The sequence below is a fragment of the Artemia sp. Qi Xiang Cuo genome, chromosome 14 (assembly GCF_049724085.1).
Source record: "Artemia sp. Qi Xiang Cuo chromosome 14, ASM4972408v1, whole genome shotgun sequence".
Lineage (NCBI taxonomy): Eukaryota > Metazoa > Arthropoda > Branchiopoda > Anostraca > Artemiidae > Artemia > Artemia sp. Qi Xiang Cuo.
In genome coordinates, this window is record NC_142807.1 from 17,859,889 (window position 1) to 17,931,977 (window position 72,089).

Consider the following 72,089-nt stretch of genomic DNA (forward strand, 5'->3'; position numbering starts at 1 on the left):
CTTTTATTGGTTGCGACACGACGTCCTGTGTGTTTGGGATAGGAAAGCAGGCTGTCTTGCTATTCCTGATAAGCCATCAAGAATTTAGGAATAACTGTGAATTATTCCTTAATTCGCGCTCTACGAAGGAAGAACTCCTGCAAGACGGTGAAAATATTTTGCTGGTTCTACAATGCTAAAAAAGGGGAGGATCTCAGCAAAGCTAGATACAGGGTTTTTCTTAAAAAACTGAAAAGCTCAAAGATATCAGCTTTTGTGAACCCAGAGAGACTTCCACCAACTCCATCGGCTCTGAAATTTCGTTCTAATAGTCTTCTATCAGGTAATGGAATGGCATAATACGGCGTCAGAACTCGACCCGAAAGACTGGAGTTGGCAATTACGTAACGGACGCCTTATCTTTTTCCACTATCACGTCCTATTAACAGTAATTCTTTTCACTTCACTTGTTGGATTTTTTCTAGCCGCGCTATTTTCCAATAGGTTTCTCCATCGTTATCTTCTTGATGGGCCGGCAATCGAGACAGTGTGAACTGTTATCCCTGCTATTATTCTAGTTACTATTGCCCTCTCTTCTATCCGCCTTCTTTACTTGATTGATGACATTCAAAACCCCGCCCTAACAATTAAAGTAACAGGGCACCAATGATATTGATTCTACGAATTTCCTGATTTTGATGATATCCAATTTGACTCTTACATAATTCCTTCAAATAAGCTCTCTGCTGGTATGTATCGTTTGCTTGATGTAAATAATCGTATGCCTGTCCCCTATTATCAAGCTATCCGTCTGATGATTACCTCAGATAACGTTCTACACTCGTGGGCCGTACCATCTTTAGGGATTAAAATGGACACAGTCCCGGGCCGGCTTAATCAGTCCAGACTTTTAGTGAATATACCCGGAGTGTTTTACGGCCAGTGCTCTGAAATTTGAGGCTCTAGACATAGCTTTATAGCTATTGTAATTGAAGCTATTAGAGAAGTTGACTTTCTAAAATGACTTGAATTACAGATTTCACAGGGTGGCTGAAGTTTAAGCGGTAGCCTCTTAAGCTTTCTTATGGTGATTACCCCCTGTGAGGGTAAAGATTTCGTTTAGCAATAAATACAACGTTCTCAACTTTAAGAAGCCGATGGAAGTCACTTATCCCCCAAATATTTCCACTTCCTTGAATTAGGATCTTTTTCGCCTCTCAGATCATCCTATGAACTCTTATGGCTGTAGTCTTTTTCCTCAATCAGCCGCACCTAATCTCCTCTACTAGGGAGTTCTTTCACCAAACTATTTACCCGAGTTGAGAATGATAACAGAACTGTTTTCAGTATTTGACCCAACTTCCTCTTTCTTAACCAATTGGTTGAGAATATTGACCCCACTTTTGTTTATAGCGCTATCTTTTTTACTAATCCCCTCCCGACCTTTATTTTTAATTAAGGGGGTCCTTAACGGAATGAACCGAGAAACGTTTCCTCCTTATGGGGCCACCTAGAATTGGAGCCAACATTTTAGTAGTTGCCCATTTTTTATTTATTCTGTTTAATAGTTTTGTTGGCCTTTTCCCTGTATTTTTACTGCCACCAGACACTTGGCGGTCACCTTGAGACTAGCAGTCCCCCTATGAGTCACTTTTATCATTTATGCTTGAATTAGAGAAACTCTAAATGCTTTAGACCATCTCGTCCCATTGGGAACACCAGCACCTCTTATGCCATTTGTAGTATTAATTGAAATTATTAGAAACCTCATTCGGCCTATCACACTCTCTGCACGACTCGCAGCTAACATGATTGCCGTCCACCTCCTTAACTCTCTTAAGGCGCCAAGATACCCTAGAAATATTTATATCACCACAGCTGTAATCTTTTCACAAATTATTCTGTTAGTACTAGAATTATCTATGGCTATTATCAGTCCTATATCTTTATGACTCTAATGACTCTCTAAGCAAGAGAATGATGAATCAATTGAATCACCCCTATCATTTAGTCAGCGTTAGACCCTGACCCTTGGCCACAGGAATGGGAGCCTTTGTGATGACTTCACGACTTGTAAAGTGGTTTCACTCTTTTGACAGAATGATGTTCCTCACCGGCCTGATTACAGTTATTTATGTAGTATATTTAATACAATGCATTTTCAATGCATAGATAGACGTATGTGTTTGAAGTATCATAGGCAGCGCGCTAAGTAAAGAACGATGTGGGGACAATGTTTTTTTTTTTTTCATTACCTAGGCACTTCGTATCGAAGGAGTTGTCGTCGAAACTTCGAAAAGGGCTCATTATATTGGAAATTGGAGTTGCTAGTGCCCTTTTTAATAGTCGAAAGTGATTGGAGGGCAACTAGACCCCCCCACGCCCACCATTCCCCCAAACACACCCAATCAAAATTTTAAGAGAGTCATTTTGTTCAGCGTAGTTGATTTCAATATAGAAAATATGTTTCTGAGGAGGACATTCCCCCACAACCCTCGGGGCAAGGGTTTTAAGTTATGCCCAGAGGGCATATAAGAACGAAGTTGGCAGAATGAATCATTTATTTTTTTTTCCTTTAGAGCAGGGCACTTCGTATCGAAGAAGTTGTCGTAGGAACTTCGAAAAGGGTTCATTCAATTGGAAATTTGAGTGGCTTGTGCTCTTTTTAATAGTCGAAAGTGAAAGGAGGGCAACTAGCCCCCCCCCCCCCCCGCACGTTCATCATTCACCCAAACAGATCCAATCAAAATTTTTATATAGCCATTTTGTTCAGCGTAGTTGATTTCCAGATAGAAAATATGTTTTTGAAGACGACACTCCCCCACAACCCTCGGGGCAAGGGTTTTAAGTTATCCCCGGGGGCATATAAGGTTTTTATAGAAGCTATTGTCGTCGAAACTTCAAAAAAGACTCATTCAATTGGAAAATCAAACAGCTAGTTCCCACAGCTTGTCAAATCAAACAGCTTGTCGTAGGAACTCCGAAAAGGGCTCATTCGATGGAAAATAGAAAGGGCTGAAGCCATTTTTAATAGTCTAACGTAATTGGAGTGCAACTAATCAATCCCTTCCACGCCCACCATTTCCCAAAACACATTCAATCAAAATTTTTAGATAGCCATTTTGTTCAGCGTAGTTGATTTCCTGATAGAAATTATTTTTTGAGGAGGAGACTCCCCCACAGCTTTCAGGGCAAGGGTTGTAAGTTATGCCCTTGGGGCATATAATTTTTTTATAGAAGGCGTTATCCTAGAAACTTCAAAAAAGTCTCATTCGATTGGAAATTCAAAGGGCTAGTACCCTTTTTAATAGAAGGTGTTGTCGTAGAAACTTAAAGAAATGCTCATTCAATTGAAAATTGAAAGAACTAGTTCCCTTTTAATAGTCGAAAGTGATTGGAAGGCAACTAGCCCCCGGCCCACGCCCATTATTGCCCTAAACACATTCAATCAAAATTTTGAGATAGCCATTTTGTTCAGCCTACTTGATTTCCAGATAGAAAATATGTTTTTGAGGAGGACACTCCATAACAACCCTCGGGGCAGGGGTTTTGATTTATGCCCTGAGGGCATATAAGAACGATGTTGGCACAATGTATTATTTATTATTTTTTCCTTGAGAACGGGGCACTTCGCATCAAAGAAGTTGTCGTAGAAACTTCAAAAAGGGTGTTTTTAATAGTCGAAAGTGATTGGAAGGCAACTAACAACCCTTCCACGCTCACCATTTCCCGAAACACATCCGATTAAAACTTTGAGATAGCCATTTTGCTCAGCGTCGTTGATTTCCAGATAGAAATTATATTTTTGAGGAGGACACTCCCCCACAGCCGTCAGGGCAAGGGTTGTAAGTTATTTCCTGGGGGCAGATAAGGTTTTTATAGAAGGCGTTGTCGTAGAAACTTTGAAAAGGCTCATTCGATTGGAAATACAAAGGGTTAGTGCCCTTTTTATTAGTAAAAAGTGATTGGAGGGCAACTAGCCCCCCCCCCCCCCACGCCCCTCATTCCCCCAAACACGTCCATTCAAAATTTTCAGATAGCCATTTTGTTCAGCGTCGTTGATTTCCAGATAGAAAATATGTTTTTGAGGAGGACACTCCTCCACAAACCTCGGGGTAAGGGTTTAAGTTATGCCCTGAGGGCATATAAGAACGATGTTGGCACAATGTATTATTTTTTTTTTCCTTTAGAGCAGGGCACTTCGTATCGAAGAAGTTGTCGCAGAAACTTCGAAAAGGGCTCATTCAATTGGAAATTGGAGTGGCTTGTGTCCTTTTTAATAGTCGAAAGTGATTGGAAGGCAACTAACACCCCTTCCACGCCCACCGTTTCCCGCAACACATCCAATTAAAATTTGTGGGATAGCCATTTTGTTCAGCATAGTTGATTCCAAGATGAAAATTATGTCTTTGAGGAGGACACTCCTCCACAGCCTTCAGGACAAGGGTTGTAAGTTACGTCCTGGAGGCATATAAGGTTTTTATAGAAGGCGCTGCCGTAGAAACTTCAAGAAAGGCTCATTCGATTGGAAACTCAAAGGGCTAATATCTTTTTTAATAGTCAAAAGTGATTAGAGGGCAACTAGCCCCCCCCCCCCATGTCCATCATTTCCTCAAACACATCAAATCAAATTTTGGAATAGCCATTATGTTCAGCGTAGTTGATTTCCAGATAAAAAATATGTTTTGAGGACACTCCCCCAAAACCCTCGGGGCATGGGTTTTAAGTTATGCCCTGAGGGCATATAAGAACGATGTTGGCACATTGTATTATTTTTTTTCCGTTAGAGCAGGGTACTTCGTATCGAAGAAGTTGTCGTAGAAACTTCGAAAAGGGCTCTTTCAATTGGAAATTGGAGTGGCTTGTGCCCTTTTTAATAGCCGAAAGTGATTGGAAGGCAACTAACATCCCTTCTACGCCCACCATTTCCCGAAACTTATCCAATCAAAGTTTTGAGATAGCCATTTTGTTCAGCGTAGTTGATTTACCGATAAAAATTACTTTTTGAGGAGGAGACTCCCCCACAGCCTAACGGGAAAGGGTTGTAAGTTATTCCTTGGGGGCATATAAGATTTTATAGAAGGGGTTGTCGTAGAAACTTCAAAAAAGTCTCATTCGATTGGAGATTCAAAAGGGTGGTGCCCTTTTTAATAGCCGAAAATGATTGAAGGGCAACTAACCCCCTCCCCCACGCCCATCATTCTCCCAAACACATCGAATCAAAATTTTGAGATAGCCATTTTGCTCAGCGTAGTTGATTTTCAGATAGAAAACATGTTTTTGAGGAGGAAACTTCCCCACAACACTGGGGGCAAGGATTTTAAGTTGTGCCCTGAGGGTACATAAGAACGATGTTGGCACAATGTATTATTTATTGTTTTTTCCTTTAGAACAAGGCACTTCGTATCGAAGAAGTTGTCGTAAAAACTTCGAAAAGGGCTCATTCAATAGGAAATTGGAGTGGCTTGTGGCTTCTCCCATCGGCTGAATTAAAGAGTAAACTAAGTTCAGCTACTGGGATCATACCCTAATGATAGAGAAATCTCTCTTTAGGTGATTAAGTGATTATGCTTATTTTTTCCTATATCCCTATGGTATCCTCCCACTCATGGCTGAGTTTGTGAATTAGAATGGAAATAAACTCTTTGAGCTTTATTTCTTTATGATTGAAGAAAGAAAGGAAAATAGACTAAAATATTTTTTAATTCAATCAGTAGCCTCAGTGATCTTTTTAGCAAGCACTCTGAACCAGTCATTTTCATTTTTAACTGGGTCTGGGTCTTACCCAGTCCAACCTCCGTATAATCATAGCTTTTTCCTCTGTTAAACATCTATCCTGGCTTATAATTAATAAAAGCAGTTTTTTTTTGTCAATTTATTATGTCACTTACTTGACTATTCTTTATTTTGTAGTAGCCCTATTACAGCAGGGGGGTCTATTTTCCCTGCCTCAGATGAGTGACAACACCAGACTAACTTAAAAGGTTTCGATTTCATTTGGTCTCCTCTCTTTGGCCGGACTCCGCCCTTTCCTACGGTTTTTTATTAAATGAATATCTCAAGAAATAATGATCTTACCCCCTCTTATTGTATTGGCTCTTGTTATATCTTCATGCTTCTCAATCTATTTCTATTTCAAAATTGCTATGAGCTCTCTTTCACTTCCCTCAGAGATCAGAGTATAAAAACGTAGAATTCTGGCGATTTTATCGATAGGGTTTAATCTTCCCCTGTTCTACTTCCTGTAGAACAGGGGAATTCTACTTCCCCTGTTCTTCTTGTAAAGATTTAAGTTAACTAATCTACCAGCATTCAAAGCCGGAAATAAGAGATTCTTAAGCTTTAATGCCCATGTACTTTATATAGATGAGGGTATTATCTACATAATTACAGCATTATCGTAACCCTTTTTATCAGGCACCTCATCTCAACATGTTAATGTAATGAAATGTAATATCCTCTTTAGGAATTAAAATTCTACGTGCACAGAACACTTATATACAAAAATACTTTACCCATTAATGAGGATTAGAATAAATCAGAACCAATTTGGCCTAGGGATTAACCATCTTAACATTTGCGATCTTGAGCTTTTTTTTAAACTACTAAGCCCGGGACTAACCTTATTAAAGGGAAATATCTTTGACTAAATTTACAATTTAGAACCTATTATCGGCCACTTTACTTATATAACGTTGGTTTTAATCTACAAATTACAAAGATATTGGGACTTTATATTTTCGGAGCCTGAGGAGGGATAGTCGCATTATCTCTACGGACAATATCATACCAGACAAGGGCTTTCAGAGAAAGTCACTGAAAGCACTAATAAGAGGAAACGGGATATCTAAAGGGCAGACACTTGTATTTCTTAGTTTACCAATTCTTTTTTGGACCTCAGACGGAGATATGGAGGGGAAAACAGGTAGGAGAACATCAGTTGGTAATTTATAAGACAATGCTGGGAGGCTCTGGACGATGGAAGCAAGGGACTTGTTAAGATTATTAGCGATAACTTCTGGGGATCCCGGTAGGTTGAAGTCAAGATGGTCTAGACTCCTACTTCACAACTTTTTTTTTACCTCGGAATACCAATTTTTCGGTTTATTGGTAAACAATTCTTTGAACTCATTCATGTAGTAGGATCGGGCGGATTTCCGAATTTGCTCTTGTATCTCACTCTTGTAAGTTATCCATGCTCGTTGGACTGGGCTAAAAAATTAACCCAGATCATATCTTTTATTCCTATTTATTATTAGCTAACTTCAGTTTTTCAAGAGCTAATTCAAAATTAATATGAAACATTGTTAGCTAATCGTTCAAAATTCTCGTTTGTATTTCCTTGCCTGCTTTGGACTCTTTGTAGTAAATTACACGGGGTCTTTCTTTCCTACTTTACTTAAGCTACCAAAAAAAAAATAGTAAACCGAAAAAATATAAAGGTTTTTACTTTTATACCTTTAACAAATCAAATACTATTAACATTTTGATTAACAAATACCGGTATATGTATATTAAACTGACAGTGCACATTCATTTGTATTTTTTCAGTAAAGTGTAAAGTATGTGCTGGCCATGGGAAGAAAGAGGGGTTTTGAGCACTACTCACGTTAAATTTTACTCGTTTCGAGTTTGACTCGGTTATTTATTGTAATTACTGTTCGTTTTGGATTTCATTTATTTATCGATGCTGATTTGTGGTAGTTTCACGCTTTGTAGATCATTTGATTTTATTTTTGCTCATTTTTCGTTTACTGGGGTTGTTTACATTTCTTTGAGAAACTTATTTTGTGTAAAAAGTTTTTTTTAATTAATTTCTGTTCGTTTTATAGTGACATAGTCTTTTCAGAGAAAAACAAAATAATACCCGTACTTTAAATCTTTTCGTTTTTTTTTTAAGAATTTATAGTTTGGCCTGCTATTTATATGCTGGAGAAAAATTTTCAGCAATTTTTAACAACGAACTCCCTCTTACAAATCTGAACACAAATAGTAGTGTTTAATTTAGTTTCATACCTCCTTTAGTTGACCTGAAGTAGAAAACTTGATACCATTCGCAAAAAATTCTGTTTACTTTCTTTAATAGCTTGGAAATACTTACACTTTTTTGTTTCGGTTACATTTTAAGAGCAGAAGTAGCCCCGAAAATTTGAACATAATACCCCCAGTCGTACTTGGCATACTGCTGAGATGCCTTATTGGGAATTAGCATTAACACGGTGCATTTTGATTTAATCTTATGGCAACATTTATTTTTTAAACACAAAGTCAAATGGGAGGGTGGGCGTGGGAGGGGGATTAGTTGCCCTCCAATCACTTTTGACCATTGAAAAGGGCATCCGCCCTTTCTATTTTCAATCGAATGAACCCTATTCAAAGTTCCTACAACTCCTTCGATACAAAGTGCCCTGGTCTAAACAACAACAGCAACAAAAATAATACATTATACGCACATCGATCTTTATTATAAAAATGTCAAGCCTTCCAATAACTTTCGACTATTAAAAAGGGCACTAGGCCTTTCAATTTCCAATCGAATGAGCAGAGGCGCCATTTCAGCCAAACCTTAGGGTGGGCAAGCAATCGACCTGGGCCCCAAAGCAGGCTTGTATAAAAAAAAAAATTGCCTCTAGCTTTATCCGAAAAAAAAACTGCCTTCCATGGGAGTTACAGTAAAAATTAAGAAAATTGTCTCAACTGCTTTCCCTTTTCTTCTTTCGCTCTTATGCTATAGGTTCGGAAAAGGCCAGATATCCGAAAAAAGCGAAAACGGTATGCGCGATGTTAAAAAAACAGCCGTTTGGGAATCTTCCACTTTTCCGAATCTCTAACTTGACGAAAGCCGAATCTCTGTAGAAACTCACGCTTTGACTATAGTATATTTTGTAGCCAAATTCTTCAGCTGGCTGCTTACAGTAAATACTTTAGTCCAAGTCGGAGTCACGCTCCGGCTACGACGATGCAAAACTTTGCTCGATCACGTATATTTACAAAATCAAAAAATACAACAAAATTTTGAAACAGATCAGTGAACACTCAAGACAACAAGGGGAACCGTCGTGGTTTCATCTTCACAAAGTCGTCAACAAGCTGGTCGAAATCCAAGTTTTTAGCTAAATCCTTCTCTGCAAAGATCAAAAGCAGCTCTCAGCTCCTTTCCCGTGATGAAAATTTTCAAACTGAAGGAATGTACCCCGGGTGTTTGACAACTTGGCTTTAGTTTTGATTTCAGACCATCAACAATCGAAAGGTTTCATTTTGTTAACTTTTCATTGAGATTTTTGTGTGAAGTTCAGAAGCCAGAAGTAAGTTTATATAAAAAAGGTGACAGCTTGTCCTTTATCTTGACCGTGCCAAGTAAAAATCAGGGCAATAATACCATTTATAGGTGAAAGAATTTTGAAGGCATTTTCAGAAAGTTTGCTTCAGGGAAGAGCAAGCAACCCCGGTAAATAAATACAGAGCTTAAAAAATAAGTAGATATAAGTCTTAGCACTCATTTGGTGATGAATGACATTTTTTTATGAAAGTAATTTGTTTTACGTAATAATTTTGGAAAATGTGTCCACTTTATGTCCCAGATATCTAAAACATGTCCATTTTTTGCCCAATTATGTTATTATGTCCAGGCACATAGAAATATGTTCTTTAAACATAAAATATGTCCAGTTGGCAACCCTGTGCACGACCCAGTTGCACTATTAATCTCACTATTATCTAAGTTAATCTACATATAAATGTAGCAGTTTCAAAATTTTGACTAATTGCTAATTGTAATTTTTTTCCTGTATATTTTGTAAAAGAAAAAAAAAGGCCTTTTTGAGAGGAAGCTTTGGCCCCCCAGAAAAATTAGGGTGGGCAATGGCCCATCCCTGCCCCTCCCCCCAAATGGCGCCCCTGCGAATGAGCCCTTTTTGGGTTTCTACGACACCACTTCCTAAAAACACCTTATATTCCCTCAGGCCATAAATTACAACCCTTACCCTAAGGGCCTTGAGGGTAGTTGTCATCCTCTAAGACCTAATTTCCAGAAGTTTCAACTACGTTAAACAAAGTGGCTATCTCAAAATTTTGATAGGATGTGTATGGGAAAATGGTGGGCGTGAGAGGGGCGTTAGTCTTTCTCCAATCACTTTCAACTATTATAAAAGGCACTAGCCCTTTCAATTTCCTATCAAATGAGCCCTTTTGAAGTTTCTACAACAACGCTTTCAATAAAATCCTTATATGCCCCCAGGGGATAACTTACAACCCTCGCCCTGATGGCTGGGGGGGGGGGTTGTCATCCCAAAAGACCTAGTATCCAGAACTTTCTACATACGTTGAACAAAATGTCTATCTGAAAATTTTGATTGAATGAGTTTGGGGGAATGGTGGGCATGAGAGGGCGGTTAGTTACCCTCCAATCCCTTTCAACTATTAAAAAGGACACTAGCCCTCTCAATTTCCAATTGAATGACCAGCTTTTGAAGTTTTTACGACAACTCTATCACTAAAAACCTTATATGCCCCCTGGGCATAACTTACACCCTTTTCCTGGGACTCTGGGGGGTTTGTCATCCTTAAATACATAATTTCCGGAGCTTTCAACTATGTTGAACAAAATGGCTGTCTCTATACTGTGATTGAATGTGTTTGGGGAAATGGTGGGCGTGAGAGGGGGGTCAATTACTCTCCACTCACTTTCGACTATTAAAAAGGGTCATTTCAATTTCTAATCAAATGACCCCTTTTGAAATTTCTACAACAACTTTCTATTTAAACAGTATACGCTCCTAGGGCATAACTTACAACCCCTGCACTGAGGGCTCTGATGGGGTTATCATCCTAAAAAACCTAATTTCCTGAACTTTCGACTATGTTGAACAAAATGGATATCTCAAAATTTTGTTTGGATATTTTTGGGAAAATGGTGGGCGTGAGAGGGGGTTAATTGCCCTCCAGTCACTTTGGACTATTAAAAAGGGCACTAGCCCTTTGAATTTCCAATCGAATGAGCACTTTTTCAAGTTTCTACGACAAAGATCTCAATAAAAACCTTATATGCCCATAGGGCATAAATTATAGCCCTTGCCCTGAAGACTGCGGGGAGAATGTCCTGCTCAAAGGTATAGTTTCCTTGCCCTGAGGGTTGTGGGGGGGGGGATGGGTTGTCATCCTTAAAGACCTAATTTCAAAAACTTTCAACTACGTTGAATAAAATAGATATCTAATAATTTTGATTGGATGTGGTTGGGGAAAAGGTGGGCGTGAGAGGGGGGTTAGGTGTCCTCAAATCACTTCCGACTTTTAAAAAGGGCACTATCCCTTTGAATTTCCAATCGAATGTGCCCATTTTCAAGTTTCTACGACAAAGATTTCAATAAAAACCTTATATGCCCCCAGGGCATAACTTATAACCCTTGCCCTGACGACTGTGGGGGAGTGTCCTGCTCAAAGATAATTTCCTGAACTTCAAACTGCGTGGAACAAAATAGCTATCTAAAAATTTTGATTGGATATTTGGGGAAATGGTGGGCGTGGAAGGGGTGTTAGTTGCCTTCCAATCACTTTCGACTATAAAAAAGGGCACTAGCCCATTTCAAGTTCCAATCGAATGAGCCCCTTTCGAAGTTTCTACGACGATACGTTCTATAAAAACCTTATAAGTCCCCAGGGCATAACTTACAATCCTTGCCCTGAGGGCTGTGGGGGAGTGTCCTCCTCATAAACATAATTTCTATCTGGAAATCCACAACACTGAAGAAAATAGCTATTTAAAAATTTTGATTGGATGTGTTTGGGGAAAAGGTGGGCGAGAGAGGGGGGCTAGTTGCCCTCAAATCACTTTCGACTATTAAAGAGGGCACTAGACCTTTGAATTTCAAATCGAATGAGCCCTTTTTCAAGTTTCTACGACAAAGATTTCAATAAAAACGTATATGCCCCTAGGGCATACCTTATAACCCTTGCCCTGAAGACTTTGGGGGAGTGTCCTGCTCAAAGGTATCATTTCCTGAACATTAACTGCATGGAACAAAATGGCTATCTCATAATTTGATTGGATGTTTGGGGAAATGGTGGGCGTGGAAGGGGTGTTAGCTGCCCTCCAATTAATTTCGACAATTATTCGACATGGTCAAACAATGGGCTCAAAAAAGTTCGAGAGAAAATACCAAAAAATACTTCACAATTAGTCGATCAAAACGCTTGTTTCGATTATTTAACATCACTAAACAACGGGCTCAACGATATTACACACTAAAGGCAAAAAACATCTAACGAATATGGATCAAAGTCCTTTCTCCAATAATTCGAAGTCGTTAGATGATGGGTAGTCTATTTCCCTGACCAAACACAAAAAAATTCTAAATAAGTAATCGATATTATTTAATCGATAACTATTAAATAATAGTTAACCAAATTAGCTTCCTCAAATTATTCAACATCATTAGACGGCGGACTCATGGATTTTCCAGACCAAAAAGTAAAAAAATATTTAACAAATAAAAGTCAAAAAGCTTTTTCAAACTATTTGAAATTACTAGATGATGCGGCTGTCGATTTTCAAGACCAACTATCAGAAAAATGTTTCACAAAGAATCGATCAAAAAACTTGTTCCAATTATTCAAAATTATTAGACAATGGGCTCAAAACTTTCTCATACAAATACCAAAAAAATTGAATAAAAATTCGTCTATAATTATTGAATACCGTTTGGAACTAGCCCGACATAGAGACTTCCAAAGAGCTCGTGTTCCTTAATTCTTAAAGAAATAAATAGATAAATCGCCGCTACCCATAGGAAAATATAACTATCTTTTTTTTTAACGAATGGGGTCTGTAAACCTTCAGTTATACCTACCCGACAGTTTTATCCTAGAATTAAATACTTTACCCGAAGCCACGAGTAACAAATTGTGACAATAGTGGGGGGAGGGGAGAGGGGGAGTAAACATTCAATATGACTTCGAGTAAAGAGTGGAGCTAAATCAAAAGACACTAGGTTGTTAAAACAACATACTGCAATATTCCTAGACCAGAAATAGGCCATTGAAACTGAAAAACTAATACTCACCGATACCCATAAATCACCGCTACCCATTGGAAAATATAACTTTTTTTAAGGAAGGGGATCTGTAATCCTTCAGTTATAGTTTTTCGATAATGGCGATTTCAATTTTCTGCTTTTCATTTCAATGGAATGCAATTTTTTGGAGAGAGGAGGTGGGGGTATTTGCTTCTTTTTTTTACGAGCTCTTACTCAAGACCTCAAACTATGAATATCCAGTAGAGGATTCGATGAAAGCCATTTCACTTGGGTACTCTTATTTCAATCGAACTTTATTTTTGTGAGAGGGGGTGGGATAATTTCTTACCTTTCACATTGTGTGAATCATATCTGACAAACTTATGTGCAAAAATAAATGAAAATACTGGTCTTTATAAGCTGATCTTGACAAGGATCTGATAGATAGAAATTATATATTAATAATAAAAAAGGAAGCCTACAAAATCAAACTGAAAGAATAGAATCGTCCATTGCAGTTGTATCCGTTTCAAAATCTTCGTCAAAATTGATGCCTTCCGTTAACTGGCTAATATTGTCTGAGACTGGAGTTTGGCTTGGTTTCAAAATATTTTGGGAGTAGGATACTTCGCGAGTAGTTTAAATTTTTAATAAAAAATAAATAAAATAAATGAAGTTTTTTTTAAATAAAATTCATTTTCTAAGAGCTTCAAGTCTTATATTCATATTAGATACCCCAATTTTCAGTACCTAATGAAAGATAAAAAAAAAAAAAAAAATTCGAAATAATTTTAATTTAGGGATTTAAATTTTACGAATACCAATTTTATAATCTAAGAATAAAGTTTTGCTAAATGATTTTATAATGGAGAATAAATCTAAATAAGAGGAAACTAAACATTCTTGGCTCTGTGGGTAATCCATCCCTCACCCCCTAAATTCAGCCACAATTCCCTAAGGACAACATGCACTGACAGACTGCAAATGACGCTCTCGCATTTAGAAGGTCTAGGAGGCCGTAGCCCTAACTCTGTTTGTGGCAATGTAGGCTCATTTTAAGCTTGACTTGATTATTAATTTTAATTCCTCTTTATTTTGAATTCATCTATAGTTAAATCTGTTATCTTTATGTTTAAGGTGATAATTCATTTTAGCTTCTCTTCGTTTTGGGTTTAAAACTACATAATTATACTAAACAACTAAAAATTATACGATCATTTAACAGAAGCTTCGAGAATAGAACTAAAGCTCTATATCAAAGCTTACATGATTTCGATATATTCTGATTGTACACACGATTCCATTTTCTATATTGCTTTTACATGGTTTTTATAACAACTGAAACAAAACTGATTTATTATTGGTGTCACATCAAAGATAAATCAAGCTAGTACCACCTCAGCAACTCCTCAACTTCCCCGTGACGAAAATCTCACTAGCTAAGATTATGGTATTTGAAATAATAATATTTAATCGAAGCAAAAGTTTCTATAAAAAATACATTACATGTAAAACAACGTTCGAAAAATAATATCAGCTAACCAAAATAAACAAGACAGAATTAAACATATTGACGTACACCATTATAGAACATTATGTTTTAAAAAGAAACTATCCAAATTATTTTTTTGGCAGAACTGTTTTGGGAGATCTCTTATCAATTCATTTGATCATTGATTTTAAATTCTTATTTTATTTATGCAATAAATACAATGCAGTTTATTAATCTATCTAATTCATAAAATGTATCAGAATTTTAGCTTTATTTATATTTAGTCTTCAATTTATTTATGAAGTTACTTTACCTTTATTTATCAATAATAAATTAAATATTATTATAATTATTAATTTCAATTATTTATTAAAGAATATTTATTAATAATATCAATAAATTTATGTATTAATATAAATCATAATAATAATAAATATTAATAATATTTACTAATTAATAAACTACTAGGTCCTTACCTCTATCTTTAACTCCTTTCACATCTCCATTAATCGCTTTCTGACTTTCTATGAAATATTGATTAGGATGGTGGATGCCACCTGGCAATTCTACATTATGTGTAGCTTCGAACAATCTTTGACAAGCTATCTGATAATGCCGTCCAGAAACAAGTTGTAGGATTTCATCTATTACTACAACAAATTTTAAAAATTACTTACTACAAAAAAAAAGAAAGAAAATCAATAAGAAGGCTTTGATCGCATTAATTTTCAATTAAAATATAAGTAGGAAACTCGTCTTTGGGTGTGTCACTTCGACGGGAAGGGCGGGGTAGGAACAAACGATCTGAAATTAAAAGGAGGGGGGTTGGAAAAACAACATGGAGTGGGATAATATCTGAAGCAAGAACGTTAGAAACGAGATTCAGATGATCTAAATATATGTTATTTATAGCGTTTTGACAGTTTTGTCCTAGAATTAAATACTTTACCCGAAGCCACGAGAAACAAATTGTGACTATGTTGGGGGGGGGGCAGTAAACATTCAATATGACATCGAGTAAAGGGTAGAGCTAGATCAAAAGACACTAGGTTGTCAAAACACCACACTACAATATCCCTAGAAAATAAAAAGGCCATTAAAACTGAAATATTAAAAGTTCCAGTGCCCTTTTTAAGAGTAAAAAAATATTGGAGGCCAACCAACCCTCATCCGATGTAAACAACACCAATTGCTCAAAACTTTAATGAGGGTTCTGTGTTTCCAATTGATTTTAACAGTAAGTAATTAGGGTATTTATTACCCTAATATGGCGGTACCTCAATTTAGTACTTTGATATGGAAATAGAGGATGCGGTGGATAGTTTTCATCCACAGTTGTTAAGTAGGGTATCTTTATATCAGGTTTGTAATGGGCACAAATTCAGAAATTGAAAAAAGACAAAAATAGTGAAAAAAAACTATGCCAAAAACTTATAGCGAGTTTGGACTCTGAACTACGGCAGTTGACTGTAAATGACTTGACAACAGTCTAATCAACCATAGTTCTAACTGTAATTCTTAGTTAGTTCTGACAAGATTGGAAAGTTTGCTTCTTTGTCAGTACGGTGATTGTCATATTGTCAAGCATGATTTTCGGGGAACTTAAACGGAGTGCTTTTTAAATACTCTAGGATCAACTTTGTTAAAATTTTTGGAATCCATTAGCAAAACTCCCAACATTTATAAGTGACCAAGCGATTCTATTCTATAACAGCAGTTGCAAAAAGTCAACTAGAGTTCAAGAGTGAACGATCTAAGCAGCTTTGACTACAGAGGATAAAACAGTTTAGGTCGACAATAGTTAAACTATAGTAAAATAAAGTCTCAGGTCAAAACTAACTACCGGAGATTAAATGAGGAAGATTAGGGCGAGGGTGTGATGCCATATATGCCATGATGAGAGTAGGACAATGCCATGATCCTGTAATTTTGCACTAGATTTTCCACCTTATCTTTCAAACAGTTCGTGGTAACGAACTGTAACCACGAACAGGAGCGACCCGGCTCAATGGTAACCGAAACTCTAAAAACCGGAATTTTGGTACCAATAGATACATCAAAAGAATCAGATTTTAATTTTGATTTCAAATATATAAGTTTCATCAAGTTTAATCTTACCAATCAAAAGTTACGCGCCTGAGAAAATTTTGCTGATTTTCGAAAAAAGGGGGTAAGACCCCCTAAAAGTTATAGACCCTTGATGAAAATCACACCATCATATTCGGCGTATCAGAGAATCCTGCCGTAGAGGTTTCAAGCTCCTATCTGAAAAATGTGGAATTTTGCATTTTTTGCCAGAAGAAAGATCACGGGTGCGTGTTATTTGTTTGTTTGTTTGTTTTTGTTTTTTTCCCCAGGGGTGATCGTATCGACCCAATGGTCCTAGAATATCGTAAGAGGGCTCATTGGAACGGAAATTAAAATTTCTAGTGCCCTTTTTAAGTGACCAAAAAATGGAGGGAAACTAGGCCCCCTCCCACGCTCATTTTTTTCTCAAAGTCACCTCATTAGAATTTTTAGATAGCCATTTTGTTTAGCATAGTCGAAAATCTAATATATATGTCTTTTACGATGACTTAATCCCCCTAAACTCTCAGGGGAAGGGCTGCAAGTTATGAACTTTGCCCATTGTTTGCATATTGTATTGGTTATTGGGAAGTATACAGACATTTACAGGACGATTTTTTTTTGGTGGGGGGGGGGTGGGGGCTGGAGGAGGTGGTTCCTCGGGATAATCTTTCCGTGGAGGACGTTTCTTTGGGGTAAGGGACATTTCTATGAAGGGGGCGCCGGATTTCCAAGCATTATTTAAAAAAGATCAGAAATTAAATTTAAAAAAAAACAAGTTTTTTCAACTGAAAGTAAGAAGCAACATTAGAACTTAAAACGAACAGAAATTATTACGTATATGAGGGGTTTCTCCCCCAAGTCAATACCTCGCTCTTTACGCTACAGTTTTTTTAGTGCTTTCAAAAAAGCTATCTATTCTAATTAAACGGCCTTTGTGATTAAGGGGTGTGTGAATTAAAAAAATTTTTAACTTTTAACGTAAAGAGCGTGGTATTGACTAAGGGGAGAACCCCATCATATACGTAATAACATAAACGTAATAAAAAAAAAAAACAATAAAAAAAAACAAGCGATACGGCTCAATAGTAAGCGAAACTTTTAAAAACGGAACTTTGATGTCAATAAATGTATCAAAAGAATGTGATTATAATGCCGATTCTAAATATATAAATTTTGTTAAGTTTAGTATTACTCATCAAAGGCTACGAGTCTGAGAAAATTTACCTGATTTTTTAAAGAGGGGTGAAACATTCTCCAAAAGTTAAAAAAAATTAATGAAAATCAATGTTAGATTCAGCATATCAGAAAACCCTTTAAAATATGTTTCAAGTTCATATATGCAAAAATCTGCAACTTCGTATTTTTTTCCAGAAGAAAAATATACGACTATAGAAGTTCGTTACGTAAGTTAATTTGTAAATTACGTCAGAACCAAATTTAGAGACAGCCATTTAGCAAAAGAAAAGTAAAAATTTTATGCAAATTTTGTTTACTTATTCAATGACGGTTAGCCAAAATAAAAGCTGCATTAACTAAAAAACTATCAGAAATTAAATAAAAAAACAAGTTTTTTAAACTGAAAGTAAGGAACGACATTAAAACTTAAAACAAACAGCAAGTATTCATGATGTGAAAGGGGATGTGCCCTCCGCCCTGCATCACTCTTCGAGGTAAAGTTTTACTGACTTATATCTTAATTTTTTAAAACAATAAAAAAATTTAAAGTTAAGAGCGAGGTGTTGAGGAGGGGACAGCCCCTTTCATATATAGAATAATCTTTGTTCGTTTAAGTTTTAATGTCGCTCCTTACTTTCAGTTTAAAAAACTTGTTTTTTTTATTTAATTTGTACCAAAACCTTGCCCAACAAGTCAAGTTTAAGAAGATTATTAAACATAATGAGAACGATGCTTAAGCTCACCTTAACAAAAGAAATTCATGCTTTAACATGCGACTTTCATATAATTATTTCGACATAATCTGGACAACGTCATCCTCAGGCTCGTTAAATAGGAAAATGTGGTCACCTCAGGTTGAAAGCGACAGAATTATTGATCCATTATTAAGGTTTTCACATTGCACCTCAGTTAAGTATTACTGTGACCTATCGAAGTCAACGACTATTTCTTTTGTTATATAAGCCGTTTAGAGGCCAATTTAGCCAGATACACAAAAAACAGTAAAAAAAAATTAAAAAGAAAATTCGTTTTTGGTTTTCATTTGAATACGCTAAGCGCATGAGTCCTAAGAATATTTTAAAGTTTGACTTCGTCAAATTGGCTGCTAAAAAAACATTTGACTTTCCATCACGAAAAATATTAATTTCTTTCGCTCAATTACTCCATATTTTAGAAAATTATTTATGACAGTGCAAAACAAAGAGAAAGTAAAATACTTTGACCCAGGCCGGACCCGGGGGAGGGACGAGTCCGATTTTAACCCCTGTCCCCCTCCCTGGAGCTTTTGTCTGACTCATAAAACCGTAAAAAACTGCCTATAATCAAATTCTTGATGCTTTTGTTTAGATTTTTTTTTGCAACCCCCCCCCCAAACAAAATGCTGGATACGCCCTTGGCTTTGATGGTGGAATCTCAAAAATATAAAAAGCAGATTTTATCAAAGTGACTTCTGAAAGACTAATATAAGTAACTTATCTTACCATGATAAAATGGCGATAGACGGTACTTGGTAAATTATTCTAACTTATAATATGGTATATTATTGTAATTTATGGTAACAGTAATTTTACCATCTGATAAAACAAATATATAATTACAATTGAACTAAATCATGGTGTTAGATAACCAGTGCTTCCATTAACCAGTGCTTCTTTTCGATTTCAATTTTCCATATTTTTATATCAATTCTCCCTTAAATTTCCTATGTTTAGGTCTGATATCTCCCTATTTTTCTCCCTAGAAAGAAGAGATATTTTGCTTTACATTTCCATACAATCTACATGTTTCCATGATTTGATGCTGCTCAGTGCAGCATCAAGTTGTTATATTTTACTTCAGATTATGATATATATAACATCTTTTTCACAACCTAGAACACATCAGAAAGTTTAATTAAGTATCATCTCCAGCACTTCATCGCACTTGGTGTTTGCCTTCGTCTTGAAGCCAGTGATAGCTTTCGGTATGCTGACAGTTGATAAAGTTTTATCTTCGTTGTTTAACCAAAAATTGACTCGAACAGGTGAGACTAGTGTGACATTCTCGAGACAATTTCGGATGTCTGTTTTGATTAATTTCAGGGGACTAAACAAACGGTCTGTTGGTACATTGCTAAAAGGTAAAGAGAAGATCAGTGATATGGGCTTCCGCAATTCCGGATACTTGATTTTGTCACTGTGAGTCTGCGACTAAATATCTTTATCCAGTACTGCTAAACTGACAGATTTTCAACTTGGGCATCTCCCAAATGAAGCTCAGTAGCATCAGTCATTGCCTGTGACCTCCATTCTACGTCCATTTTCTGGAGGCAACACTTTTCTCTTAGAACAGGAAATCTCACAAACAGTGGCGTTAGAGATCTTGATTTCAAATTTCTTACATTCTTTGGTTGAACCAAAGCGTCTTAGAAGGGTCTTGGATGTGCTTGATTAGGACTATATAGTATTTTCAGCAAGACTGGTAAAAGGGATCAATATTATCACTTGCCCCTTGAGCATCTATGAGTCCTTGCATTGAATTGGCCGCAGCTATTCCCACATATGTAAATATAGTAAATATATGTAAATAGCACTGCAAATATAGTCCAGTTTCATGAAGTTAGACGCAACATCATTCCCAAGTTTTCTAACACTTGCCTTTAGGGAGTGAAGAAATGGAAGCTCAGATTGAAAAACTTTGTTGAATTCGTTGGAGAGGCCAAGAGAGCAGTCCATTAATTTAAAGTATGGCTTTGTCAACTTGATTTGTAATGTTGACAAGATAACCTTATTGGTTGCAGTTGGGTCGTCAAACATGGTTTCTATGAAATACTGAGTAATAGCAACCCGATGCTCAATAAGCCTCTTTATGCAAGCCTGAAGGAGCAACCAACGGGTTTATCCTGGTGCAAGAAATGAGAATGCTTTGGATTGAAAGAACTCCGGAAATTCAGCATACTTATCTCGTATGGAAGTGCTTCTGGAAAAGTGGGTATAGATATTTCACGCCAGGTCTTTTAGTGTCTTGGGAAGTGACAAGCATGCATAGGATGAACATAAGTGAATAAGATGGCATGAGCATTTCACATTCAATATATGGGACATTAGTAGTATTTGTACAAAATGATATTTGTACAAAACTGACGTTAGTAGTATTTGTACAAGATCCAACAATATTTTGCTAAGGAATTGAGTTTTTTTCAATGACTTGTTTGATGCAGTTAATAAGACCCTCAGCCAATCCATATTAAATTTAGATTCAGGATACAATTCTGACTATAGAGGTAAGTTTATTTCTTAAGATACCTGAATAATCCGTTAATATAAACCTTGCCTACAATTGCTGATTAGCCTGACTAATACTCAACTATGTTGGTAGTTTACACCAATCAAAGCCATTGCATAAAAAATAAAATAAATACTAGGCTATCTTAGCAATATTACAGGGTTCAGTTTTTTGAAATTTTTGGCAATTACAGCACTGTAAGTCAGTGTTGTTACATAAGCTTTTGTAAAAACTGATTATACACATGCCTTTCCAAAAACTAACAAGTATGTGTCCAATTAGAGAGTCATTCATACTCCTGCCATTTACCTGTACCCCAGCCATTGAAACATTTGCCTCTCAACTACTTGGACTATCTGTCTTGGCTTTTCTCTGTCTACGATTACCCAGCCCAGTCTTGATGCAACCTATGCAACCTATTACCCAAAATACTTGATAACTTCAATTCATCTTTGAGATATTTTTGATATTTTCATCTTTGAGAGTTTTTCAGCCTTATGTTTAAAAAAAAACATTCCCTTAAAATCGTTACTTTACCCCAGAATTCCCTATGTCCCTAGATTCAAAATAGGTGTCCCTAAAAGAAGTGATTTCTCCCTAAAATAGGGTAATCTCCCTAACAGTGGAAGCCCTGTAGATAACTGTCTCAATAAAAAAAGAAGAGAATTGGAAACCCAAGGGCTACAAATTGTAATTTACTTGTAATTTAATTATAATAATTTAATTGTAATCTTACTTAAAATTCATAATATTGCAAGCAAGCATTATAAAAAAAACACCAACAAATTGTTAAGGTGTCCCAACATCACGAAAAAAACAATAAAATAACTCAAAGTTTCTTTTTTTTGAAGATCGTCTAGACAATCTTCAATTTGTTTAGAATTGCGCTTTCCATTAGAATGTTTTTTTCACACAACATCGCAGAACCTTTAACACTGACATGAGTTAAGACTTTACGAAAAGTTGTGTCACCTTACGGAGCAATTTTTGTCCATAGCTTGAGCAATGCCAAGTAGACTTGTGTTCTATATAATTTTGCGTCATATACGTTTGTGTCACGTTATGGAAAAGTCAGCATCGTAGCAAAAAGAATTTTTCGAATGATCAATTACAATTTTTTGAAAATCACTATTTTTCAAGATTTTTGAATTTTTTTTATTTCTAACATAGTGAAATTTTCATAATTTTCATTCATTAAAATAATGAAATTCTTTTATTTTTTGAAAAATACTATTACGATCAGTAACTATTTTTTGAATATTTTTTTGATAAACTGTCTCTAGAAAGCCTTTCATACTTAATCAGAGCTTGGACCTATATCTCCAATCCACAATTTCAATTTTTGAATAAGTTTATCATAATGACTTGGATAACTTTAGACGATTAATATGATAGTCTTATGAATTCGTACCTTAACCTATCGTGAAATGACTTGTTTAACTGAACCACTCGGAAAAGAAAATTACAATAAAGACTATTGAACACTTTATTGAAAATCTGTCTTCGTGACCGAAGAAACGGCAGCTTAATTAGATATATATAGAATATAAAGAATGTAAAAAGAGAAAATGATAGAAAAAGATATTTGAAAGCCAAATAGCCAGAAATTGAGACTAAGTAATGCATCTGATTTCACGCTTAAGAAAAGTGACTAGGCTTTTGGAAAACCAAACCGGTACCAAACTGTCAGTGGCGTTTCTAGGCCTAGACGGGGGGAGGGGGGAGTGCTTAAACACAGTTTTACTAATATTAAATTCATTTCATTTCATATTTTTACACTCCTGTGGTATAGCTTGCCCCCCTCCAAACTATGAATCCTAAAACTGCTACTTATTCGAGATTCATTTATTTGAAAAACAATCTTCACAGTATTAGCAAGAGCCTCAACTACATAACGCTATTTCTTACAATAAAAAAGGGGGAAAAACTAGGCGTGATTAACGACACTTGTAAAAAACGGAATAAAAGAATTGCTGGATCGATTCTTTCTGTATCTTACTGGCTCGAACTTGTTTCGTGTGTCGAGCATTGCATTTGGGGACAATAAAAGGAGGCAACAACGTACTATTGATCACTAGCGAGGAGTGACTATCCAAATTTGCACATGAGATGGAATCTCCAGTCTCTCTGCATTGGTATTTTCAAAGTTGCAATTGCAGTTACATATATGTAACAGTTTGTAGTTATGTACTGCAAAATGTTTTATAGAAGAATAAAACAAGACTTGTTATTGTGCATAAGACTGCACAAAATTATTGTTAGACTGCACAACATCAAGTTTTTTAAATATATTTTTCTTAGAGTTTGACAAGACAAGTCTTCACTTTCAATTTGAAAGTTTAATTTATGAAACCCTCACGCAATACGCGAATTATGAAGTTAATAAACATACACCGAATCTCATGACACAATAGGGCCGTTCTTTTGCAAGATCTTACATCTAAGAGCTCACATCTTTCTGCAAATATTTCCGTTCTTTTAACTCATCTCTGTTCTAAGATCTTACAGATCACTGATGTTAGCAAACAGTGTGAAGGACGCCATCTTTCTGCCATATAGAACAATGATGAGAGAACTTTGATGATATACTCATCATAGTTCTTAGACTGCTGATCAGAGCAGAACGATGAAAGACGTTTGCAAAAGAGCACTAAAAGATCTTAGTGCTAAGATTTCACTTTTAAGCGTTCTTTGTCAAAAGATGTAAGATCTTAGCACAAAGATGACTAAAGGAACGACCCTAATAATGCTAAAAAGAGAAAAGGACAGGGAATATATATATATATATATATATATATATATATATATATATATATATATATATATATATATATATATATATATATATATATATATATATATATATATATATATATATGAACCCAAAAGCCAGCAGTTATGACTAATTAATACTCGTAAATTAAGGCATACCTTGAGAAGGTGTTTTGTACAGCTGCAATCGGCTTTTTAGCTCTTTCCCATCGAAATGTTTAAAGGGACAACCATGATGATCACCTGGCCCCACTGAGCCATTGATTATTTTGCTACAGCCATATGGTGTGTAATTCACCTTGTTTCCTTCCTTTCCATAATTGTGACGAATATTGTACGCATAATTCTTTTCAAACTAAAAAGGGGGAACAAACTTTGTAAAATATTGTGTACATCTTTTTTATGTCTTATCTGAAACCAATTTTCTGTCTCATAAGATAGAAAATACGATTTTAATATTTTTATAGGAATCGGTGACATGTGGCTTATTTTCGTTTGTAGTACGCTAAATTATAGTAGACAGTATTTCAGCTAGAGTACTGGCAACATTATTTGTCCGTACCAAAATGAATGTATGTCACTATCATCTGTCCCAGTACAAAATATATCATGAAATATTGTCCCCAAAAAAATCATGGTCAACAGTCTTATTCTCCAAATTGTTCAGCTGAAAATTAAAGAAGGATGAAGTGTCTTAAGGCTAGAGCTACACAGACAGAAAAGTAAAAATCATGATAAAAACAATCCCTTTCGTTCTTTCTTTTTCCCTCTCTCTTTATCTTTCTCTCTCTCCCTCTCTCTGTCTGTTTAATAAAATCTTGATCTTTTAATGAAAACAAAATATCCGTATAAAAAGGATATTTTTTACGATACGGTTTTCAACTTAAATACATTTATTTTTTTACTCTTTAAAGTTGTTTGTTATGATATAAACGCAAGTTTACTCATTTGTAGATTTTCCGTAGCCGCGTTTTTTAACAAATTTCCCTGATTTCAATCCAAGCTTTTCCTAGAAGTATTTTGGATTTTTCTTTATCCTTTCGATCAATTTTATTTGCTTATTTTCTCAGTTCAAAGAATTAACAATATATCAAGCAAAAATTTAAATAAATTGGACATCAAATTCAAATCAATCAAAACCAACCTTATCAACATCCATAGCTTTGGTGAATTCCTCTCGCCAGAATTTAACTGAGTCTTCAAGGGGCAATCCGATGCCCTTTAGAAAGAGACCATACTGCATTCGACCACCATGTTTTAAGTGATGATTTGTTCTCAGAGAATCATGTAGATTTCTCATACATAGAGGGAACGACTCCTTTGAAAGCTACAAAGATAAATTCTTGTTATATTGAAGAAATGACAGCTTTTTGAGGAGCTAATCAAAAGCATATATGAAGAGCAACTAACATTTGACCATACACCCCCACATACGGGTACTAACATTCTGGCCTTATTAATCCACACAGTCTTACTTCTTCCAAATGGAAAAAAAGTTTGTCGGACATTTCTAGGTTGGCCCAGCATTTTTTTTTTTTTTTTTTTTTTTTTTTTTTTACATTAGGTACCTCTAGGTTCAAGGACTTATAGCAGTCAATTTCAAACCGATCAGGGCAAATAGTTTCTTTGCCCATTTTTGGGCCCAGTAACAGCTTCCTCTTTGCTAACAAAATTGTTTGGTGGCCTTAGCCCAAGCAACGATCCTTGAAAGTTAGAAATACAATTTTTTTGACTCAATAAATTTTGATGAAAATGAATTTTGTTTTGTTAGCTTTCAAAGCAAAAAATATTTTGACTAAATATTTGACAAAAAAAAATATTTTGGTCCCTTAGTGCACTACATAGCCTGTGTTAAACATTATTTAATTGATTTTTCTTTTGCACTAAGAAATCCGAACTTTTGATCCAATAAAAAAAATCACCTTTTAGTATTAATTCCTTTTAGTATTAGCAATAAGCGAAAGAATAATCTCCCACTACTTTTCCAAACTTATATTTGGTATCATTAGCTTAGCCGGCTCCAAATTCAAGAAAAGGGCGACAAATCAGCAAAAAATAAACTAAAAGCAGATGGTATCAAACGGCTTAAAACCCTATCATAATGAGGATTAACAAATAACGAGGTTTAGCAAGCGCTAATTTGAGCCAATCAGATTTTTCATAAAAAACTTTGATTGGCTAAAAAATTTCGTGGAGAATTCCGATTGGGTTAAATTAGCGCTAGCTGAACCAATTATTAGTAAAATCTCGTTTTGAATGGGGCACTAAAAAGATGTTACATTTCTTTGAAGGTGTAGAAGTCTTTGGAACTCAACAGATTGTTAATGTCAAAAGTTTCGGATGAAAAGCTTCGTCAAACGTTACTAATTAGTTTTGTTTATTTATTTTCGCAGTTCAACGTGGCAACACTGACGAAAATGTGATAATGCCATATAGACTTTATACTTTTGGAGCAACCAAAAGAAATATCTTAGAAAAAGTGAGTTCACTACCCAGATGTGTCTAGGAAAGCAAAAGTTGATCTTATTTTGATGTACTTTAAAGACATTTCACAAAATAAAGGTGCCAATGTAATTCAAAAAGTTGCATAAACATAGAACAAGTAAATAGAACAAGTGGAACTATTAAAATTTTTTAAGGTATGTTTAAGGATTAGCTACAAAAAGAGACGCGAAAGAAATAAGAAACTGAAAAATTCAGCTAAATAAAGGAAAATAGAAAGAAAGAGAGTAAAAAAACGAAAATTAATCAAAACCCAAAGAATTTTTTAAAAAGCCTTACTAGAATGATATCTACGAGCTGTCCCCCTAAAACCAGAGGTTGTTTTAGGGGGTGAAAAGGGGGCACTTGTCCAGGGTGCAGAAATTGTTGGGGTGTAATTCTAAATAAATAATCTAATATTTATAATCATTTTGTAATTTCTGTAATTTTATTTTTATTAAAATAAAGTAGATGACGTAGCTGCAGTTAGCATAAGCAAATTGAATATGCAATTTTCATTTTTTTTTTCCATATCTTTTCTCATATAAAGCAAGAAAAGTCAGGTTTAAATAAATGAAAATTTTGGTATTTTGTAAAAATTTGGCCTGAAAATTTTGGGAGACTAGGGCAAAACCTAATGAAGGTTTTGTCCCAGGCGCGAGAGAGGCTAGAACCACCACTGTGACTCCTAGATAATGTGACATGCCATTAACGTCTCAGAGATCATACAGACAAGTGAAAAAAAAGTTGCAAACAAAATGCAAGAAATTGCAAAAGGGCTGTCTCCAGATGCAGCTTTATACTGTTTGGATTTCAATACCAATAATAAGAAGGCAGGTTATACTACAGGAATACTTACTGCATCAATCATTTGGTAGGATATTTTTATATTTCCATCATTCGTAAAAGAAACAGAGCCTTGTCCAGGCGATCTTTTGTCAAAATCGTTCAATAGCCGATATAGTCTGTGGTCGGATTCAAGAACCGTTCGACCTCTTGCTGTAGCCTTAAAGAAAAGAGTATTTTAGTCATGACAAAAGAATTCTCCTAAAAAATGAGGGATATTAATTTTCAGAATACATAAAACACAAAGATGATTAGATTGAAAAGCGGCTGAGTCTCAATGTAAAAACAAGAATAATCCAGTGGCAGCTTTGGGACATCTTTTGCCAATACTACCATTTAGAGATATTTCCCTAGCTATAATAACTACGATGGAAAAGTGGCTGTGCCTCAATGTAAAAACAAAAACAATCCAGTGGCAGCTTTTGGAAATCTTTTGCCAATACTGCCATTTAGAGATATTTCACTAACTATAACGATTTTGATGGAAAAGTGGCTGTGTCTCAATGTAAAAACAAAAACAATCCAGTGGCAGCTTTGGGAAATCTTTTGCCAATGCTGCCACTTAGAGATATTTCACTAACTATAACGACTTTCATATCAGAAAATAACAAATATAAGTTTTCAAAATGGATACGACAAATCTTATTAAAAAACTGAAACTCTAAAAACTAAATTTGCTTCATTGATACCCTTTTTCACTTCATGTTAGAGAATATCCAAGTTTGATACCGATTTCCCAACTTTAAACTTGCCAACAGTGAAGTGGCAACTTCACTGTTTTACAGGGACTTGTAAAACTGTATAAAAGACATTTGGGAAAACTGTTTTGATTAAATACAAAATCAAAGTCAGTACAACACCATTAAATACCAGTGTTTACATTTTATTTATCTAATTTTGTTTATGTTAAATTAACTATACTAGCTACTATACTAATTTAGCACGGAAGATTTAGGTATACAGCATTTTTATATTTATATATTTTTTTAGGACACAGCTTCCACTTTTATATTTTACTACTCATTATATTCGATAAAATATGCGCGGGATAACAAAAATAGTAACAAATTAAACACTCATTTAAAGTACTCTCCACAAAGAATACACAACTTCCGAGCAGACTTGGAATAGCACAGGATAAACTACCCCAGGAAACAATAGCTACTGCGGTACATCCACAATTCAAAATGTATTTGGTTTTTAGGGGAAGAATTTACCCAATTGGGTAGGAGCTTTGAGCTCACACTCCTCCGTCCCTCTCTTTATTAGCATTCCTTGTGAAAATCATGATTTAATGTTCTTTTTTTCTTCTTCCTTTTCCGTTGTTGTCGCTATTTCTGTGTTTTTGATGATGTGATTTAATTAAGTTAACTGAACCACTGGTCTGACCTTAGTGTTCATGTGGTTATGAGTCATCTGACCTTAGTGACCATGTTTATTTAAATGTTGTTTTTTTTTTTTGTAAATTGATGAGAATGAATGAATCTAGCTATCTAATCTGTCTAACGATTGTATATTTTCTTTCAAATTGCCTGGGTTAAGTAATATTTCTCTTATGTAAGTTAGACAGCATAATCTGACAATCTAGAAGCCCAATTTGCCCGATAGTCAAATTTTGTTGAACCATCTTAATATTCCTTTATTATAGTCAAACGAAATGGGATCAAACCATATTTTTTGTACGAGTATATTAAACCATATTTAATACGTATATTGCCTTTCAAGCAAGTGCCTTAAATAATCCTTATAATACATATACCAGAATAAATTCTTACAAGCTGCACCTTGTATTTGCTTGTCCGATTTTGTTTCTGTTTATGAATACATCTTACCATATCTATGATAATAGTTAAGCTCAAAGCAGCAATTGAAACTTATATCATCAAGTTTGGATACCAATTATTTAAGACATACTGCTGCTACTGCTAAGTTCTGAGTTCTCAGTAGGGGCCTCCCCCAGGCCACTCAGCGCGTCCCCAGGTTGCGGATAGGGGAACGCCCTGCAGATATGTAGGGTACCTCATGGGTAGTGAGGTGCGGACCAAGGGGGACCCAGTCTCTGGGGGCCTTAAATTCAGACGAGGAGGAGGATGACCCCTCTAATGTGCACTGGGCAGGGCCCATCAGCGTATGGATACGTCCCGTCAGTCACAAATCTTCCCTCAGCAATGGGTTAAATTGCTGGTGTTGCAGGACTCCAAAAGGGCGCACTACCGGTAATAGATACAGTCGGCCCCTGCTAGGGACAGAGAGGAGTGGCTTACCGCTGTCTCGAAGCCAGCTAAGAAACCCCTTCTTTAACTTTAATGATGAATAAGAGATCAAATATGAGAACCAGTGCTACCGCGTCCGGGGTAACTGACGATAATGCGTTAAGAGCTATCGCGTCCGGGGCAGCCGACGACTCGACAACCGTGAATCGCGCGAATATATCTACGTTGACTCCAACCCTGGAGGCTATTGTTTCTCCAAAAGTAACTATGTCAATTGGTACCCTCAACACTAGAACCCTCGCTAAACAAGGAAAAATAGACCTACTCCTAAGAGATAAAACGGTACAGCTGGGACGTTATCGGTCTCGCCGAAACCCGTCTTCCAGTCACTGGTGAAGAGAAACATGGAGATGTTACCCTTCTACTTTTGGGACGTAATGATGGGAAACATTGACAAAATGTAGGTTTCCTACTGTCTAATAAAGCCAGAAAATCCTTGATATTCCTAACCCCGCTCACGGAACGGTTCACCGTGATCCACCTGAAAGGTTCACACACCAATTTCACAATCATCCAAGTATACAATCCGGATTCCAGCAGTGACAACAAAGAGTCTGAAAATATCTATCTCTAGCTTTAAAGTCTAGTTGATTCTATCTCTAAAAAGGACATAATCTTTGTCATTGGTGACTTCAACGCCATCGTTGGAAACAACCACACAGGACACGAAGATGTAATGGGCAAATTTGGACATGGAAAAATGAACAGAAGAGGAGAACGCCTTATCAAATTCTGCAGAGACAGCGATTTAGTCATTATAAACACACTCTTCAAGCACAGACCTCACCATAAGACAAACTGGACCTCACCGGATGGAAAAACTAAAAACTTAATAGACTACATCCTCGTGTCTAGACGATGGAAAACGTCCGTCCTAAACACAGTCACGCTAGCTGGTGGCAACTTTGACAGCGACCACTCGCTTGTCATGTCTAGGTCCAAAACAAGATTTAAAACAGCATCAAAGTTGTCTAAGAAAACCCCCAAATTTCGAGTAGATCTACTGAAAGACGAGAACACACGCATGACCTATATCACCATTCTATCCGAAACAAATTCGGAGCTCACGCCGAGCTCTCCACCTATCCTGTCTAAGGAATATATTGACAACCTGGTGACTAGCAGCACAAATATCATATTTGATGTCGCTCATTCCACACTGGGTGCCCAAAAAAACATTCAGAAACCTTGGATAACAGACGAGATCATCTCCCTATGTGACGAAAAGCGCCAACTCACGAACAAGCAAGATCAAGAAAGTAGGGACCAATACAAGCAACTCAAACAAGCTGTTGAGAAAACCATCAACACCTCAAAAACGAAAGCCATGCGCTGCTCACGCAAGTTTTATTCACTGGTAAATCTCAGCCTTCAGCTTGGTGGAGATGCCATTGAGTGGGTGGAAGGCTTCACCTACCTTGGGAGCTTACTTACTTCTGATAACAACCAACTCAAAGATATCAAGAGACACCTGACACTTGCGAACTCCAGTTTTAAAGCTTCTTTGCCCATCTGTAGGAATAAGAACTTAACAACAACTCTCAAAACGAGACTCTTCTACTCCCTCATTATTCCGATCGCCATCTATGCCTGTGAATCCTGGACACTTAAAACAGACGATCAATGCCGCCTAGCTGCCTTTGAAACCAAATCCCTACGACGCATCGCTAGTATCATCTACCACGACAGAATCTCCAACTCCAAGCTTCTCCATAATCTGAAAGTCAAATTTACAATACTGAACAAAATAAAACTACAACAACTCAAATGGTTTGGACATACCCAACGCATGGCTAGCACTCGTCTCCCGAAGATAACCTTCGATGGACGAGTACACGGTTCTCACCCCAGAGGTCGCCCTCCGAAGAGATGGAAAGAAAACTTCTCACCCTAAAACCTGCCATAACTCTGCCCCCTGGCCGACAACAGAAGCAACTACAGGAGGCATATCAATGAACTGGTTAAAGAAGAGACCCCAAAACGACCTTCAAGGACGGATGGAACATAAGTCAAGTAAGTCAGGCTGCTACTGCTACTAAGTCATTACAGCTTCAAGCCGCCTGATTCTAACAGAGCTGCGCACGGTCCTCCTCCGTCCTAATCTATTCAAAACTTTCCTCTCTACACCCTCCTAAGAAGTACTAATTTTTTTAAATCCTTTCTTACGACTTCTTCCCAATGCATTCGAGAAGCTGCTTTTCGTCTGTTCCTAGATGAATGGCCGAAAGGAGCGATCTTTGGCAATATGTCATCAATCATCCACATTACGTGTCCTAGACCGCCATGCAAAAAGTGCTATATGGCAGTTTTTTATGGCCTAGTGAAATTTGTTGGCAGATTTTGTCCGAAAATACCATTTTTACATATAAAAACACTTTTTACTCAAAGAAAAGCTGTCAAAACACAAGTTGAGCGGCTAAAGTGTCGGCAGCTTTTGGAATTCAGCTACTGGCAGCTTTGGAACTTTTTCCATACCTGGTCCTAGCCATCTCAATCTTTCTGTCATTATAGCCCAAGAAAGTGGAATAGAACCACATTTTCCGTATAGCTTACTGTTGGAAATATGGTAAGTCAAACAGGTACCCATGACGATCCGTTGGTAATTCCTCTGAAAAATATCTAACAAATCCTCCTCCATCTTCCAAAGCGACCGTGTTCCAGAATTATATTTTACCATTGTAGCTTCCAATATTCTAACGTTCGTTCGCAGACTTACCTTCTTATTCTTCAAAACCTTTTCAAACTGTGAAAAAACACCCTGGGTCTTGGCTATTCAACTTTTAACATCTTCACTGCATTGACCATCTTAACTAATAATACTACCTAAGCAATTGAAGCTATCAACTTGATCAATCTTTTTTTTACCTAAATCACATCTTCACCTTCGCTTATTCTTAGTCTAAGTTAATTAGGCTTCTTAATATTAATTTTCAAACATATTCTTGCACCCTTAAACTCACAAAACGTACAAAAAATCATTTATTTTATCAACATTTTCGTTTAGGATACTCAAATCATCAGCATAATTGTAGTCTAAGAGAATTGTACTTTCCCATTTGATTTCATGCTTTCCCATAGCCTTTGCTATGTTCTTAGGACAAAATTCCATCAGATGGTCCATATAAATGGGGAAAGAGAGCAACTCTGCCTAACTCCTTATTCAATATAAACCAGCAACTACCCTCATTTCCTAACTTAGCTCCAGCAATGTTGCTGTCGTATATAGCGCTAATCACTTTAATGTATGTGTCCGGTATACAATACAAGGATAGGTAGAACCTTCACTACAGCTCTTCTGTCGGATGAATTAAACACTTGTTCAAAATGTATACTACTGAGGACTAAAGGGGTCTGGTGGCTCAGGCACTTCTCAGTTATTAATCTAAGAGTAAAAATTTGGTCGACGCATCCTCCCGCCTTCCCCAAAACACACGGTTTTTCTCTTAAAATTCTATCTATAGCATCCCTAAGTCTTAAAAGCATCATCATACAAAGTAATTTGCTTCCAACAGAAACCAAGATAATTCCTCTATAATTACCACACTCATTTTTACCCTTTTTTTCGATAAAGGGAGTTTAATTAAAGTTGCCTTGAAATCTCTAGGTACTTCTCCATTATCAAAAATCATGATAATAATCTTCAGTAATTTACGTCTAACTTCATAGCCACCTTATTTCAAAAATTCATTTATCGACCTATAAGAGACTGAAACCTTATTATTTTTTTTATCCTTTTGATACTGTTGGTACTGTAACCTTTTACTGTAGCCTTGTGACAGTACATTTTGGTACTGTCACAAAAAAATCTGTCTTCACTCAAGAACTGTCATAAACGTTTTATTTCTTTTCTATATCATTTCTTGTAGCTTTATCACTGTCTAATACATTCTCATAATGTTCTATTCATCTCTATTACACATTTCTTATCACCAATTAAGACCCCGTTCCTATATTTAACAGGGACAAACCCAGATTGACTACTCAATTCCTCCTTTCGAATCTGCAATTAAATCTTGAGGAAAAGGAGAAGCCCTATTTTCCGTTGTACAGGCATGATTTTCCTTAATCTTATAGAGAGAATGATTCCTATTATAAGTATTTAAGAGCCTCCCTTGAGGCTTCTAAAAACTGTTTTCTGGAGGAGGGGAGATCTTAAGCTTAATCTCTGGCGGGAAGGATCGTCAAATCCATCCCCGAAGGAATGTGACTAAAGGTATTTCTTGTTTTCATTTATTTGAAACCATGGTATTTCACATGTTATTCCTGAAAAAAAATGGTAAAATTAAATTCATTTAAAAATAAAAGGAAAAAAGAGCCTACCACCATAGCTTGAGATAGCTGAAGTCTAAAATACGCTCCAATAATGGAGCCAAAGTCCTCAAATGCAACATAGGCATAGCCCTTATGAATAAATGCTTTCCTAGTTCGAACCAATTCTAATGCTTCCGTAAAAGGGACTTTGAAGTACTCTATTGATTGGACTTTTACAGCTGACAAGTTATAGCCACAAGAAGAAAGTTCGGTTGACAGAGACATCTTTTCTTCTTCAGATACCTAAAATGAGACCAATGATTTCAAGAGATATAAAGTTGTTTAGAGATTGGGTGTTTTACAAGAACCAATTTTCCCTATCCAGCAGCACCGCTTGTCGAACGACAAAAAATCGTAAAGTATACTCCTTAGTGAGGAATGTAAAAAAAATCTATCCCCCCCACCAAAAAAACAGAAGTCTAAAAATGTCAACAAAATCCCCCCCCCCCCCGCCGAGGAAAAAAACAGGGTATACTGTTAAACCCTGTGTGAATTCGTCATCTTTTCATGAAACCTAACTGACTGTACACAATTTGGATATTAAGAAATACTCGGTTGCTTTAAGGCTTCAAGCATACTAGAAAAAACGTAAACTCTCACGTGGGGTTTGGAAACCACCTGGCTCTCATTGCAAAGGTGCTTCGGAGACAGACACCTCATGTGCACGTCGTATAACATCAAGAGATGATTTTCAGATTGGCAATTGGCTAAGGGTTACGGGCACTTAGAAATTGTAAAAAGAATGATTATTTCTTTTCCATAACTATTAGGTTGATTAATATTATTATGAGTAGAGAGGAGACAGAATTTAACCCTATTTTTATTCTGAATACACAATAGACTGAGTGTATTGTCATGTACTGTTTTAGAATGATGGCAATAGCAACTTACTAATCACTATTATTCAAAATTAATTTGAACAATTTTTTTTATAAAACTAGCTTTTCAAAGAAAAGTAAAGAGCTTTATTATGCCAAAAATGAGGAAAAACAAAGTCAAGCAATCTTCCAAGGGTAAAACAACAACAAATCACCATCAATAAATAAATGAGATTCAAAACAAACAGAAATTACAATAAATAGCCGAGTCAGACTCAAAACGAGCAGAAATTAACATGAGTAGGGCTGACAACCCCCATGCCTTCTTAAGACCAGAATATAATTTGCGCATTACTGAAAAAAAAAAAGAACAAAAAAAAAAAAAAAAAAGACCGTGGATTTTAAGTTTAATTGACATATACTGGTATTTATTCCTCAAAGTTTTGATAATTTTTTATTTATGAAAGTAAGAGAAGTGAAAATATTTAAAACGTATTTTGTTTTCAGTAAAGTACAAATTATGTTATGGGGGTTATCAGCCATACTCATGTTAATTTTTGCTCGTTTTGAGTTTGACTCGGCTGTTTATTGTAATTTCTGTTCGTTTTGAATTTCATTTATTTATAGATGGTGAATTGTAGTAGTTTTACCCTTGGAAGTTGATTTGACTTTATTTCTACACATTCTTGGCTTAATGGAGCTCTTTACTTTTCTTTGAAAAACTTGTTTTGTGAAAGCAGTTTTTTAAATTATTTCTGTTCGTTTTTATTGACATTTTATTGACGTTTTTTATTCATGGGAAAAATAATTTTTTACATCTTTTCAGTTTTTTTCTATAAGAATCAATATTATGGGTTGCGATCTGTATGTTGGAGAAACTTTTTTAAAAATCTTTAATCCTGACACAAATAGTATTTTCTAATTTAATTTTATAGCTTCTGATGCTGACCTGAAAAACCAAACTTAATATCATTCCCAAAAGATTCTACCTATGCTCTTTGATAGCCTGGATACACTTACACTCTTCTTATTTAAAATTGTAAGAGCAGAAGTAATAATAGTAGTATTCCCAAAAGTTTAAACTGAATACCCCCAGTCGTTCTATGCTGAGCAAAATGGCTGTCTCAAAATTTTGACTGGATGCATTTGGAAAATGAAAGGGTTTGAGAGAAGGGCTGCTACCCCTCCAGTCTCTTTTTACTCTTAAAAAAGGCACCAGAACTTTTAATATTGAATCAAATTAGCTCCTTTAGAAGTTTCGATGATATTTCTATCTATAAAAGAGTGATGCTGCCTATGATATTGCTTATATGTTCCTTTGAAAACCTGCATGTATGCAGTTTTTTCGTTTAATCGAAACTCCTAAACGTTCCGTATAAGTTTATTCTAAATACCCTTAACGTCATTAGTTACAGTAACTGTAGTGGTAGCATTAAAAGTATACATATAGTGCCTTCTGGCTAGTTCAAAGTCCCCCAAAACATACCTCAAAGGTCTAAATTAATAATTTTAAGAAGCTCTTCAGATATTTCTTTGCTACCTTTTTGAAAGTCCACATGCTCATGTACTACTAGCAGCAGTAGTATTAACCTATTGCCTTTTGGTCAGTAGAACCAAACTCTTATCAAGTCCTGGAAATTTCAAATACAATCAGCCATTGCTAGGACACTGCTGATGTGGCCTTTTGATAACTTGTATGTTCGTATACTTCTTGAAATTTTCATCTCAATGCCCTTAGACCTACAAGTAGTCGCAATAGAAGTACTAGTAGCAATAGTAAATGTAGCAATAGCAGTAGTGTGCAGATATTGCCTTTTGGTGAGATGATCTTTGCCTTTAAGCATTCTCTGAAAATTCCAACTTGATACCCAAATCAATTCTTGAGAAACGCTCTTTTGAAAATGTACATGCACATAACATCTTTTGATTTTGTTCAAATTTTCCCTTAATATTTTAAATGAAGTAGTGTGGTAGCACTAGTGGTGTTTGTTTTAGTAGTATTGGTAGCATGCAAATATTACCTTTTTGATCATCTCCCTTATCATTTCGTGAGTTTTTCTATCTAGTATATTGAGTCATTCCTGTGCTATACGGTTGTGACAATGAGTATACACACAGCGTGTTTTGCTTTTGATCAACACTCCTCTCAACATCCTTCGAAATGATAACTTAAATGTCATTTTTTTTTGTAAAAAGTAAAGCATATACTAGGTGTAAACAATGAACGAATTGCTTAACATACAGCCCTTATCCTGAGGATTGTGGGGAGGTTGACATCCCCAAAGAGATAATTACTGGACCTTTCAATAAGGCTGATAGCTCTCTTAAAACTTCGAACGGATATATTTTGCGGAATGATAGGCTTGGGGGAGGGGGTAATTGCCCTCCATCCACTTTTGACTCTTAAAAACGGCACTAAAACTTCCAATTTCAAATCAAATGAGCTCCATCCGATCCAAAGTTTAAACGACTACCCGTTCCATAAAAATCTTATATGCCCCGAGCATATCTTATAATCCTTGCAAATGGGCTCTGGGGGATTGTGTCCACCCTAAAGACAGAGTTATACGACTTTTGGACTATTGGTAACAAAATGGACGTCTCGCAGTTTCAATTGAATGTGTTTTGGGAAAAAAGGGTGTCAGGGAGGGGGGGGGGGCTAGTTGCTCACAATCGTGTTTGGCTCCCAAAAGGGAACAATACATTAAAATCAAATGAGCCTCTTCTAAAGTTCACACGACCACCCCTTCCGTAAAAACCTTATATACCCCTGAGACATAACTTACAACCCTTACCCCAGACACTGGTGGATTCTGTCCACCTCAAAGGCCTTATTATATGAACTTTGGACTATTTTTGAACAAATGGCTATCTCAAAATTTGTATCGGATGCACTTGTGGAAAAAACAACGTGGGGGGGGGGGGGGCGAGCGAGTGTCGCCGATCATTTTGACTTTTAAAAAAGAAACTAGAACATCTGATTTCCAATCTAATGTGCCCCCTCCGCAGGTTATACGACCATCCTTTCCACAAAAACTGTATATGCCCTCGAGGCATAACTTAAAACCCTTGCGCTGAGGGTTGTAAGAGGGGGGGGGGGGAGTTCATTCTCAAACATATAAATTCCAGACCTTTCAATTACGTTGAACAAAATGCTATCTCAAAATTTTGATAGGATGTGTTTGAAGAAATGGTGGGCGTGGTAGGGGGGTTAGTTGCCCTCTAGTCACTTTCGACTATTACAAGTGGCACCAGTCCCTTCAATTTTCAATCGAATGAGCCTTTAAGCTTCTACGACAACAGATGGCCATCTTAAAATTTATATCAGATGTATTTCGGGAAAAAATAAGGCGTGTGCGTGTGTTTGGGGGTGGGGGGGTATCCACCCTCCAATCACTCTGAATCTTAAAGAGGACATTAGAAATACTGATTACCAAACTAATGAGCCCCCTTAGAAGTGTATACGATCACCCTTTTATATAAGGCTTAAATGCCCCCAGGGCATAACTTACATCCTCAAATACGTAATTTCTAGAACTTTCAACTACGTTGAACAAAATGTCTATCTCAATATTTTGACTGAATGCGCTTGGGGAAATCGTGGGCATGGGAGGGGGTTAGTGGCCCTCCAATCACTTTTGACTATTAAAAAGGGCACTAGCCCTTTCAATTTTCAATCGAATGAGCCCTTTTTGATGTTTCTACGAAAACTTCTTCAATACGAAGTGCCCTGGTGTAAAACCAAAAAATAAATAAATAAATAAACAACATATTGTACCCACATCGCTCTTTACTTAGGAAGTGCTATTGCGCTGCCTATGATTAGTTTAAAAACACGCGTCTATCATAAGAGCCAGAAGGTGTGGCATAAGAAATGAATCTTGAAGATAAAAATTAAATAGAAAAAAAAACAAGTTTTTTTTAACTGAAAATAAGGAGCAACATTAAAATTTAAAACGAACAGAAATTATTCCGTATATGGAAGGGACTGTCCCCTCCTCAACGCCTCGCTCTTTACGCTAAAGTTTTTTATTGGTTTAAAAAATAAAGTTGTGAGACAGAGTCAAACTTTAGCGTAAAGAGCGATGCGTTGAGGAGGGAACAGCCCCTTCCATATACAGAATAATTTCTGTTCATTTTTAAGTTTTAATGTCGTTCCTTACTTTCAGTTAAAAAAACTTGTTTTTTTATTTAATTTCTTAACTTTTTTGAATAAATGCAGCTTTGATTTTGGCTCACCGTACATGAATAAATAAAATGAAATTTGCACATTGATTTTACTTTTTTTTGGTTAAATGGCTTTCTCGAAATTTTGTTTTGACGTAACTTACGAATTAATTTACGTAACTAACTTCTATATTTGTATGTGTTTATTACGTATATAAGGGAGTTCGCCCCCTAGTCAATTCCTCGCCCTTTACGCTAAAGTTCGAATTTTGTTCGTATCACAAACCCCTGAATCAAAAAGGCCGGTTATTTAGAATAGATAGCTCTTTTGAAAGTACTAAAAATAAAACTTCAGCGTAAACAGCGAGGTATTGACTTGGGGGGCAAACCCCCTCATATATGTAAAAATTTCTGTTCGTTTTGAAGTTTTAATGTTGCTCCTTACTTTCAGCTGAAAAAAACTCGTTTTTTTGTTTAATTTCTGGTTGATTTTTAAATAATGCTGGGAAATCCGGTGCCCTCTTCATAGAAATTTCCCTTCCCCAAGGCAACATCCTCCATGAAAAAGTCCTCCCCCGTATACCCCTCACCCCCCCCCCCCATTGGAAAAAAAATCCTTCCTGAAAACGTCTGTATACTTCCCATTAACCAATGCTATATGTAGGCCTAAACAACGGGCAAAGTTCATAAGTTGCAGCCCTTCCCACGGAAACTGTGGGGGATTTAGACATCCTCAAAGACTTATTTATTAGATTTTCGATCATGTTGAACAAAATTGCTATCTCAAAATTTTGATTGGGTGATTTCAGGAAAAAATGAGCGTGGGAGGGGGCAAAGTTGCCCTCCAATTTTCTTGGTCACTTAAAAAGGGGACTAGAACTTATAATTTCCGTTTGCCCTCTCACGATATTCTAGGACTACTGGATCGATATGATCATCCCTGGGGAAAACAAATTTTCTCAGGCGCTTAACTTTTGATGGGTAAGACTAAGACTGATGAAACTTATATATTTGAAATCAGCATAAAAATTTGATTCTTTAGATGTATCTATTGGTATCAAAATTTCGTTTTTTAGAGTTTTGGTTACTATTGAGCCGGGTCGCTCCTTACTTACAGTTCGTTGACACGAACTGTTTGATAATTAGCGGGGATGATAAATATAACTATTTTCTATGATGTGTTTGCCGTTTTGACAAACATAATCTTAATTACGAGTATATAAAGTTATCGCTAAACATTTAATATTTAATAAAACGCGTTAATGGATAATTTTTGTCTATATATTATACTTATTTATTTATATATAATTTACACACTAACTTTTCACCAACAAAATCTATACCTAAAGGTCAAAAGATTCTTTTGATTATTAAGTGGGGGTTTCAGCAAAACTGTTTATTATCTTTCTTTATGCAATTGGAGAAAACTTGACTGAACATATCAGCATGGTCAACTAGTTTTGGTTCACATTAGGAGACATGGTTTGTCCCACCTTCAATAGGTCCAAAAAACCTTTGTTTCAAATAGTAAAGTTTCCAAAATAGCCAAATTTTAATAAGACACTGTTAAAGTAACAAAACAACGCCTTTTCACAAATTAGGCAAGATTTATGTAGCAAACAAGCAAAAGGTACAAATGTTTACATAAAAGGATTATTAACAAACCTGTTGGAACTTCATGTTTTGTTCAGTCAAAAATTGTTTCAAATTCGATGGAGATTCTTCGAGTAATCTGAATCGGAAGAGGTCAGTTTCGTGTTGGACAAACCATCTTCGATTTTCCTCTGTTGATGAATAACCTAATCGTAGAGCAAAATGGGACAGTTGGTCACGCTCACGAGCATTCTGAACTTCTTCGTCATTGATCCCACTCATCTAAAAGAACAAAATATTTCATATGAAGAGTTTAAAAGATTAAAAGAGATTAAAAATAGACAGAGATTAAAAATCAGTCCATTTTTCCTGCAAGTTTATTTAAAACCATAGGTTATTCCGTCTTTATGTGTCTGCCTTATCTTTAGGATTAGAAATCGTTCTTACCATATTTTCAGAACGATCATTGTATATTAACAAAGCTAGAGGAACTATCAAAATACTACTGACATAATATTTAAAACATAAAATAACTTCCAAATATAAACAAACTGAGTCATTTTTCAAATATAAAGTAGAAATCAACGAAAAACAAACTCTTTCAATATTTAGGAAGGCAAGTGGGGTCGAACTACCAAATAGGCTAGTATAGCTTGCAGTCTCTTAGATTAGAGGGGACTATTTCTTAGAAACAAAGAAACTCTTAAAATTGTAAGCCACTGAATAGCTCATTTACCTTAAAAAATACTCTCCTAAAAATATAGAAGTATACTATCTGAAAATAGAATAGCAAAAGTCGTTCCAATCATAGCCCATTATGTGACCCATTGTAAAAGACAATGTTCTCATAGTATCTGAATCTCGTCTTATAGTTAAGATGAATGGCGACATTTTGAGGGACACTTCTACGGCTTTTGAGGACTTTTGAGGGATTTTAGCCCATTATGTGACACATTGTAAAGACAATGGTCTTATAGTATCTTAATCTCGTCTTATAGTTAAGATGAATGGCGACATTTTGAGGGACACTTCTACGGCTACAGTACTTCAATAGTTTGATAAATGGATCTGTGCTTAAAAGGATCCCTAAATTACTTTAACCTAGAGGTCTAGCGAGGTCTTAAGCCGGTGCTGATGATAAGAAGTGAGTGAGAAAAGGAGGATAGTATTTGAATGTTTTCACAATAGTGAAAAGAGTGGTGCAAAAAAGTGTAAAACATGACATCTAAATTACTTACTTACTTGTACTTGTTGCGGGACCAGACGCGGACGCCTCACCCAGCATCTAGAAGACTACGTATGATTGATCCCCATTTGTCGCGATCTTGTGCCAGCTCTTCAGCAAACCGGAGCCAGCAGTTCTCCCACTTTCTGCCAAACTTTCGAAATCTGCCAATGGGGTCGAGGTCGTTTTTGGCAGTTGTCCGTCAATTCTTAAATTGACCGCCAGATTGCCAGGGCGGATCTGGCAAAGGGACAGCTAGAAGAACTTGCTTTATGATGTGGTCATTGGGTCTTCTAAGAACATGACCAAGCCAACGCAGTCTTCTCTGTTTGACAATCATTGCGGCGGGTTCGGTGTTACAGCAGCGGTGGTGCACATCAACATTTGAGATTTTATTGGAGTATCAAATCTTCAGGATTTTTCGTAGACTGCGGTGGTCAAAGACTTCCAAATCATGGAGATGAAGCGTCTTCAGTGGCCAAGTTTCGACTGCATAGAAAAGAACAGATCTAACAGCCACTTTATAGATAGAAATTTTTTTCTTCATACTGTTCTTCCGCCGAATGTACAGATGGCAGTGGAGTTGTGAGAAGATGACTTGGGCTTTATTGATTCTGTTCTGTATGTCAAGGTCACACCCTCCACGAGAGTCTATTATTGAGACAAGATTGTTGAAGCTGTCGACTTTTTCCAATTCTTGTCCGTAAAGTACAAGTTGGTAATCCGACTGTATGTTTAGGTCCATGACTTTAGTTTTGGTCCTGTTGATTTTCATACCCAGTAGCTGAGAGAAATGTGCTATTTCATTTAACGTTGCTTGGGCAGTTGCTGGGTCAGCAGCAAGAGCGTCGATGTCATCCGCGTAGTCCAGGTCAGACGCGTTAATGCCCAATCCCATAACAACACCATAAAAACTCGAAAGTGCACTCTCTAGAATCCAGTCTATACAGTAGTTAAACAAAACAGGGGACAATATGCACCCCTGTTTTACACCCCTTTCAACATTGAAGGGCTCAGTTTCTTCGCCCAGCACTCTTACTGTCGATTTGCAATTCTTGTAGTAAACCTTCAACAGCTCTATGAATTCAACCGGCATACCATCTTCCAACATGATTCGCAAAAGGTTTTTGCGAGTTACAGAGTCGAAAGCAGCCACAAAATCATGGAACATGTTAATTATGGGGAGTTTGTACTGTTCGCACTGTTGGAGAATAAAGCGAAGAGTGAAGACCTGGTCAGTGCACCATCTCCCTCTTCGAAATCCGCATTGATTTTCACGTGTCCGCTCATCCCTTGTTACCTCGAAACTTTTAAGCAAAATCATCGCATATACTTTGGTAGCCATATCCATAAGTGATATCCTTCGATAGTGTCGGCTGTCGCATTTGTCTTGCCTTTTAAATATTGGGGCTATTTTTGACACCCTTCAATCGGACGGTAGGGTCTTTTTCTCTGCTATCAGACTGAAGAGGGTTTCTAGTTTCTCCTTTACCACTTGGGGCGACGCCTTGTAGACCTCGGGAGGGAGACCATCTTCTCCAGGAAACTTATTGTTTTTTAGCCGTTTGATCGCGTTTTGTATCTCTGAAGCTGAAGGTGATGCCATGTCAATTTTATACGGTGGTTTTTCAGTTGTTGGTGGCAGCATCGGCGTTGCATCTTGCCCATCTGTATTTGGATTAAGCAGGTCTTTAAAGCGATTCTTCCAGTCATCAAGTTTACCTTGCACGTCACGGATCACACTACCTTGAGCGTCTTTTAAGGGACCAGCAATTGGCGACTTTATTCCAGTTATTTCTTTGAGAGTTCTATACAGCCTACTCGTGTCATTATTTCTTGCTGCTTTTTCCATCTCTAAGGCAACCTCATCCCAAAATTGTTGGCGGTATTGACGTAAGCTTCTTTTAACCTGTTTACGTAGTGACTTTTTTACTGCGATTGATGCGTTTAATGCCTGCCGCCTAGCTTCGATTAGCTTTACAGTTTTCTCTGAGACATTCTTCCTCGTCTTTGCAGGGGCATAGCCGATTACTTCAGCGGCCACCTTTTCAGTGGTGTTCCGGAATTGTTTCCATCGGGTTATAAGGTCTTCATCACATTTGGTCATGCTTCCAAATTGGTTTTGTAACTTCATGCAAAAACCTTCTTTCATTGTTTGGATTTTCAGTTTCTCCACGTGGAACTTTCTATTTGGGCGTTGTTTCTTCCTTGCGCTTAACTTCGGGAGTATTTTCGCACCTACAAGCGTCTGGTCGCTTCCAGATTTTGACCCTTTGCACGCCCCTCTGTAAGCTCGAGAATCGATGACTGAGGAGCGCCAACGCTGACGGATCAATGTATGGTCAATTTGGGCAGTTGTGGAGCCATCGTTTGAGCGCCAAGTCTTTCTTTGAGAGGGTTTGTGTTGGTGATGGTAAGATTTTGAGATCTGGCGAACTGGAGTAGTATCTCCCTATTGCAGCACCGCTGGCCGTAAGTGAATGGGCCAAAAATATCGCGAACATAGGGGTCTGTCGGGCCAACACGAGAGTTTCAATCAACCGCTGAAATTAGGAAGTCCCTTTTGACGCATTTATGCATTGGAATCTCCAGATCGGTGCAGATAAAGTCCTTATCAGCATCTGTGACCCCTCTCGTTGGTGCATAAGCATAAATTATAGAAATGTTGGATAATCTTCCCTTAAGTTGTAGTCTGGCTATTCTTGGGTTCACTGGATCCCATGCAAGAAAATCTTTTTGCGCAAGGCAGCCTGTCATAAAGCCGACTCCATGGTCATCGAATCCATCATATGCATCAGAGTTGAGGAATAACTATAAGTTGTTAGAGTCATGAACCGATATAGTTTTTTCAGACACTTCGTTCAATCTTGTACCTAATAGACAAATAACAACTACTTGGTAACGGTTCGTTGCCATAGCCATCACTAGCCTTGTTGATTCTCGCTTCGCCGATTTCACATTCCAGCTTAAACTCGGAATTCATCCTTCTGTAAATTTATTTCACAGGGAATACTGTCATCTAAATTACTGTCTTTGTGCTGTAGGAACAGCTATAATAAGAGGCACGAATTATATATACATATATATATATATATATATATATATATATATATATATATATATATATATATATATATATATATATATATATATATATATATATATATATATATATATATATATATATATATATATATATATATATATATATATATATATATATATATATATATATATATATATATATATATATATATATATATATATATATATATATATATATATATATATATATATATATATATATATAAATTGTCAGGTGACAGTGTTGTGAAACCTGATAAAAAAAAAATTGACATCAACAGAACTAGTGCACATAAGGGCATAAAATCCATACAACAGACCAAATTCCACAAACCCATCTAAGAAAAAGTGCATAGAGCAAGGAAGACAATAAGAAACATGGGGGAGGGATTGAGAGGGCATTGGCACCCCTTCCTCTCCATATATTTTGAAAAAAAAATACCTTTTTGGGGGTGATTTCATTAAAAAAATACACTTTTTGGCATTTTCATTTAAATAAAAAATGTTCCCCCTCTAAAGTTACCCTTTCATCATTGCATATAGGGCCTCTTTTATTTTAGGGCTTGTTTGTGAAGTTTGTTTTATTTTTATTATGGTCTGGGGACTTTTATCTGTATTCCCTACTCTCTATTTCCGTTTTCGCACTGAGGACGGTTAAGTGGAGGTCACGGCTGCAATATTTGCATTCTATTCTTCTTTTTTATCTTCTTTTTTAGTTGGAATTATCATCAAGGTTTCCTTCGTCAATTTTTTTGTTTTCATTTTGTCATGCTTAGCCAATGCGGTCTAAGAAATTATATAGAATAATTGTTTACCAAAAATTGAGCTTCTTGGCAATCCGGATGGGTTCAAATAAAAAGCATGACGTCCTTGCATGGGGTGTAAATATTTCATGAGAAAAATTAAAAGGGTGTGGGGAGTTATCACAGGGAGTAAGAAGTAAAGATCTGAATAGGGTGCGATGGAGGAGTGTATACAGCAAGTTTATATCTCAGGTAGGTCAGAAATTGAGATTAGCTCATATTATAGTGGTATTAAAAATCCCACACTAATCTTTGTCCAGATTCCCAAAATTTTGCTCTGGTGTTTTCTTGTTTTAGTAAAATAAGATTGAACAATCCACAACAAATATCCAATAATGTTTTAAAACACGAAACTTCTGTTAAAAACTTGATAGCAGTAAATGAGGCAGAGAAGACACGCAAGGAATTCTTCAGTTTGACCACATACTGAAGGAGGGGGTACTCCCCTGAGACTGACATTAAGGAGCCCCCCCCACAACCCTGGAAAACTGCCTAGTAATCTTTTTTCACGTTTTAGCAAACTTTAGAAATAATTTGGATATGCACGAAGACGAAATAACAATAAAACAGATACAAGGAAGACTTCGTTTTTAGGTCAATGCATCCACTCCTTCGTCAAGATGAAGGGTTAGAGTGGGCTTCATGTGAATGCTACGGTTTAGTTTCATTCTTTTTCTACTTCTTCTTTGCTTGCTTTATTTTTATGTTATTGATCACGTGAATTAATTAATTAATTAAGCCACCTCATACAGGTCATTTGACGTTCTAGTAGTGTATATGTTTATTAAGTTGATTTATTTCTTTGTTGATTGCTTGATAAAGGAATCAATAAAAAACAGTACCACCTCCCCCCAATGATCTCAGGTCACATCCTAATCCCCAGGAGACATAACTAGCACACTAGCTCTTACTTCCAATAAACTTTAATCAAAAATTGACATCCTTTTCTAATATATTTCCTGATAAGAAAAATGCTGCCCCCCCCCCCAGAAAGGCTGGATTGCCCCAGGACACAAAGATATCCGAAAATCTCTTTTAGAATATGTAGTAATATTTGTTTTAAAAAATAAAACAAGCGTATGAGTATTTGAACAAAATTTAGACTACTTACAACTTTAAAATAAATTTTAAGATTTTGCTTTCTCAATTCGTCTCCTAGCTGGGTTCTCCATGCTTCTGAAAACTTGGATGTCTTTCCTAGGTTCACTCTCTCTATGCTTCGAAGAACTGAAATTGAGAAAAGCAAAAAGTGAAATTCATATTAACTAAAAAAGAGTAGTCACTTTCAGGACTCGAGTAAATTAAAGCCACATACACAAAGTTTAAGCCAACTTTTACCTTACCTTAATCACCTTAATCCATTTGAGAGCTTTAAAGTCCTCCAGAACTGAAGTGCTTCTTAGTTGATGATTCCCAGTCGAACCTCCACTGCCTCTTCTCCCACTCCTTGCCAAGTTGATGTTTGAAAGACTGGATGGAAGGAGTGCTGACAGTAGAGTCCTTCAATTCATTCCAGTGGTTTATTACTATTCTTGAAAACTACATTTGACTGATTCTTGATCTGGAGCTTAATTTCGGTAGCTTCTTTGAATGTCCTCTTGTTAGATAATGATTGGTACTGTGGCTGCCCATGAAGATGGTGGAGTTTTCCTTTTGGAATTTATAAGCCTGCATCTTATCACTACACATGCTTCCGTAGACGATTGTAGGTAGTTTGAGTTAACTGAGACGGTCCTCATATGAAACTAATTTTAGGCTTTTCACGCACTTCGTTGCTCCCCTCTGAACAAATTTTGATGAGTCTAACATCTTGCCGGTAAGAGGGACCAGCCAGGCACATGCCAAAATCAAGATGGGGTCTAAAAAGAGCCTTAAAAAGTATTGTGAATATTGTTGCCTCTTGGTTACTGATGGTCCTTTTTTCTTTCCTTTACTAATCAAAACTGTATGGATCAGTTGCCCCATTGTTCAAAAGTTTCTTAGCTTGGAAAATGGGCTTACTGACATAAAAATAACCAGACACAATTGCTAGTCCCTGTTTTTTTTTGTCAAAAGGCGAAGAGATAAACAGCTTTTAAAACCTTCATTTAAAGGATTGGTCTTCAGATAAATCTCTACCACAAAAACACATACAAGCTACTACAATACAGGCTATGGTAGAGATGAAGCCATTCTCAAAGGTATTTAGCAACGAATTAAATTGCACACGCACTTACTTTCATGCTTCAAAAGTGTATGTAATTGAGCTCCACACTCTGTAATTGTCGGAAATTTTGTGTAAGCGTAATCCAATTATCCAAGTGGCTTATCAAGAAAGTTAGTATAATGTGCATCTTGCCTAAAAAAAGGAGGACTAGCACCAGGCAATAGAAAAAACTACAACTCATCTGGTGCTGTACAAATAGATTAGCAAACTCATTGATGCTCATTTCGTTAGTGTATTTAACAAGTAATCTTTTTTTGGCGTTTTCTTTGTAATTGTAAAAGTACCATAATTTACCTTTCATTTTTCGAGCTATAATAACTATTTAAATAGACGAATACGAAAAGAAGTATTTTTTTTTTACCTCCAATTGAGTATAATTTTCCATCCTCTTTTTACCGCTTGTCTACCATCAAGAGCAAGAGAGGAGAGTCCTGGCTTTAAAAGAATGTTGAATAGCCACTAGTCACAGAAGTTGGCAATCCAGTCTATCCCTGAAATGACACAACAACCTCTAGTGACCAACATCATCAGAATTAGATGGTGGTAATATTTGGGACACATTCTCGGTATGGAACAACCATAGACTCCCAAAGCAACTTTACGTTAGCAACCACCAGGAAATCATAGCTAGAACAGACCCAGAAATGCACTGTGCTGGACCTACCAGAGGGATCTCTGCAACCTGTTCATCACCATTCAACCAGAATGTGGGAACATCGCTGCAGCAGCAAATCTGAAGGATGATTGGTGGCTTCTCTTCGATACCCTGGGTGCCTCAGGAGGTAAGACACCTCAGGGTGCCTTAAGGGTAAGTTCCCCCTTCTTAAGGGTTACAACTACTTATCATTTTCAGCACATACAAGTAAGCTTTTCCTCAAAACTTTGTCTGGAGGACTGTCTATCCTGAAAACAAACCTAAGTTAATTTAGAATCAGCTTATTTTTTTTTCTCCTACAAGTATTCTGAGGGTACATCAAGGATTTACAAAATTTGATTTATTCAATTTTTAAACTGGATAAAAAAAATGAAGTACAGATATACTGATTTTCTATATAAATTTCTGCTTCAGAAATGGAGATTTCCTGACGGATCAGTAACACATTTGCTATATTATCACAAATACAAGTGAGAGCAGCCAATTTTGGTCAAATCTAAAAACTTTACCCTCATCCTCGAACTGCTGGCCTTCCTTCACTTCTGTAAATGCCTTAAAGATATGAAATTTGTTTTTCAATAAATCAAAACTAAAACAAAATGTCCTACTGAAGTACAATGCATTTTGTCAAGACTTTCATGTACAAGAGCAAGAGACAGAATTTAGGATCTTGCAGAGTCGTGGAGAACAACAACTTTCTGTACTGACTGGTAACATGTTGTATTACTAAGCCTGTCTGACTTAATACACACAGTATAGGAATCCATTGATGGTATCACATTCATGTAAAGCACCATACTAGTTCCAAAAAACAATTGAAAACACCTTGCCAACTGTGAGATACAGTGTTGCCATTCAAGTTTGAAATCCTTTGTGGTCCTTAAAGAACTCCTTATGCAAGGCAAAAATATGCCAACTTGATAGGATTTTATACCCAAACAGTGTCATTAATTTCTGAAAAATTTTCACTGGTTTTAAGTTCTTGCAAGCTAGAAACTTTATGACAATTCCTTGGTCAGATTTTATAAGGCCAACCAACTGTTCTTACCACTTTTGACATGCATACCTACCTTTCCTAGAAGTGACCACGTGTTCTGTTAAGCATTGCACATTCTACAAAAAGTGTCATTTATATTGATCTTCCTCATAAGAGCAAGCTTCTACACAGTGGAATTAGAAGAAGGGAGCCTCCCTGAACCATTCTAGAAGCCTTTTAAGCAGAATAGTTTGAAATTAAACACAAAAATACATTTCATGGTTTTACAGAGTCCCTACTTTAAACGAAAGTATGTGTACTGCCATACTTCACCTAGTTGAAATGAATATTAATTAAGTCACAAGACAAACCTGCCAGTCTCTCATCTGCAAACTTTATCAAATCATCTAATAGAATAGTTTGATCAGGATGATCCTTGTAAAATGACAGACCATGCTTGTAAAATTTCTTCTCAATGTTCACAGCTTTTCTTCTTAGATACCTCACTCCTTTTGTAACTGAATGAGGAGAAGAATACTCCATTTTGCCAGCTAGAAGAGTATACAGAAGACTTAGACCATGTTTCACACACTTAAAAAACATAAATGTATTTCTATTGATTTCATAAGAAAACTGCATGTTTTGGGTTAAAAACTTCTGACTTTTTAAATAATAAAAGAAACCCATAGATGGTTATATACCAGCTACCCATACCTAGAAACTTGGTTTCTTGCAGCAGGACCAGGCATTTTCCACCCCACCTGCCATCTGAAATTTAGATGTTATATGGGAATTTGTTTCCCTGTAAGCTCATCAGAAACTTAGTTAGCCTTTAAATAAAGACAGATTGCCTTCAAATCTACTAACGTTCAAGGACTATATTCAAATAAAAGCAAATAAATTGGATATTTTGAGAATTCACACTTTCTATATAAACTATAGTACCATCTGATTTTTAACTGAGCCAAAGTAGATATTGTGAGTAGCCACATATTGATTAACTAAAAAAAAAATGAATGCTGGAAATAATTTACTAATAACTGACAATATACTGACAAAATAGTACCAGCTAAATGGTAGCAACATCTTATACAAAACTATATCAGGTAGTCTTTGAGCAAGAGATCTTCATATGGTTTAGTTGCAATAATCATTGGTCTCCGCTATGGTTCATGGAGCAAATGCCCCTCTCAAACATGCCCAGAAGATAGAGACCCACAGTAGGACTTATAAATCAACTTTACAAATTGTTGTAGATTTACTCTGGGCTTCATAAAAAAAAATCCTTTATCCTTTTGCATACTGACTATAAGTTAATACCTTATGCTTTGCTTTGTCCTGTTATTTTGATGTCAACCTCTCCCTTGGCACTGAAGCCACTTTAAAAACCTTATGATACAGCAAGGACAATTGTTCAGGAAACTAACCATTCTTCATTTAAACCCTAGCCTGATTTGAAATCTCTTTATCTTGTCATATGCTTCCTTCAATTCTTTTTACGCTTGCATAGACACCCTCCTGCCCCCTCTGTAACAACACATTTTTTTCTGTTTGACCAAATGTCCTATCATCTTTCCATTTCAAATAATTTTCAAATTCCTTATACTCCATCTTTGCAGTCAGACATTGTCCAGTGAATAAGGAATTAATCCTGTAGGGGCTGATTGGTCAAGATGTTGAGCCAATGTGTCGGCTGCATCCCATTCTCAAAGCCATGGCTTGGATGACGAATCTTTGTCCACAGCTCCCTTGAAGGCCTCCCCACTAGGGCTTAGACTACTCCTTTGCTTAGGGAGTTCCAGAGCCCCGCCAAACTATTTGGGAAGAAGTTTTTCTGCAGTCTGGTGTTGGCTTGTTTGCAATAGAGCTTCATGGTACGTCCTCTAGTTCTTGTTGACCAGTCAAGTTCAAGCATATTTTGTTGCAAGGACTGAGTGTGCAATATTTTATATGACATGATGACATCCCCACACAGGACTGAGTGTGCACTTCCGTCAATAGGAGAGGGTAGGAATTTGTAACTTCTCCAGGTGGGATGGGTAGTCCAGGCTTTTACAACCCTCTATTGATTTAGTTGCTCACCTTTGAACACTCTCTAGTTTTTTCTTGTCACCTTTATTTAATGGGGTTGCCACACACATACCAAATTCCAGTTTTGGTCAAACAAGTCCTTTGTGTAGCTTTGACATCAGCTTTGGTGACCTACTGAGGAATGTTCTTTTTTACAATTCACAGGGTCTGGAGTACTTGGAGGCAACTAACTGAGCATTTTGGTCAAACTTCAATTCATCATCCACAAGTATACCCAGGTTTTTTTTCAGCATGGGAGGAAACAATCATTTGCCCAACACCATCTATTCTACATATATGATACTGATGCCTCACATTCTTTCTGCCAAAATGAATTGTCCTGTGTTTCTTAATGTTGAATTCTAACCTCCAGAGTTTTGCTCAATCAGAGAGTTTGTTTAAGTCAGCTTGTAATAAGGCTTGCTCTTGGGTTGTTTTTGCTGGGCTGATGATTTTCAAATCATTGGCACACAGGTTCATTTTATATATGACAGATTGTGGGGCATTGTTGATATAGATGTTGCATAATGTTGGACCAAGGATTGTTCCCTGTGGGACTCCACTTTCCAGTTCAGTATTATCTGAGGAAAATACCTGGCCGTTTTCTTCATGCACATTTGTGTTGTGCCTTCTATCTTTCAGGAGTGCAATCGCCCACTCAACAACCTCCTGGCTTACCCTGATTGCAATTAATTTTGCCTGTAATCAATCATGACATACTTTATCAAATGCTTTGGCAAAATCTAGGAGAATGAGGTCTACTGGGTTTCCTTTATCTAGGAGCTCTGTGACAAAATCGTATGCGTCTATCAGATTTGTATCAATGGATCGTCCTGATCTAAATCTGTGCTGATTCTGCGTAATAAGATTGTTAGAGGTGAGGTGTCTGACAATGGCAGTATTTACTATTCCTTCCAGAATTTTCCCAGCAACAGATGTAATGCTAATAGGGCATTAATTTGATGGGTCTTATCAGCTACCACCTTTATGGATAGGGGCGATATTAGCATTCCGCCAGTCCTGAGGCACTGTCTTCATATCCAGGGATTTTTGGAAAGTGCTGCAAGAGGCAAGGCTGATTGTGCATGAACTTCCTTTAGTGTCTGAGGGTGTATTCTGTCAGGCCCTACAGATTTGTTCTGATTCAGATTTTTCAACCTAGCCTCAACATTGTCTTTACTGACAGTAATTGGTGACATTGGTTTATCAACTGTATACTTAGGTTGATTGAAAAGTGGATCTCTATCTGGGGTAGTGAAGACTTTCTTGGAAATGATTGTTCAGTGTCTCAGCTATTTCTTTAGGGCTGGTAATAAATGCTCCATTAACCGAAAGCTCAGTTATTGAGTTTCTTCCAGGTTTTTGCAGGGAAGCATACCTCCAAAATTTCTTGGGATTTGATTTGGAAGCATCTGCAATTGCTTCTTCATGCTCTCTTGTAAGTTTTTGTGAAAACTGTCAAGCTTTATTACAGAGTTGCTTAAATCTATCATAATTTACCTGTGCTGGCATATCTTTATATAATTCTACCATGTTGAAAACCTTTTGTTGGTGTATTTCTTTTATTTTCTGTTTCTCTCCTGTTTCTTCCTGGCCATGGAGCATTGTGGAGGAGACTATATTGAAGTGCTTTTGTAGTAAATTTATTGTTGAATAAAACTCTGCACTCAGCAATCCTTTCAAGCAGCTTTCTCTCTTTGTACTACTGACTTTCAAAGGAAACACAACAAACATATAGACACATAGCTTGCTGTATTCCAAATATCTTGGATACCTAAAATGATTGAACTAAAGAAAAATTACCAGACAATATAGACAAATCACAAAGTATCTGGGGGTTTGGGCTACAATGCCCATGGATACAATCAGCCCTCAGTACTTCTATAAGCTATCCCTTCTATAAGAACCACCAACTTCAATTTAGCTGACAGCTTTACATGTTTAGAAAATGATATAAGCTAAGCAAGAAATGTGTATTCTTGTTGAACAAAGTATGTCATTTATTAATGTTCTTTTGTGATTTTTCCTGATAAAACAGCCCAGTTGTTACAAATAGTATCCCTCACATTGTAGCAAAATTTTGTCATTTGACCAAGGAATTGCTTTAAGGTTTCTTTGTTGTTTTTTCCTTTTCATGAAATCTTTTTTTTTTTTTTAATAGGTTTTTATATTTTGTGTTTTTGAAAGTGAAAACACAGGCTGGGAATGGACCAGGGGCAAATCTCCAGCGTTTTTATTTGAGGGGGGGGGGGGGCAAGAGGAGTCTATAGCCAAGGGGCATGGGCTATAAAATAATTTTTTATCTCCAAATTATTAGGGGGGGGGACAACTGCCCCCCCCCCTAAAAAATGCCACTGGAATATACTGAAGTTTATATAGCCATCTTTATTTTAACAGTAAGATTAAGGATGTGTTATAGAAAGAGTTTTGGTTTAAATTACAATGTCCTATCAAGTATTTAAAAGTGTTGATCCAGGTATGTATTAACTGTCTGGTTCAGAGTAAGGGTTGGAAAGATAGGTGTTTTACAGAAAGAGAGCAGACTTGTATGGTATCTCAAAGTATGGGTGATAGGATGAGGCATTTCATTGTAGGATGCAGCTAATTTGGGTATTAAAGGGAAAGATTATTTGCAATATTATATATTCACTCCTAATTATAAAGAGAGATAAGAAAACCTAATCCTTACATTTATGACAAACCTAGCTCTATTTAGTACTACTGTGAAACCCCTTTAGATCAGACTTTGTCCAGTTGGCTTCAAAATCTACTTATTTTAAATCTTTTTTTTTTAATTTAAAACTAACAACACCCTAAAAAAATTATATTATAATACTTAAATAAACAAGGAACAAAAAGCCAAACAAAGTAAAAATCTATAGTCAGTTCAATATTGTTCAACAAAGGTTGAAAAACTGCATGGCATAGCTATGCTCACATTTATGAATTGCAACAATTTAATAAAGCAGGAACAAAAATTTAATCATGGTTTGCATGCTGTGAGACAACTGTCAATAGTTTGGGAACATTTTGCTGGCACTTGGTGAGAGCTTTAAGTTGATAAAAGGGACATAAGATGATTTGGTGAGCAGGTTGGTCCCAAAGGGACAACCCACAATTTTTGTAGAAATTCTGACAGTACTGTAGTCAGATAAGGTTTAAAAAACTTGAGGTCCCCAAGCAACTCTAGGTAAGAAATTATAGGCTTCTTAGATGCTATCATTATGGCTCTAAACTAAATTCTCTCCCACATATCACATGAAAGTGCCATACTGGCCTAAAATAAACTATGGAAGGATGGGTAAAAGTATTGTAGATACACAAAAGGTGTGGGAAGAGGACGCAATACCTTGAAATAAATTGCAATGACTGAAGTTCCAAGTTTCTTCTTTTTAACATAATATTACCTTTTTTTCCCCATTTAAGGTCAGAAGTTATACAAGCTAGATCAAACACATTAAGATACCAGAAGATGTGGAATGAAATTAACATTGTCAATTAGAAAGGAGAAGCTTAATTCATAGGACTTGTTCAAATTGACAGACATATCTGATATATAAGCTATACCACCAATGCTATTAAGTATGTCCCTTGCTTTGCAAGGATGACCCCTATAGCATTCCTCCAGGAAGGACAGATTATCCACACATGATGCCTTGGAACTTTTGGTGTCTTCGGCCTCTTAATTTGGCTTACATGTCTGTCTTACCATGAATGTCTTAAATCTGGTTAATGTAAACATTCGGCAGTGAATGTCCAAAATTCCTTTTTCTTTGCTTGGATTCAATTAGCTTTGCAAGTCAGCTTTTTCAGTCTTGTGCAAGATATGATGGTAAAAGTTAGATTATGTCAGTTTAGGTTAAATTTGGTTATAAATATCACCTAAGCTAACCTAACCAAACCTGTCATCATCAAACATTGCATTAATTTGAAAAAGTTGACTGTCAATACTGACTAAAAAAAATTGTATTTTGGACATTCACCAGTGAATAACTTCATTCTTTACCACTAAGATCTTACATCTTTCTGCACAGACTAGTGTTCTTGAGTTTATCATTGTTCCAAGATCTTACATCTCACTGATGCTAGCAAAAAGTGCAAATAACACCATTTTTCAGTCACACAGAACAATGATGAGAGAAGTTTGGTGATATACTGATCATTGTTCTTAGACTGCTGATCAGAGCAGAATGATGAAAGATGTTTGCAAAAGCGCAGCATAAGAAGCAAGATCTTAGTTGTAATATTTCACTTTTAAGCATTCTTTGTCAAAAGATGTAAGATATTAGCACAATGATGAGAAAAAAACAGCCTTAATGTAAACATTCACCAATTTTGGACATTCATGGTAACATCTGCATTTGTTGGCACATTAGACAATTTTGTAAGCACATTCTTTACATCCCCTCTCCAAACGCAAAACTCAGCTTTGCCCCTGCATAGTAGCTTGCAGGGGCAAGTAGTAGCTTGCACCTATTCAAATTTTGACAAAACAAGATTTTACCTTAATTTTCAGCTATCATTTTTTTTTCTGGCTTTAGTTCTGAAAATGCAATTCCTGTTATCTGAATAGAATTTTAAGCCATTACCTTACCTTAAATTGGAACTTGGAGCAAAATTAAGGACTTTCATCCTTGTGATGCTCTGTTATGACTTCTATGGGTTGTTTGCTAAATTTGGGTTGAGGACTCAGCAGCTTCTCAGTTGGTACAGGAACTCTTGCTGTAGCCATTCTGTGTCTAGATTTTTCTTGAATGCACCTATTGAATCAGCAGCCATTGTATCTTCAGAGAGTATATTCCACAAGTTTGTTACTCATTGGCTAAAGAAATGGCTTCTTTCTTGGACTATGGAGCATTTCTTGAAGATCTTTTTAAAAACTTGAAGACAAGTTATGAATCATCAGCGTAAAGAGGTAGGAAGTTTGAGAGAAAATTGGGTGCATCATTTATATATAAGTTGAAGAGACTTGGCCCAAGTGGGGATTGCTGCTTAAAATAGTTGTAGCAAGGAAAAATTAGGGACACCCTGAGAGTTTTAAACTCTTACAACTTGTATTCTTTCTGAAAGGAAACTCTGTATCCACTATGCAAAAACATCATCAACAATAGCTGTATTTAGTTTAGTGATAAGGAATTAATGACGAACCCTGTCCAATGCTTTTGAGAGTTCAAGGAGCACCATGTCAACAGGTAAATCATTATCCAATAATGATGTAACATATTAATATGTGTGTATTAGATTAGTATCAACAGATCTTAAAGATCTGAAGCCATGATGAGTAAAAGTGAGAATGGTGTTGATTTCCAAGGGCTGAATTAGGGTATTGACCAATCTTTCAAGCACCTTTACAACTGCAGAAGCAATGCTAATAGGATGGTAATTTTCTGCATGATCTTTGGGGCCTTTTTTGTGGATTGGTGTTATATAGGACCTTTTCCAATCTGACAGTAGTTCTCTATTTGTAGGGACAGCTGGAAGAGTCTACACAAAGGAGAACTGAGAACAATTTGGCATTCCTTGAGAAGTCTTGGGTGTATTCCATCTGATCCTCTGGATTTATTCAGGCTATTTAAGACCATATCTTTGGTAACTGATAATTTTGGCATTGGATGACATTATTAAGTTTGCTGGTGCCATATCAATGTTTTTTTTTTTAATTTAGGAAATGTATCTGCATATCTTTAAAACCTCATAAATTGGGATTGAGCAAAGTTGTGGAGCTGAAAACAATTTTGTTGTACTTCATTTAAGCAGAAGATCTAATCTGCAAGGTTTCACTTTTATAACACACAGATTTTTAAAGGTCACCAAAGGTCATGACTCTCTACAGGGAGAAAGAGTGGAGGTAGGTACTTCAAAATACCTTCCCAGAACATAGACTACTTTAGCCTGTAGACCCATCCCTGGAAGTTTAATTTTTCTAACCTAACCCCTTTCCAAGATAGCCAAAAGTAGCTAAAGTAGAATTTAATCAAGGTAAAATTCTACTCTAGCTACTTTTGGCTATCTTGGAAAGGGGTTAGGTTAGAAACATGAAACTTTCAGGGATTGGTCTACAGGCTAAAGTATGGGTAAGTTTTTCATTATTCATATTATTGACTTATGAATAAAGTAAACACACCACTTGATGCTGTTTTTTATGCTCTTTCCAAATATAATAGGTAATCATTTTTGTTGGAAATGAATTTTACCCCCACCACTATATACCAATTCAGGGTATATATTTGTGCATTAGGGGGTGGGGGTAAATTTTATTTCTTATTTAAATGAGAGGTAAGTTTAAACTTCCCTGCTAGTGTGCAAATATAGCCTATAGGCCTACCCTGAATTGGTATATATATATATATATATATATATATATATATATATATATATATATATATATATATATATATATATATATATATATATATATATATATATATATATATATATATATATATATATATATATATATATATATATATATATATATATATATGTATGTATATATATATATGTATATATATATATATGTGTATATATATATATATGTATATGTATGCATCAAATTATGGGTAAAGTTCTACGAAATCATATTATTGAGTTAGGCTAGGACTAAAGTGAATACTCCATTTGGTACCTTTTTTTATGCTGATTACAAATATAACAAGCATTTCTATGAAATTGAATTTCAGCCCCCCCCCCCTAACGATGCTAATGCAGGGTTAGGTATAGCCTATATAGGGGGGGGGGCTGAAATTCATTTCTGATAGAAATGCTTATTACATTCGTAAATCAGCATAAAAAAAGGAATCGAATGGTGTATTCACTTTAGTCCTAACTCAATAATATGATTTTTTAGAACTTTACCAAATTATGTATTCACTTTATCCTAGCTAAATTATGTTATCAACCACAAATTCCCCAAATAAGGAGCTTGACACTTCCTTCGGAGATATATTTTTGGTTCTGAATTGATTCTTGAAAGTTTCATTCACCAAATCAAGCTATTTTTCAAGATAGGCATAGTAAGATGCCTAAGCTTGAATTTTACCACAAATTCTCTGCTTTATCAATCTCAATTCAAATCTCCCGCCAGAAGTATATTTTTACAGGTTTTTGTTATGCAGCCCTCTTTTATTTAACGTATCAAACAGCGTAACGGACAGTAAAGGGCTCGCAAAGTTAAGGCACTATCTGATTAAGGTTTTTTTTCCCTCTCTTTTTTCCCATCCCCCACTGTTCGTGGTATTTAGCCACCAGTGTTATACCAGTAGGCCACAACGCCACTGGCGTGGTAATATACGGGTGTCACAACTTATTGGAGGGGAAAACCCCGGCCCACACGTAGCTGATTTCGGGAACCGATTTCAGCAAGCGTGTATTCCACGTCGAGTGATTATAATTAATGATGCTAAAAGGCGGGGCTTAGTGACGTTTTTCACCGATTAAACATCATTAATTACGATCTAGACAAGGAATGTACTAGGGCTTTAGAGCTTTAGGCATGTAATTAATCTTATTTAATGATTATCGTAAATTAATCTTAATTAATGATGATTAATCACCGAAAAACGTCACAGAGTCCCGCCTCTTAGCATCATTAATTATAATCAGACGACGTAGAATACACCCTTGCTGAAATCGCTTACCGAAATCAGTTACGTGTGCCTAGCCCTTAAGTGAAAAGCAGTTCATTGCCAAGTGGAAACCTTAAATTATCAAACGCATCAAAGCAGGGGGAGATCTAAGGAAAGTTTTGAACACCAAAAGTAATATTTGTGTGTGATATTGTAAAGCATTTGCATTTGGAAAATTTTATGTTTATTACAGAAAATTTTTCACTTTTTTCTCAGTTGTCAATTTCAGTATTGATATAGTGCTTCTCATATCGATAAAAATTTAGTATATTAAACATAGTTTTAAGTTCCAACTTCAACACTTCTGTGAAATTTGCTGTTTTTTTCTTATTGAAAAGCTAGAAAGGTCCTTATTATTTTTTTCTTTTCTTCTTCATCTTTAATTTCCCGAAAAACAGCAAATTGAAAAAATTAAAATATATTATGTGTAAAAGAAAAGACACAGCAGCAACATTTTAAGAAATTTAAAATAAATTTCTTGTGAATTATTATCTCAATTAATCAGTAGTTGTACCAAACCAATTGGGCTCAAATCCTCCTCAGGGCCATACTGTGGTGTTTCTTTTGATCCTGAAAATTTCCCCACAGTAGAGTGCAGACGGTTTGTTATAACTGTAATATCCTTTCTTGTTTTAGTTTAAAGCTTATTCCAATAGGTAATGCTTAGAAGTCCTCCAAAAACAAAGTCCCCTCAGATCCCACCCCAAATACCAGTGAAACTGATACCCATATTGGCTGGTCAAGCTCACTATCACCAAGTTCACATGATAGCTCCAATTCTGAGAATAGGACAATGATCAGTGTAGGGGCTAATGTCACTATAAATGATGATAATGGGTTTCAAAAGGCACTTTCTAGAAGCTCTAAAAAAAAGGAAAAAATCTCCCCAATCAAAAGCATTTCCCCTCTCCCTGCCCAAGATCCTCCTTCCCAAAACTTAGGAATTTACCTTAAAATTTCTCCTATTACCCTCTTTGAAATAAAAAAGATTACTGCAATAAGAGTTGCAATTTTCAAACTAATAAAATCAATGTTCTCTATTAATATTCACTGTGATGGATCTCTGCTAATAGCTGTCCAAGATCAGAAATCAGCAGACACAATAATTAATCTAAAATCCCTTCTTAATACCCAAATTAATGCATCTAAATGGAACCCAAAAGAATCCCCAACAAAAATAGTAGTTTATAATGTTCCCCCAGTAATACCCATTCAGGAGTTAAAAGAAGGGCTCTCAGATAGGGCTGGCAACACAATACCAGTTGAAGATGTTACCCAACTTGGTAAACCTAACTTTAATGGCCAAAAAACAAGTAGATCCTTCTTATTTACACTGAAGGAAAAAATTAATATCCCAGAAAAGTTATTCCTATTTGGGCAAATCGAACCGCTCAAGGAATACAAACCAAAGCCTATCCAGGATCAGAAGTTTCTTAAACTGGGACACACAACAAACAAATGCAATGAAATTCTCCTAGAGTGTAGTAATTGTAAAGCATTCCATCCTAAAGAGTTGACAACTTGCAACAACACTCAGCCTACATGTATCAATTGCAAAGGCCCACATGAATCTACCAATAAATCACTATGCCCTGCATATAAGAAAAGAGCATTAACACTCGAAATAGCAACAGAGAAGGCCATTCCATACCCTTTTGCAGCAATGGAAGCAAATGCTGCCCAACAATACCAAATAAAGCCCGTAATGAAACCAGCCAAAACCCCCAAGTCAAACGCCCCCAATGCATCAAGTACCTCGCATAAAACACCATCCTCTAATCCCCCTACCTCACATCCCTATCAGAAGGAATCACCAAGTGAACAAGCCTCCTTGTCCAGTGAGATGAGGTCAGCCTGCCCCCCCCCCTCCCAAGAAGAAACAAACCAGAAAGACTACCAGGAATTAATCCCTTAACCGACAAACAGGATGCACAACCAAGCAAGTATCTCCCAAATATATGCTTATTCATTCTAAACTGTAATGCAGTTCAGGCCATGAATATACCTAAACTACAGAAAACAAAAATCACTGCAGAATTGGCAAAAATCTACATCCCTGATGATATGCTCATTCAAGCAAAAAAAGATCTTGCTTTATTTTTAAGAAAGCTGAACATTGATACACAGTCATATGAAAAATAAATCAACAACCCAACACATATCAATACTCCAGTGGAACGTGAGATCACTCACAGAAAATAAGCTAAATCAACTAATATCTTTTATGAATGATAATTCCAGTAATATTGCCTGCCTCCAGGAAACTCATTTAACCCAAAACCAAGAAATGAAGTCTCTTGGATATACTATCCTGAGAAAGGATAGATCATTAGAAAGAAAAGGAGGTGGAGTAGCTTTAATAATTAAAAATAATATAAAATTCTGTGGCATCAACTTTCTAGATTTTGCTAATGATGTTGATGCAATTGGTATCAGTGTTTGGCTGAATAATACAAAAACCTACATAATGGATTAGACTCCAGACTCCAGACTCCATGGATTTCTTTAATTACATAAATAATTCTAATATATAAAAAAATATCATTTTTTGTGGAGACTTCAATGCCCACAGCCTTTTGTGGGGGAATAAACCAGCAAATAAAGCTGGTAAATTGATTGAGCATATGACTTCAAATAATATTGAATTAGCTGTTGCTACCCCTCCAAACCTGAATACATATTTTCACCCCAAAAGTGGCAGATTCTTTACAATTGACCTACAAATTGTTTCATTAAATATTTTGAATAAAATTTGTATAAATAAAATTGATAGTCTATGTACTGACCACTTTGCTATAGTTTGCTCCCTAAATGAACCTGCTTAAACCCGATCACAAACCTCAAAATATATCAACACTAAAGCAAATTGGTCTATGTTCCAAAATAAGCTAAATGATGAAATTACAAGTTTCACCCAAAATTCATGCATTTCAAACACAACAGTTGACACACATGCTGAAGTCTTGGCATCTTTACAAATAAATACAGCTAATCATGCTATCCCCAGAACAACACCCAAAAAACCTTCCCTAAACACATTCCTAAAGCATGGTGGACAAATTAGTGCCAAAATAAATGGAGAACAAAAAAGGCAGCTAGGAGAGTATTCATAAAAAACCATCACCTAATACATACTTAAAAAAAATTACAAGCAGAATCTAATCTAAAAAGGACTATAAAAGATGCTAAATATAAATACTGGAATAATTTTGCGAATAATCTCTCCAGAAAGACACATGAGCCAATTATACATAAAGTCATAAGCCACATCTGTGGGAAAAAGACTTCCCCCAGCCCACTCCTGTATGAGCTTATACATAATAATACCCATTATGACAATGATAATGAAAAAGCTAAGCTATTTGCAACTCTGTTTGTTAATAAGCTAACATCAAATAATCGAAGCGACATATCCCCAATTCCTATGAACCCAAGTTACCGACCACGCCGAGGATCCGAGTATATAACTAGTACATTTTTAATCCAGGAAATGAATCATGCAATACATCATATTAGGACCAAAACTAGCGGCAGCTATAACAATATACACCCTACATGGATAAAGAATCTCACCCCTTCATACAAACAAGAACTGCTAAACTGTTATAATCACGCTTGGGCATCTTCTATGTTCCCCAATATATGGAAAAGTTCGTCCCTCCTACCAATCCTAAAGAAAAATAAACCCAAAGATAACCCTGAGTCCTATAGGCCCATAATGATTACTCCTGTTATGGGGGAAAATAATGGAGAAAATTATATATTACAGACTCCTCTGGCTTGTTGAAAAAAATAATATGATCCCTCACACTCAAATTGGATTCAGGAAACACCACTCCTCAACAGATGCTTTCATTTTGCTAACAAATGCAATAAATGAATCATTCTAAAAAAATAATGTCCTAGTTGCAGCTTTCCTGGATTCTGAAGGGGCATATGACAATGTAAACCACCAAATCCTTTTAAACAAACTTGCAAACCTTGGACTACCCCCCAAGCTAGTATCTCTTATAAAATCTTTCATAGAAGTGCAAAGTTTCATTGTTTGTGTTGGTTCAGCCACTTCACCCCGAAAGACAATAACCAAAGGCCTACCTCAGGGAGCAGTCCTCAGTTGCCTCCTTTTTTACCTATATCTCTGGGACATGAACCTCCCCCACACGAATCTACAATATGCTGACGATCTGGTGCTATGGTCATCTGGAAAAACCTTTGAGATAGCACAGTCAAATCTGCAAAAGTCACTTTTCCAATTTGAAAAATTCTCTCAACATTCAGATTTACCCATTGCACCTACCAAGTCAAAATTAATCCAATTTCACCGAAAGCGGAACCATGTTAATGCAAAACTAACTCTAAATGGAACAACTATTCCAGAAGATAATCATATTAATTACCTAGGTCTCCTGCTTGACCAAAAACTTAATTTCCACCTCCACATTTCAAACACAATAAAAAAATGCTAAAGATAAACAAATATACTAAAAAGACTTCTTTCTACACCCTGGGGCTGTAAGGAGAAAACCTTACTCCAGTTTTACAAATCACATATAAGACCCCATATTGACTATGGGCTCATCGTCTATGGTGCTTGTGCAAAGACCCAGATGCAAAAATTGAAACAACACAAAATGATATAATACATTTCATACTTGGTCTTAGGAAACCCACAAGTACCAAGTCTCTGCTAATGGAGAGTGGATTAACCACAATAAGGAGAGACGTAGCTTTCTCTTGATAAAACATCTTACAAAAATTGAATCAAATAGCTCACACACCCTACATAATTGGTTAAGAAATTCAGCCATGTATAGAGGCATTGCAGATGAGTATGCCAATATTCAGAAGTAGTTCCCTGTACCAGCAAAGTCTATTGCACCTACTTTCCCCCAATCTCCTCCATGGAATTGGTCAATTCCCATAATAAATACTGATTTCTCAAAGTGGAATAAAGATTTAACCCCCATTGCTTTTGTCCAGAAAAAAATTGCTGAACTTAATAAAATTACTTATAAAAAATACTTCAATATTCATTGATGTACCAAAAACAAACAAGAAGGCAGTAAGCGGTGTTTTCCTTTCTTACCTGGACATTTCAATGGGGAAGAGATTATACAATAATGTATTTATAATGTCTGCTGAGTTAAATGGCATTAGAACACCTTAAGAAAAACCAACCTATGATTGCAAATTCAAATAATATTATAGTATATTCCGACTCTTTATCAAGTCTTGAGCTGCTGGTCTCAGCTTCTCAGTATAAGTTGGACATTGAAGCTTATCTTTGTCTCAGTATTATAGATAAACTTGCTTCAAGTGGCATAAGAACTTATTTTCAGTATATTCCTAGCCACTCTGGCATAAGTTGTAATCATCAGGTTGATGAAATAGCAAAAAATGCTATAAATATTGACCAGCCAAGTGAGAGACCAATCCCGATTAGAGATATTTACCAAGGGAGACTATCAGATATTAATTTTAATAAGAATAATCCCATCCTTTCCCCCTTTCCAATAAGTATTTTTCTAAAATTTACCATAGAATTTGTTCTGGCACAAATGGACTAAATTTTCTTGCACTCTCGTATAAGTTTTCTAATTCAAGTGGTTCAATTCCTCTGTCCCCTCTTTGCAGGCATTGTAATATGAATAATGAAACAATTGACCATTGCCTATTTGAATGTAATATGCTGACGTCTGCACAACACACCTTGCTTTGTAAACTGTTAAAATGCTTCAAACACCACAAAATCGCACTATCAGCCAAGAGCCTAGCCAACTATACCTGCACACAGAGCATAGAAATCGACATCTATCATCTCATAATTGAACTCCAAGAGTCGAAAGATCTACTGAAAGATATCTGAAATTATCTAATAAATATGAGGCAATCAAGCCAGTAGCTCTGTAGCCCACAGAGTGAAGCAAAAGGAAAAGGACTAAATAGCATTACTGAAAAGCCCGCCTGCTGTTAAATAGAAGAAGAAGAAGACCCGTACTACTTCAAAAAATGCTAAAGTTTTTTGTCTACAAACACGTCTTTTTTGTACTTTCTGATTGCCACATTGTGTTCAAAGTTGCAACATTTTTTTGCATTTATTTTTCTTTGCTAACAGATTTACAGTCATACCAATACTACTACTACTACTAACAACTCACCGAAGGACCAAGCCACCTGACGCCAACACAGCTACGCACACTCCTCCTCCATCCCAATCTATTCAAAGCCTCCCTTTTTACACCCGCCCACGAAGTTCCTATTTCCTTTAAATTGTTCTTTATGACGTCCTCCCATCCCAGACGAGGACGACCTACTTTCCATTTAGCCCTAGACGGTTGACCGAAAAGAACAATCTTCGGCAATCTGTCATCCTTCATCCGCACAACATGCCCTAGCCACCTCAGCCTTTCTTTCATTATAGCCCTAGAGAGCGATATTGAACCAATTTTTTCGTATAGCCTGTTGTTTGAAATACGGTCAGTCAGCAGGTTACCCAGAACAGTCCTTAAGCAATTTCCCTGGAAAATATCTAGCAAATCTTCATCCATTTTTCAGAGCACACATGTTTCAGAACCATATTTGACCACTGTCATCAGTGTACCTTATCATGTTCTAATCCCGGTTTTAAGACTTATTTTTCTTACCTTCCAAACTCTTTTTAACTGTGAAAAAAAAACCATGAGCCTTGGCTGTTCTACTCTCAACACCTTCACTGCTCCCACCATCTTTACTAATAAAGCTACCAAGGTAAGTGAAGCTGCCTACCTGATCTATATTTTCATTACCCAACGTCACCTTTTCATCTTCACTTATTCCTAGCCTTAGTGACTTAGTCCTCTTAACATTAATGTTAAACCTATTCTAGCACCCTGAACTCACAAAACCTCTAAAACTTCATTCATTTTGCTCACACTTTCGTCTAGGATGCTTAAACCATCAGCATAATCTAACTCCAGGAGACTTTTTCCTTCCAATTTGATTCCGTGCTCTTCCATTGCCCTTCTTGTACTCCTTAAGACAAAGTCCATCAAAATAATCCATATAAAAGGGGATAGAACACAACCCTGCTTAGCCCCTGGTTTAATGCAAAATCAGCTGCTAACCTCATTTCCCACCTTAACCGCAGCAGTGTTATTCTCGTACAAAGCACTAGTCAGTTTAATGTATTTGTCTGGTATACCATACAAGGATAAAACCTTTACTAAAGCTCATCTATCAACAGAATCGAACGCTTGCTCATAATCTATAAAACTGAGGACCAAAGGTGTTTGAAAACTCAGGCTCTTCTCAATTATTAGCCTAAGAGTGAAAATTTGATTGACACATCCTCTACCTTTCCTAAAACCGCACTGTTCTTCTCTTAAAACTTTATCTACGGCATCTCTCAGTCTAAAAAGTATCATATTGCTAAATAATTTACTACCTACAGAGATCAGACTAATGCCTCGATAATTACCACACTCACTTTTATCACCTTCACTATAAAGTGGCTTAAATAATATTTTCCTAAAATCGTTAGGTATTTCCCCTTTTTCAAAAATCACATTCATAATCTTCAGTAACTAATTTCTAATCTTAGAGCCACCACATTTAAGAAACTCATTTACAATCCTATCAGTACCTGGAGCCTCTTTATTTTTTAATCCTTTTAGTACTGTCGCTAATTCTTCCTCACAAAACAAATATTCCTTCACATCCAAGGTATCACAAACTGTTTCATTTTCCTCTATATCTGTTCCTGCAACTCTTATCTCGGTTAAGAAAATTCTCAAAATGTTCGGCCAATCTCTCTTTAGTTTTTTCCTTATCGCTAATTGTGGCCCCATTCCTATCTTTAACTAGGCCAAGTCCGGATTGACTACTCCCTCTCAATTTGTTAACATGCCAGTACAATATTTTACTATTATGCCGTCTAGCTGCATCTTCCAGATCCTCCGTAATTTTATCCATGGCCTCCACTTCACAACTCCTTAGTTAATATTTACAGTCATAAATATATTTATATGCTAATTGATGGAGTGAATCACTATCCAAATTTTTTAGTTCAAGCATTATTCAGTGGGATCAAATATATTATTGTTGTCATGTCTATGGTTTGATAAAATAGGAACTATGTTCAATACAATTGTTTAATATTATGAAAATTATTTAGTGGGCAATCGTTTTTTCGTATAGACTCACAAGAAGGGAAACATTCGGTTGAAAATAAAAATAAAAACTAAGCTTCCATAACTTATAAAATAGAACGAATTTGCTTGAAGTTACAATTGAGGTGTTTGTCTTTTGTTTTTATTGTGGATATTTGGATCGATTCATGCTTTATTATTTATCGGCTGGGCCGAACTTCATTTGCTTATTCAATTTAGCTTATTCAATTCTGTTCGTTTTGGGGTTTTGATCGTTTTGATCGCAAGTTTATATGGCCTTTACTTTTCTTTGAAAAACTTCTTTTTCGGATTTTTTTTAAATCAATTTCTGTTTATTTTTGATCGCCAAAATTTTCAAGTTTTTCAAAATTCCCAATTTCGAAATAATTTTTTTTTTCAACATCAAAGTCTTATCAAAGTATCAAAACTAATATCAAAGTAATAAAGTATCAAAGTAAACGAAGCATCAAGGTAAATAAATACCTTTGGGGGAAGGGGGGGCTGGCTGGTGCCCTTTGATCACTTTTGACTCTTGACACAAGAACTAGAAGTTTCAATTTCCAATCGAATGAGCCCCCTCCAAAGTAAATACGACCATTCCTTCCACAAAAACCTTATATGTTAACAATGGGCAACTTGCAAAAGTTACAAACCTTACCCCAAGGACAGTGGGTGATTGTTAAACCCCTAAGTTATAGTTATTTCAATATTAGTTTATTTTGAACAAAATGGTGATTTCAAGATTTTAATCGGATACATCCATGGGAAAAGTACGCAAGGGGGGAGAGGCTGATTACCCTCTGATCGCTTTCGACTCTTAGAAAGGGCAAAAGAAATTTCGATTTCCAATCAAATGAGCCTCCCCCAAAGTTTATACGACCAGGCCTTCCACAAAAACTTATATGTTAACGATGGTTAGCTAGGATAATTTATAGCCCTTTTTCTGAGAACTGGAGAAGGGTGGTTTCCAACCCAGAACCAAAGTCATTTTACATTTGGACTATTTTTAACAAAAATACTATCTCAAAATTTCGATCTGATACATTTGGGGAAAGAGGTCGCAGGAAGGGGCGGGCAGTTCCCCTCCCATCACTTCTGACTCTTAAAAAGGAATTAGAACTTTCAATTTTCAATCAAATGTGCTTCCTCCAAAGTTTACATGACCACCACTTTCGCAAAAACCTGATATACTTCTGAGCCATTACTTACAACCCTTGTCCTGGGCTCTTTGAATTGTTCCAACCCCGAAGCCATTGTTATAAGATCTTTGGAAAATTTTGAACAAAATGGCTATATCAAAAGTTATATCGGATGCACTTGCGGGAAAAGAGGGTCCGGAGGGGTGCTATTTACCCTCCGATCACTTTTGACTCTTTTAAAGGGAAATAGAGCATCTGATTTCCAATCCAAAGACCTTCCTCCAAAATTTATACGGACACCTTTTCCATAAAAAACTTTATATGGCCCCACGGCATATCAGTAGAGTAGTACCTTCCATTTTGCTTACTCTATGTTCCTTCCTGTGTTATTTGAGTAGATTACGTTCCTTGGCACCTTTCCAGAGCATGTACCTATGGATTTTAGCAGACTATGTTCCTTCCTGTGCTATTTGGGGCCTTTACGTTCCTTAGCACCTTTCCAAGGCAGATTACCAGACTGGTTATTGCTATTGTTGTCAACTGCACATGGAATTACACTTCAGCTTCACGTGCACAATTTTTTTTTTATAGTTGGCACGATATAATGTGGTCAAATATGTTTTGGGAGTATGCATAAAATTATGTAACTCAATCAGACTGGTTTTCGAGCCAACATTCGTTTTTTATTCGTCCTTGAGACTCCGTATAAAATGTTAATACATTACGATTTAATTTTCATTATGATTTAACATATCATACATGGTAAACTGAATATTATTAACTTTGAAAAAATGGATACTTCAATTGTCAACGTGAGTATAACTTACTGAATTTCTTAATTTATTTCCAAATAAAAATCATTTCAACAGTAAATTCAAATTTCAGGGGCACCCCCCCCCCTCTATCAATACAAACCCTAAAAATATGATGAGTATACTCGCTAGAAAACGCAAAGTACGCTTTTTTTCTATTATGTAAAACAAAAACCCCCTACTCCACTGCTTTGTTACGAGCATAATTCCTTAGTTTTAGTTATCTCGTTCAAAATGTCTCTTTTCCCAATTGTGTGTTTAAGATATTTCGTCTTTTTCCGGTCTATCTAAAGGCATCTGTGTCATATCCTGTTAGCACGAGTGACAATTACCAACCAACCTTTTACATGTTCATTATCTGGAATTATTATTAATACCACATGTTTAAGGACAGTGCCAATGATTTCCTTGAGAAATAGATTCTTGTTGTGGTCAAATTAGGTGAGAGTAAAGCCTTTGAAATGCGATGCGTGAGTGATGTTTGAACAATGTCGTCAATTTGAAATAGGGTCTAGCGTTATGGTATACTAAAAAAAATGATATTAAAATTGTTAATTAAAGAATAGTACACTAAACTCAGATTTGACTCGAGGGGGTAATTTATATCATGGGAAGATGTTTTTGAAATCCCCCTTCCCCCCAAACTCAAAATTTTCCAAAATTTTACTTTAGAAGCTTTTTTAATTATTTCTAAAGCGCTAAGACATAAAGTGCTACAAATATTAGAATCGACTTTATAGGGCAAATTATATTATGGGAAGATGTTTTTGAAATCTCCCTTCCCTCCAACTTCAAATTTTCCAAAATTCTACATTAGAAGCCTTTTTAATTATTTCTAAAGCGCTACGACATAGAGTGCTACAAATATCAGAATCGACTTTAGGGGGTAATTTATATTTTGGGAAGATGTTTTTGAAACCACCCTCCCCCCCAAACTCAAAATTTTCTAAATTCTACTTTAGAACCTTTTTTAAATATTTCTAAAGTGCTAATAGATATAGCGTTACAAATATCAGAATCGACTTTAGGGGATAATTTATATTATGGGGGATGTTTTTGAAATCCCCTTCCCCCCAAACTCAAAATTCTCAAAAATTTTACTTTAGAACCTCTTTAAATATTTCTAAAGTGCTAATAGATATAGCGTTACAAATATCAGAATCGACTTTAGGGGATAATTTATATTATGGGGGGATGTTTTTGAAACCACCCTTCCCCCCAAACTCAAAATTTTCAAAATTCTACTTAAGAACCTTTTTTAAATATTTCTAAAGTGCCAATAGATATAGCGTTACAAATATCAGAATCGACTTTAGGGGATAATTTATATTATGGGGGGATGTTTTTGAATTCCCCCTTCCCCCCAAACTCAAAATTTTCAAAAATTTTACTTTAGAACCTTTTTAAATATTTCTAAACCACTAATAGATATAGCGTTACAAATATCAGAATAGACTTTAGGGGATAATTTATATTATGGGTTTTTTTTTTTAAATCCCCCTTCCCCCAAAACTGAAAATTTTCCAAAATTCTACTTTAGAAACTTTTTTTTTAATATTTCTAAACCACACATGGATATAGTGTTACAAACATCAGAATCAACTTTAGAGGGCAATTTATCTGTAAAAGGGAAATCATTTTTTCCATGCTAAATTTTTCTTCTTTTTTTTTAAGGATGAGGATTCGTACAATTACTCCCCCCGAAAAAGAGAGCTATGGCTAACGGCATTACTCCAATGCAACAAGTGGAGATAGCTGGCCCATCGGGAGACACCCACATCCATCCCAGACCAGCGCTGCCTGCCCAAGACCCACCCGTGCCAACCCCTATGCAGCCGGGTAGAAAGCTGAAAAGAGAGTGGATGATAGCTCATAACGTTACTGCTGCACAAGATTGTGAAGTCACCCCCTATCAAACATTACCGAGCCCTTCACGACCAATGTAAGATGAGAATGAGATTCACCGAAAGCCCTCAACATGCAAGCTACAAATCTAAATTTAAGTTTTCAAATATTATATCTTGCCTATGATTCTTTTTCCTAAGTCAATCTGAAGGACTGAGAATTTTACCACTAGACATGATTCCAGATTCTAATTTGCGTAATAAAAGAATTTGATGAGATATGGGACTTAACAGTTTCAATTTTATCATTTGCTCTGAAAAATCTTGAAAATAACAGACTATACATTGAAAATAGGCTATTTTTAGGAGATGTCATGATTTTCACTATTTTTGCGTGAATGTGTTTGTGTGTGTGTGTGTGTGCGTTAGCGGTGCATGCGCCGCTTATTTTTCTGCCTACTCGATAATTCATGGAGATAGTATAATGAATATTGCAAATTAAATAACGACGCAATGATTTTCACTATTTTGTTGTGTGTTTGTGTGTGTGTGTGTGTGTGTGTGTGTATGTGTGTGTGTGAGCTGTGCATGCGCCGCTTTTTTTTCTGTCTACTCGTTAAATAATTTAAATAGTAAAATGAATAGTGGCAATTAAATAAAAACTTAAATTTTTTAAGTATTTTGTTATGTGTGTGTGTTTGTGTTTGTATGTGTTTATGTGTGTGTGTGAGTTGTGCTTGCGCTGTTTCTGTTTATGTCTAATCGATAATTAGTTGAGATAGTAATATGAATCTTGCAAATTCAATAACGACGTAATGTTTTTCACTATTTAGTTGTGTGTGTGTGTGTGTGTGTATGTGTGTGTGGAATTGAGTTTTGTGGGTGGTACGGAAAAATGGTACGTGTTAAATATTCAGGTAAACGTACGACTAGAAAAATGCTTCACTATAGATATGGCTATTATGTTTTTTTTCTGAACTTTCTGTGGGAGACGGGGGTAAGTATTTAGTTTAAATAATTCTAGGAGGAGGAGGAATTGAGTTTTGTAGGTGGTATGGAAAAATGGTACGTGTTAAATATTCAGGTAAGCATACAACTAGAAATGAACATGATTTTTCAACTTTATGAAATAATGCTTATTTCACGTAGAAAATAAAACCTTTTTTCTATAGATTAATGAAATAGCAGCGCCATTGGGTCATGAACCATTAGCATTTACTGGACCTGAACCAATTCTAGCACCACCAATGG

The 72,089-nt window shown here is 36.1% G+C and overlaps 1 protein-coding gene across 1 annotated transcript; it reads right to left on the bottom strand.

Annotated features, from left to right (window-relative positions):
• Positions 1-1,639: 1,639 nt before the first annotated feature.
• LOC148944226 (DNA primase large subunit-like) lies at positions 1,640-58,338 on the bottom strand. The gene is made up of 10 exons (XM_089099869.1): positions 58,311-58,338; positions 49,573-49,752; positions 46,476-46,591; positions 40,325-40,534; positions 33,684-33,917; positions 27,104-27,250; positions 24,908-25,090; positions 23,923-24,118; positions 14,958-15,131; positions 1,640-1,833 (listed from the first exon to the last, which is right to left on the bottom strand). The coding sequence occupies exons 2-10, from the start codon at positions 49,742-49,744 to the stop codon at positions 1,640-1,642; spliced, it is 1,626 nt and encodes a 541-aa protein (XP_088955995.1). The 5' UTR covers positions 49,745-49,752; positions 58,311-58,338.
• Between the last annotated feature and the right edge of the window lie 13,751 nt (positions 58,339-72,089).

Excerpts from the sequence above, each read along its gene's own strand:
- LOC148944226 (XM_089099869.1), bottom strand. The coding sequence starts at position 49,744 with ATGGAGTATTCTTCTCCTCATTCAGTTACAAAAGGAGTGAGGTATCTA. Across the intron at positions 24,119-24,907 it reads AAGCTATGGATGTTGATAAG|TTTGAAAAGAATTATGCGTA; the intron begins GTTGGTTTTGAT and ends CCCCCTTTTTAG. Across the intron at positions 1,834-14,957 it reads GAAAGGAGTTAAAGATAGAG|GGTATCTTGGCGCCTTAAGA; the intron begins GTAAGGACCTAG and ends AAATATTTCTAG.